Raw genomic sequence first — 72089 nt, forward strand, 5'->3', positions numbered from 1 at the left:
TAATGAGTGATTGATGTGGGAGGGCCCAGCCCATTGTGGGTGGTGCCATCCCTGGGCTGGTGGTCCTGGGTTCTATAAGGAAGCAGCTGAGCAAGCCATGGGGAGCAGCACCCCTCCATGGCCCCTGCATCAGCTCCTGCCTCCAGGTTCCTGCCCTGCTTGAGTTCCTGTCCTGACTTCCTGCAGTGGTGAACAGCCAGTGATATGGAAGCATAAGCCAAATTAACTCTTTCCTCCCCAAGTTGCTTTGGTCATGGTGTTTCATCACAGCAACAGTAACCCTAAGACAATACCCTACCATGCTTTACTAACAGGGATTCCTTTAGGTTACAGGCCTTAAAGAAAAAGAAGGAAAAGAAGAACAGATGAATTAGAAAGGAAGCGAGATAGAAGAACATGGAATAATTCTGACCGCAGGATCAGGTGGCTAGGGAACAAACACAAAAGTTAAGACAAATACATCATCCCTGGCATTTTTTAGAGAGATGCCTGACAGATGTATTTCCCGCCCCCTCCCCCCCAGTGAAGGAGAGAGTGGCAGAGCCGGACAGCACCGGCACCACATGGTGACCTAGGAGTCCACTCTGGTGGTCAGGAGGGACGGAGCTGTGAGCCTGGCTGTGGAGATAAGGGGAGAAACTGCCGTGAGGGCGGACGGCCAACTCAAATCTGGAAAGCCGTGACTGTGGAAAATTTTACATTTCCTTTCAGCGTGGGCCCCTAATTACATGGGTTCAGACACCGGAGGACAGCGAACACTTCTCAGGCAATCAACTCAATATTCCAAGGGTCACGTCTCCTCTAAGACTCTGCACAGCCCCTGGGAGAAGTCTGAGGGTTCTGCACCACTGCCCAAGCTAACGCCTCAAATGGCTGACACAGCGTGAGGGAAGCCAGAACAGCAGCTTCTGTGTGTTCGCTTCCGTGGGACTCAGTGGAAATCCTTGCTCCTGTCCCTCAGCACAGTGCTGGACAGTTTGAAACAGGGGCAGCTCTGCCCACTGAGGGAAGGAGGTGAGGAACACTAACGCTGGAGAAGACATCCAAAGACAAGTGTCGGCCATTTCCAGCCCTTCCCCCACAGAATTAAAAGAAAGATTTTCACTGGGCAGAGGTGGCGCACGCCTTTAATCCCAGCATTTGGGGGGCAGAAGCAGGAGGATCTCTGTGAGTTTGAGGCCAGCCTATTCTACAGAGCGAGTTCCAGGACAGGGAGAGTGGTTATACAGAAACCGTGTCTCAAAAAAACAAGACAAAATAAGACAGTGTCACCCCGTCAAAAAACAAACCAACCAACCCCTGAGGTGGTATGTCGGCTACTATGAAAGGCTGTCGTATGACTGAGGGCCTAAGAGTCAGTTATTACCTAAAAAGACAGAACAGCTAACAAAGCATTAGTGATCAAGTGTGCTGGTTCGAATAAGATGTCTGCCCTCCCCACCCCATCCTTAGGCATTTGAATACTTGGTCCCCAGTTGGTGGCCCAGTCTGGGCAGGCTTAGGAGGTGTGGCCTTGCTGGAGGAAGTATGTCGGAATGGGAGTTGAGAGCTTGGAAACTGGCACCATTTCAAATTTGCTGTCTCCTGTTTGCGTTTTGAGATGTGCGCTCTCTCTCGGCTGCTCCTGCCTGATGCTTGCTGCCACACCTCCCCAGCATGATGGTGATGGACTCTAACCTCGGGAACTGTTAGTTCAAAATAAACTCTTCCAGAGCTGGAGAGATGGCCCAGTGGTTAAGAGCATTGGCAACCCTTTCAGAGGGCCCAGAGTTCAATTCCCAGCAAGCATAGGGTGGCTCACAGCCATCTATAATGGGACGATGCCCTCTCCTGGCCTGCAGGTGTACATGCAGACAGAGCACCCTATACATAAAATAAATGAATCTTTTAAAAAGTAAATATAAACCCTTCCCTTTGTAAGTTGCCTTGGTCATGGTGTTTTATCACAGCAATGGGAAAGCAGCTGAGATACAGAGATGGCTGACTCCGTGGTTAGGAACACTTGATCTTGCAGAAGACCGGTTCGGTTCCCAGCGCCCACAAATGGAGGTTAACAATTGTCTGTGACTCCAGTTCCAGAGGACCCAGCACACTCTTCAGGGCCTCTCCAGCACCAAGCATGCACTAAGGTAAAATACCCACACACATAAAATAAACAAAGCTTACAGATTACAAAACTCTGCCTGGAATTTCACAGTCACTTGTAGAACAGGATTAAGCATGTCTGCGACAGAAAGGGAAAAGCTGCCGAGGCCTAGCATCACAAGGTTCTGTGTGCAGTCCTTAGCACCGGAAAAAGAGACACACAGAAGGGAAGGTGGAGAGAACTCTGCAGCGTAGTCTAGCCCACTTCCGGGAGCAGACTAGACTCAGTAATTTCACCCACTGGAGAGCCAGGACCCAGAACCTACTGTGAATGCACTGGGTAAAACAGGAGGAATCGTGGTTATGAACCCACGAGTAAGGTCATTGCCAGGGCTATCCTTGAAAATGTCGCTGAGATCCTGAGTTTTGTGTCACTGGGACCAAAATGCCCAATATAAACAACCGAGGCAGGGAAGCATGTCTTTTGGCTGAGATGCATCCAGTTGTCTTGATTCCGGGCCAGTTCCGAGGCAGAGCACCCCTGTGGTGGAACAATCCAGATCAGGGCTAGAAGGAGAATGTCGTGGAGGACAGGAAGCAGAGCAAAGCCGGGAAGAGGCCGAGGACAAGATGTCTCCGAGGAACCAGTCCCAGTGACTAACTTCCTCCAGCAAGATCAAACCTCAGGTCTGCAGAGCCTCCGGAAGAGGAGGATTGGGATCACTTCAACCCTGGTGGCCCTGTTTACGGAGGCCATCGAGCCTGTAGGAGGTGGGGCCTGGCTGAAAGTGTAACTCACTGCTGTGCGCGCGTGCGTGCGTGCGTGCGTGCGTGCGTGCGTGTGTGTGTGTGTGTGTGTGTGTGTGTGTGTGTGTAAGGGCGATACTTGAGGATTACAGCTCCACCATGCTCCTGTGGATCTGCTTCCTGCCCCGCTGAAATGTGAGCAAGCAGCTTCCTGTTTTCACCGGTGGCCACCGATGGGAGGTAGTTGTCCCTCCCAGAGGACTGTATTCTGTCAAATCATGGGCCAAACCAAATGCTTCCTTTAAGATGCTTCTTTCAGATGTTTTATCACAACCACTAAAGTGACTAACAGAGAAACCGGTGTCCAGAAGCTGCCATTGCTGTGGAGAAACCTCGACGTGTGTCTCACGGGCATTTGGAACTGGTTTGTGGAAGTGATGTGGAGTGGTTTGGGGCTCAAGGAGCCCTGGGGTGCTCCAAACAGCATAGTGTTTGTTTGTTTATTTAATTTGGGTGGGAGTTTAGGAGAGCTGGATGTTTTCTTTTAAAAAATGAAGACAAAGACTTAGAGACTTCAGAGGGGTCGCTGTCAGCAATTGGATTGGACCATAGAGATCACATGATAGCGCATGCCTTTGATCCCAGCACTCAGGAGGCAGAGGCAGGTGGGTCTGTGAATTTGAGGCCAGCCTGCTCTACAGAGCAAGTTCCAGGACAACCGGGGCTGTTATGTGGAGAAAACCTGTCTCGAAAAACAAACAACAAAACAAAACAAAAAACCCTTCTTTTCCCATCTCTTAGCATGGAGGATGGAGGGAGTCTGTACATTTTAGGGCAGATTTTGTTTGCATGCCTTGCTCTGTAGTTCTGGCTGGTCTTGAGCCCAGAGCTCCACCTGGCTCTGCTGAGATTATAGGCCTGCTCCATCACCGCCCAGCTGTACCACTGGATTTTATTTTGACTCCAGATTGTCCTTTGGCTGGACAAGTTTTTATGTTCATGACAGTGGGGAATTTGAAAAAGGTCTCCATTCTAATAAACTCTTGGAACATGTGAGAGAGGAAGGCGTGGGGGTCTCTAATACGGCAGGCTTCTGGGCAACCTGGGGACGTGGTCAGCGAGGCAGATATTCAAACTCCTCCGTAGCCGCGGTGAAGGGGCCAGGATACACCTCCAGCTGGCAGCATCTGAAGCCCGAGGGTCATGGCGTCACAGAGGTTTACATAAGGTTCCAGGAAGCCCTAGCCCAAGTGATTGTGGCAGGGCCTGACTGCCTGAAAGGAGGCCTTGTGACCATGAGGGAGCGTGAGGGTGAAGCCTCCGTTGTCAAGGAGACCCCAGTATGCTGCAGATACTGCCTTCTGAGGCAGGGGGATGCTGGTCCAAGACAAAGGTCACTTTTGCCACAGGCCCCCGAGAGCCACAGGGGTGGGGCCACTCGAGTCTGCTGAGTCCAGATCATGCCATCGTGGGCCCATGAAGCTGGACAAAGAACCACGGGATTTGATGCTTTCCTGCCGGAGTTTGGTCTAATGTTTGTTCCATCTCTCCTTGCTACGCCCCCTTCCTCTTTTGGAATGGGAACTGTTTGCTCTGTCATTATATGTTACACACACACACACACACACACACACACACACACACACACTTTTTTTTTAAAACAGGGTTGATTACGAAACTGCAGTGAGTCTCAGAAGAACTTTGGACACTTGAACAATGTTAGAACTATAAAACTATTCAGCTCTGAAGTCACACTGAATGCATTTTGCACTACGGCTCCATGAGGGTCAGAGGTGGAATGAGGTCTGAATGTGAAATGCCCCCACTGGCTCGTTGGCCCCCACTGGTTAGGTGGGGCTGTTTGGGACACACCGTGGGGTGTTTCGGAAGTAGGGCCCAGCAGGAGGCAGTGGCCACTTGGAGGGTGCAGCCCGCACCAATTCCAGTTGAGCTGTTTCCTGACCGCTTCCGGCAGACAGAGCAGGCCCGTCATGCTGGCCTTCCCCACCATGATGAACCTCACCCCCTAGACCCTGAGCCAAGACACCTCCTCCCTCACGGCTTCTCTCAGACGTCTTATCACATGATGAGAAAACTAACGCGGTTCCCAAAAGCCCTTCAGTGAGTTCAAGGGCGGCCTGTGCTACACAGCCAGGCCGGTTTGTTTGTTTAAAAAGGAAAAAAAAAAGCCGGGCAGTGGTAGCGCATGCCTTTAATCCCAGCACTCGGGAGGCAGAGCCAGGCGGATCTCTGTGAGTTCGAGGCCAGCCTGGGCTACCAAGTGAGTTCCAGGAAAGGCGCAAAGCTACACAGAGAAACCCTGTCTCGAAAAACCAAAAAAAAAAAAAAAAAAAGCTGAGTGTGGTGGCAATTTAAGCCCAAGCACCGTGGACAGAGCGAAGTGGATCTGAGAGCAGCCTGGTCTACATCCCGAGTTCCAGGCCAGTCAGGACTACACAGTGGAACCCTCTCAAGAACAAACACAGAAGGTGTTGAATAAGGAGTCCATCCCCAGGAAACAACTGCTGAATGAACGCTCCTAAGGCACGGAGACCTGGGCACGGTGTGTGTGCTAACCTCCCGCCCGGCAGCTTCCTCAGCAGGCAGAGTGCTGGGGACAGAGGACATGGACACTGTGACCACGGAAGGGACGACCTGGAACGTCAGGCCTGGAAGAGGAGGAAGGTTGGCAGGACTCTGCATTGAGGTTGGAATGATGTGTGGAGCAAATGCCAACAGCGGAACACACCAGCAGGAAGTGAAACCTCAATCCTTCACAGGGATGCGGGGATTCACGTAAATCACTACTGGGAATTCTGCGGGTCCCGGGGCAGCTCTTTAATCTGAGTTTCACAGAATACAATTCACCTTTTCAAAGTTGTGTCACTTGGGGCTGGAGACCTGGCTGCTCTTCCAGAGGAGCCTGGCTCAGTTTCCAGTACCTCGGTGACAGCTCACCACCACTGTAACCCAGCTCCCGGGGATCCGATACGCTACCCTGCCCTGAGGACACCACACTCACATAGACAGAACACTCATACCCATAAAATTAAAAACTAAAACTGTGTCATTTGGTTTTACTGTGTTCAGAGTTGTGCAGTCATTACCAACACCATCGTTTTTACCATTTTCTTACAAACCTCTCCCAACCGGTGTGTCACAAACCTCTTCCTCTTTGGTGCCTGCCGACCACTATGCTTTCTGAGTCTACGGATTTGCCTACATTCCACATAATGAAATCATGTGATTTGTGTGTGTGTGTGTGTGTGTGTGTGTGTGTCTGGCTTCTTAGCGTGTTTTTTAACGTTCATCCACATGTTTTGCATGCTTTGAACTTCCTAAGTTTTTGTGGGGTTTCAACTTTCTTAGGTGAGCTCAGCACTTAAGAGCACTGGCTGCTCTTCCGGAGGACCTGGGTTCAAATCCCAGCACCCATGCTTGTAACTCCAGTTCCAGAGAATCTGATACCCTCTTCTGTCTTCTGCAGGCACATCAACACACATGCAAACACACCCATATTTATAAAATTAAAAAAAAAAAAAAGGTTCCCATCAAGTTAAAAAACAAACATTAAAGATGATTCTGCACCAAGCGGCAGTGGCACACGCCTTTAATCCCAGCACTTGGGAGGCAGAGGCAGGTGGACCTCTGAATTTGAGGCCAGCCTGGGCTACAAAGTGAGATCCAGGACAGCCAGGATTGTTAAACACAGAAAAACCCTGTCTTGAAAAAACAAACAAAAAGATTCTGCTTCGAGAAAGCACAGAGAAGCCAAGTTGAAAAGAGAGAAGATCAGTTTGAACAAGAGGCCTCTGTGGGAAATGAGCTCCTCATGATTCACAACAGCCAGCAGCCATCTCCTGCCTCAGAGCTAGGAGGACTAACTGAAGGGAAGCGAGACGGGACAAAGTGGCCACTCACGGTGGAGAGGGCACACAGGCAGCAGAGACCCAGAGCAAAGGCAGGGGCAACCCAGGCTGCAGACGCATGGCCCTCAGCCCTGCAACCCCCAACCTGCTGCTGGGCAGGACGGTTCCCCTGTCACGGAAGTGCTAAGACCCTCACCTGCACACCACTGATCAACATGGCCCCTTTCCTAACAGAGGGCCTTTTCCTGAGGGCCTCTGGGCTTCCTGCAAGAGGCCTTAACGCCTCAGCATTCTGTGAACTGCAAATCCTATCGGTGCTGAGCATCTCCTTGATGTCTCCCGGAGCCGGTCCTGCCCTGCACAAACAAATGCTAAGTAGGCATTGACTGACAGGAAATTATGCTCCCATCAGAAGCACACAGCTGTGTTTTCAATTCTGCTGATTCAATATTTCCCATCAGAAACAGCTTTTGATCTGTCAGTACCACAACCGTTTATCCTCATGGACAGAGGCACAAAACATGCGCAGTGCCTTTCGTGATAAAGGGAACGCTGTCTGTAGCAATCCAAGGCACATCAGCAGTGACTCACAGAGCCCCCCTTCCCTCTCCTTGTTCCTCAGACTGCTGAGAAACCCAATCTGGCAACCAAGGCACAGAGAGGCTGCGGGCTCAGAACAGGTACAGCCACAGGAACATGGCCACGAGCCACGGGCAACTAACTGTATTAAAAGTCAAGTGTCCATTCCTGCCACGTTAGTGACATTTCAGGAGATCAACAGCTATGAGCATACACCTGGCAACACAAACCGACACCATCTAGAGTATCATCACAGACAAATATTTTGGACAATGTTATCTTCAGCTGGGCCTACTGTGTGGCTAGATTTGAAAAAGTATGGGTCTTCAGGCTGAACTTTCTGGATAGGCACATGACACCTAGCTATGTTTCTTCTTGTGATCAAACACCTGAGAACAGCAACTTAGGGGAAGGAGGCTCAGTCGGCTCACAGTTTAAAAAGGGGTTGTTCATTTCCTAAATAAAATACCAACAGCACAGACCCTGAGTACAACAATTAATAAATGGGACCTCTCGAAACTGAGAAGCTTTTGCAGGGCAAAAGACACAGTCAATAAGACAAAAAGACAGCCAACAGAATGGGAAAAGATCTTCACCAACCCCACATCTGACAGAGGATTGATCTCCACAATATATAAAGAACTCAAGAAACTAGACATCAAAGTACTGAACAGTCCAATTAAAAAATGGGCTAAAGAGCTAAACAGAGAATTCACAAAACAAGAACTACAAATGGCTGAAAGACATTTAAAGAAATGCTCAACATCCTTAATCATCAGAGAAATGCAAATCAAAACAACTCTGAGATACCACCTTACACCTGTCAGAATGGCTAAGATCAAAAACACCAATGACAGGCAATGTTGGAGAGGATGTGGAGCAAAGGGAACAGTCCTCCACTGTTGGTGGGAATGTAAACTTGTACAACCACTGTGGAAATCAGTATGGCGGTTTCTTAGAAAATTAGGAATCGAACTACCTCAAGACCCAGCCATCCCACTCTTGGGCATATACCCAAGGAATGCTGATTCATACCATAAAGATACATGCTCAGCTATGTTCATAGCAGCACTATTTGTAATAGCCAGAACCTGGAAACAACCTAGATGCCCATCAACGGAAGAATGGATGGAAAAAATGTGGTACATATATACAATGGAGTACTACTCAGCAGAGAAAAACAATGAAAGCATGAAATTTGCAGGCAAATGGATGGAACTAGAAAAAATCATCCCGAGTGAGGTAACCCAAACTCAGAAAAACAGTCATGGTATGTACTCACTCATAGGTGGATTCTAGATATAAAATAAAGAACAATCAGACCACAACCCATAGAACCATAGAGGCTATATATATAGCATGGAGGTCCCTAGGATGACTGTGGCTTATAATAAATTTTGGTTTTACTCAATTATTGAAAAAAAAATACCCAAATGAATGGAAACACATGAACTATGAACCAAAGGCTGAGGGACCCCCAGCTGGATCAGGCCCTCTGAATAGGTGAGACAGTTGATTGGCTTGATCAGTTTGGGAGGCAACTAGGCAGTGGGACCAAGTCCTGTGCTCATTGCATGAGTTGGCTGTTTGAAACCTGGAGCTTATGCAGGGACACTTGGCTCAGTCTGGGAGGAAGGTACTGGACCTGCCTGGACTGAGTCTACCAGGTTGATTGCAGTCCTCGGGGGAGGACTTGTCCTGGAGGAGGTGGGAATGGGGGGTAGGCTGGGGGTAAGGGGAGGGGGTGGGAGGGGGGAGAATAGGGGAACCCATGGCTGATATGTAGAACTGAATGGTATTGTAATATATATATATATATATATATATATATATATATATATATATATATATATGTTGTTCACCATGGTGGAAGGCATGGTGGCAGGAACATGAGGTGGCCAGGGGTACTGCCTGACGGTAGGAAGCATGAAGTACTGGCACACCCCCTGCTTTCTCTGGAAAGTTCAGTCTGGAACTCCAGACCACAGGAGCTCAGAGCAATGCAGGGCTCCCAGCTCAGTAACTACAGCCAATGGTTCGATATATGCTCGAGACACACACACACACAGGTTTGGGATTAACCCACAGAATGAATTGTTTAGTGTTTTTTGGAATTTTTCTATTAATATGGTTTAATAAAATACCCCCAGAGAGAATGCTGCTGAGTGCGGGCTTCCCTTAACCACACACACATTTCAGAACCAGCCAACCACCTGGGCAGAGAACAAGCAACGTGCTTACTTTTCAGCAGCACTGGAGCGCCCTCTGGTGGCAGCGCACAAGCCCTGCATGGTCATAATTTCGATAGGAAACAGAAAGGACTCTGCTTGGAATAAACAAACTCTGTAGGGACCTACACTGAGAGTCTATCCGAATTAACGGGCACCTGTGAAACGGGGCGACCTGCGTTAAGGGAAAAGGAACTATGTGAGCGGAGTAAGTGACCCTTTCAAGAAAGTTGCCACAGTTTATCTGCAGAGGTCAACCACATACCTAGTTACCAGCAAAAGACAACGAAACGTGCTCTTTGGATTCGATAGTCTGGACATTCTCTCCTCCAAGCTCGAGGTGGAGCTGTAATTATTCCTTCATCGACAGCGCTCCCTTCTTCCACTTTTCCCTCCTATGGTTTTCTCATACAAACCATCCATTCTTTCCACGTCTCACTTTCTTTACATTTCATAAACATACGGATCGATCATGGCAACAAAAGATAAAATGTGGTTTGATGCACTGTTTGACACACTTGTACATGACACCATCTGCATGCAGACAGCCTGAGGAGGCAGGGCTCTCAGAGGGCTTTGTGGGTCAGACAAGATGGAGATGGGACTCTTCCTCAGTGACAAGTCCGAGTAGTTGGTTTGACCACAGTCATCTACGATAGACAACAATCACTATTTGAGTAAGGCCTAAAGAGGCTTGAGTCCTCCCGGCTGACCACACGCCTAAGTAGCTCCTGGGTGTTCGATTACACTGTAGATTACTCCTTAGATCTATGCAGGATTGTAAACTACCTCTCCTAGGGGTACTCGAAGCGGCACTTTCATTATGTCTTCATTAAATGTCTTCAGTGCCCCCATGGACAGGTCATGTGATTTCAGTAGCGGACCTGGCAGGAAATCTCGTTTGTTGCTGCCTCCGGCTTCAAAATTCTTTATCCTGACCATTCCTGGTCTCTCCAATCCCGTCTCTCAGATAATGGACTTGGACTATGAAGGCGAGTCTTTTGGAAATGAAATGGTTCCAATGTGATATATTCTTTCTTATTAAGAAACCAGAGCTGGGTGGTGGTGGTGCATGCCTTTAATCCAAGCACTCAGGAGGAAGAGCCAGGTGGATCTCTGTGAGTTCGAGGCCAGCCTGGGTTACAAAGTGAGTCCCAGGAAAGGTGCAAAGCTACACAGAGAAACCCTGTCTCAAAAAACCAAACAAAAAAAAAAAATTTGTTCTAAGGTCTTTGTTGTTGTTTTGTCTTATTGAGACAGGGTCTGACCTATATGGAGCCCTGGCTGTCTTAGAAATCACTACGTAGACCAGGCTGTCCTGGCCACAGAGATCTACCTGCCTCCTGGGTGATAGGAGTAAAGGTGTGCACCATCACACCAGGCAGTAATTATTTTTTAATTGAGCGCTTGTCTCTAAACTGTTACGTTTTCCACAGAACACAATACTGTTACAGACTTTCCACAGCAAACTATCTCTCACTGATTTACTGCATTTGATTTTAATTAAGAAACTGAGAAGCGATTTCTTCTTTTACTGATGTTAGTAAAACAATAACTGCTGCAGGCCGCAGGAATATATCATAAGAACTCAGCTGGTTATGGCAAAGTCACTACCTGGAGGGATCAGGGAATTTCTCCAGAGGAAGCCAAATCCCAAGGAGTTTTTGGTGTTACTTGGCTTGTTATAAATCAGCTATCTTCTGTTATGAAAATCATGTGTGCCTTCATAGTTTTCCCAATTGACTTTTCCCTAAGAAGGGCTAACAGTGTGGACTGATCACTCTCTGGACATACACATTCCAGGTATTTGGAGAACAGCCTCAGGAAAGGCTTTCTCTGGAATCACATTGTCTCCCTTAGCCACTTTGAAGGACTACAGGAAACACCACCCAGGTGGGCGCCCAACTTCCGAGGACTAACAGTGAGAACAGCCCACATGCAAGTCTCCTGACTTACGGTAAATTCCACAAGGAGACACTGCCTAGGAGAAGTGGACGTTAAGTAATAGCTTTACACAATTTAGCTGGACCCTCCCTTTATATACCGGGACTTCCAGGGCACAGGGAGAGAAGAGAGAAGAGAATGGAAGAACTAGATGGGTAAGAACTTGAGAGGAACAAACTGAGATGGGGAAGAACTAGATTGAAGGACTAGAAGAGAGGACAAGAGGAACAAGATGGAAGATGAGGAAGAGCCAGATGAGGAAGAACAAGATGAGGAAGAGCCAGATGAGAGAGGAGATGGGAGAGGAGCTGATAGGGGAAAGAACTAGATAGATGAGAACCTAGAAAGGACAGAACTAGATGAAGGAATTAAGATAGAACCTAAAGGGGACAGTAGATAAATATAGAGAGAAATCAGGCAAGAAAGGAGCTAGACATGAGAGCAGAATAGAAGCTGTGTAGAGAGAGAACTATCACAGAATAAGTATGAACTAAGGAGTTTCATGTACATCGATTCATTTCTTTTCATCAAGGATTAATTATCAGCTGGTTGTAGATTCTTCCTGGACCCTGGGAGGGGACCAGACCCCCATAGTCCCCGGTAAATAACCCTATATTTTTCCAAAGGCAGCAAAGGTTTTCCCTGTAAGCAGTCTGTAATATTTCTACACATGGCTTTTCACCTTGTGCACATTTCTTAAACTCAAAAGGAAGATGGTAGCAAACTCTCCTGTCGACAAGGATTTCTATTTCATTTCCAATACCTGAGAACATAATTTAGAGAGCAGGTAGCCAGGCGGTGGTGGTGCACACCTTTAATCCCAGCACTCGGGAGGCAGAGGCAAGCGGATCTCTGTGAGTTCGAGGCCAGCCTGGTCTACAGGGTGAGTTCTAGGAAAGGCGCAAAGCTACACAGAGAAACCCTGTCTCGAAAAACCAAACAAGAAGAAGAAAAGAAAAGAGAGCAGGCAGAGATGCTCACACTGCTGAGTCAATGTCCACAAAGTCTGTCTCTGAAGACACTACTTGATTGTGCTCATTCCCAAATCCACTCAGGTCATGGTCCACAGAGGGCTCATTTAGGAGCAGCTTTAGCAGGCTTGCATAGGGAAACAACCTCCTGGGCTGATGCTGTAGGTTATTAAAGTCAGCACGCATCAGCTAAACACAGCACAACCCACCATCTAAGACCAGCTGTCGGCTCTACCAAACACCAACACAATCTAGAACGTGGGTGTCCATCTTCCAGACTCACTTAATCTCTACCGACAGGTACTGGTGGGGAATCCCAGTGATCAAAAATGTTAGGTTCAAATATGACTCCGACTCAAAGTCTGTCATTTGAGTCACTCCCAAGTTGTTAGGACCTGGGAATGTAGCTTAGTGGTGGAATGATTGCTAGCATGTGTCAGGCCGGGGTTCTATTCCCCAGCACCACACAATCAGTCAATCAATGAACACATGTGCACACACATACAGAAAGACATATTTTGGCTTTTAACTTCTTTGTGAAACAGAGCCGACCAGTCCTCCTATCACCACAGAGAAAGGCTGAGCAACAGGTCAGAATGGTCTCCAAGTGTTCCAGACGTCTCACAACTGCCTATTCTTCACACAGGAGGGACCCAGGAGCCGCCTTGGCAAGGGAAGCAAGCAGGAGCAGCCCTTCCCACAGTGGCGGCCACCATCAACACTATAAACACACCCCACAGGCTGAACTCCACGACAGGCACCGAAGCAGCGTTAAGACTGCAAGGATTTCTAACTGCAGACTCCCTCCATGTGCACCCTGAAGTTCCCCTATCAATCACAGGGAGGCAGCTCCCAGCCCTAAGTAAATGCATGTGTTCAGCTCTCTCTAGACAACACTCGGCACCCTCTTGCATGTGGGTCAGTCACTCATGGCAGCCCTGACCACCTCTGACGGGGCTGGCCTGGGTGGAGAGCTCCTGAGGAGCAGAGTTGGGGACTAGCTTCAGAATCCCATCTCGGCGCTCTGCTGCACAAGACCTAACGGACGGGCGGTCAAGTCCCAGAGCTTCAAACACAGAATGATTGACACCAGAGCACAGTTCCTACCCAGCCACAACCGTCAAGCCATCGTGTGGCTCACCAGTCACTAACTGAACACAGTTCCTTACAGTAGAGACTATCCACATCCCTGAGATACTAAGGTTCAAAGAACACTTACAAAATAAGAAAGAGAAAAACTCAGAGAAATTTCTAACATTGAAATGAAAGCTTTTCAGCTTCCTCTGTCTACAGGAAAACAAAGAATAAAACTGCATCCCTACCGGATGTCATGGCCATGCCTTTGATCCCAGCACAAGGCTGAAGCAGGCAAGCTCTCAGTTCAAGACCAGCCTGGCCAACACAGCAAACTCCAGGCCAACTGAAGCTACACAGTGAAACTGACTCCACGACAATCACACCCGCACTCCTAACCTATCTGGACTTCAGAACGCTGACACACATTTGGCACCATGTGTCAAAATTTGGAGAATCCCTTACAGGGTACTATTCAAAGTGCACACAGACATACGTACGTGCGTACACAAGGACGTGTCAAGAGTAAAGTGCAACACTTTGAATACCCTGAACACGCAGCACTGACTTCTGTGACCGACACTTGGTAGAACCGCATGATCAGGAAGAGTGAGGAGCTTAAGTCTCACAATGTGGACCTTGGATAAACCACTAATCCAGACAGCAACAGGACAGGAGTGGGCAGTATAATCCCTGCTTCATTCAAACTAGCTCGAAGTGAGGGGCAGGGAGGGAGGGAGGGAGGGAGGGAGGGAGGGAGGGAGGGAGGGAGGGGAGATAGATAGATGCTGGACACAGAAAAGGGCCAGACTTCCCCTGAGGGTGGAAAGAGGGAGACAGGGGTATCTCTCACATGGTCTACTTTGTAGACATTATATGTTTGGAGTCAGTAACTACTTAGAAACAAAAATACAAAATCCCAAGTAGCAAAGATCTCGAAGGCTAATCTTCTAAAAGGGATAGAACAGTGCAGACTAGTTCTCCCACTTACAAAGCTATGTGTCCAGTGAGTACGGGATCACCACAAAGTCCCCCTCTCAGAGTTCTTTCTAGATTTTAGCCAAGTCATTCATTTCAGCAATTTTAAAGGCCAGTAATGCCTATTTTCAGACAATGTAAGAATGACGAAATCAGAGTGAGGCCTTTATAATTATGGAAGTTAGGAAACAAAGACTTAGACAAAATAAATGACCAATGCTGCATAGTTTTGCTACACTTTATTCTGGCCCCACTTCTTATTTAAGAGAACTAAGTGTCCAGTGTCCAAGTATAAATATCACCATGTGTTGGAAAAATAACCTTCAGATTTGTGCTCTGACCTCCATTTGGCACAATTAAATCATACGCAAGTCAGACACAATGCTCACAGCTTGGCAGTGGTGGATCCTGAAGGCAGCCCACTGCGTCAGACGTACCTTCCCTGAGCCCACACTGCAGGGAAATCCTCAAGTCACACACACAGCACACGGTGCACAGGTTCTTTTATTCTGTCCTGTGGATGTCAACGGTGCTGACAGATAGTGTTGGGAAAATTGGAAAGCACACACCTGAATGTTGTCACATTGTTCTACATCACGACTTAGTAACTACTGAACAGTTATGTCTACTAAATACAGTGAACAAAATGGTATGTTTACACCATTCTCCTGTAAACAAGGCTGTGCACAATAGTAACACACAGAATTATGCATACCATGATATCAAGGAGGAAAATACCTCTTTAAATAAACTATTCTATTTATAAATAAACTCTGATTTTTTTCAGTACACATTTACAGACCTGATCAATAAAAAGAAACAATATATAATATATATTTTTTCCTTTAAAAAGCAAATGTTGAGATATGGACCACATGAGAAGATCCACCTAGGGAAAGGGTGAGGAGCAAGCAGAGGGCACGAGAGTTACGAGAATGAATCCTGGGAGCACACATCAACACAAGAATAGGACTGTCTAGCAGGAGCTCATTTTTACTTGAATTCCAGCAAGTTGCAATCAATCTTGTAATATACATAGGGGTAGTATTCTTGCTGACTCAGGTTCAGGCCAGGAATATCCATAGGAGCCTATGGAGAGACCACAAACACCAGTTAGGTACTTACAGGACCTCTTATGGACACCTCATCTGGGATGAAGCTATGCATTTAAACTAACTTAATCTGACCAGGCACTCACTTTGCTTGAAGTGTGGGTAGACCCTGAGGCTGCTGAGTCACACAGCAAGCAGGAAGGCCAGACTAAGCTATGCTCCAATACTGAAACTGTGCCTGAACCATGACCTTCCTGTGTTTTATTGTGTAAAACTGCAAAAGTTAACTTCTTAAATCTTGGTTTAGGGGATGAGGCTTACAAAATGTAGTATCCAAATAAACCGAGTGTGGTTTTGAAGATCTCAGATCTGTTTACACCTTGTAAGAATTTACTGAGAGCCAAGTTTGTACCAAAGACTTAGGGTTCTTATTTTCTCTAAGATTTTATGAAAAGATAGCAAGTCATTTCCTGCATTTTTCTCTTACTAAAAAAACCAATTTTTCATTATTCCGATATATACGTGAGATACTACCATCTTCAACTAAAGTGAAAAACAGCAAGCTATGTGAAATTTAAACTGTAAAATAAAAGCCCACTAATATGGTGTAACAACAAAACCACACACACTGTTTGTGTTCTGGTTAAAAGTTAATGACCGGGCATGAAGAGCACTGGCTCTTCCTCCAAAGGACCTGGGTTCAACTCCCACCACCACACGCTGCTCCCAACTGTGCAGAACTAGGGGATCTGCCTCCCTTTTCTGGCCTCCCTGGGTGTCAGGCACTCACTGATATACAGACAGACATATGTGCAGGCAAAACACACATAAACATAAAACTCTGAACTGTTCCTGTGCCAAAGAGACTCCAGGGAGTAAGGGTACTTGCTGCCAAGCCTCCTGATGACCTGAGTTTGAACCCTGGGACCCACCCACGTGGTGGAGGGAAAAGTTATACACACACACAAACACACAGCATGTGTGTATCCTCCCCAAATAAATAAAAACGTAAATTGCTAATCTATTGACTCCGTTATTTCTACCAGACAAAATTAAAAATAACTTCCTATTTTCTCTGCAGTCTATATTGTTTAAGAACAAGGGGGAGTACGGGGTATCTCTGAACATCTGCAGCTAAACATCTAATACACAGCAAGATAACGCTGGGCCGCTAGGATACGGAGAGCAGCCACACCTAGCACATGAACCAAGAACGTCCTTGCTGAGTTTACCCGGACGCCCGCTCTCCTCTCCTCCTCCGTCTCCCGAGCGAGCGGGTACTCACGTCGATAATAGCGGCTGCGCTGCTGTCTAGGTGCTTGTACAGTTCGTGCAGAACTTCTCGAAGTTTCTTCACCGTTTTCTTGTTAGGTTGAAGGAGCATCGCTTGGAAGTTCACCGGCAAGCCGTACCTTAAAGAGCAGCAGAAGCAGTGTGTAGCACAAGCGCGCGCACGCGCGCACACACACACATTTTCTCTTCAGAGCAAACGTCCTCCTGCTTCTCTAAAGGCTCCTCATGGACACAGCATGCCCGTTAAATAACCCCTTCACAAGCCGGCCACCAGCCACAGAAGCTCACATTAGCGCGTAAACAAACCTGCGTCCACCACAAGTCCGTCCTTAAAACTGAGTCACTGCGGGGTGGTGGCCCCCGCCTGTGACCTCGGCGCTGAGGAGGCTAAGGCAAGGGCGGTGTAAGTCTGAGGCCAGCCTAAGCTGTAGCAGACGGGAAAACAGGCAAGCCAATCACTAGTAATTAATATTCAATTTCACAGTAATCTATTAATATGCCCAGTACATAAAAATAAAATAGGGCTATAAGATATGCTTATAATGAAAAATTGAGACTTTCCATACTTATTTGAAACATTAAAAAAAAATGTAAAGGTGAGAAGCATGGTTACAGATAAGTTTTTAAATGATTTCTAATAGGAGCAGCATGTGCAGAGGCTCAAAGGGCATTGTTATCTTAAAATCTACACTGTACATCAAACTACATGCAAAATATCTGAAAAAAATCCTCATTTTAAACAGACATTGGCTTTTTTTTTTTTTTTTTTAAAGACAAGGTCTCACTGTGTAAACCAGGCTGGCCTTGAACGCAGAGATCTGCCTGCCTCTGTGTCCTGCCTGCTGGGATTAAAAGTGTGTGACGCCACATCCAATTTGTTTAGTATTTTATAATTAATTTTGCACTTAATTACAAATCACGTGCCACACACAGATATACTGAGTGAACTGAGGAATGATGGTGACCCCACGGAGCTAGAGCGATCGATGTCTCGGGTGAAAGCACTGGCTGCTCCTCCAGAGGACCCGCATGCAATTCCCAGCACCCACATGGCAGCTCACAATCGCCTGTAACTGCAGTTCCAGAGGACTTGAGGCCCTCTTCTGGACTTCACGGGCACTGTGATAGATAGACATGCATTCAGGCAAAATACTCAGACTCAATAAATAGTTTTTTAATGGTAGTGCTACCCTAATTATAATGGAGCTAGCTCCAAGTTTCTTTTTGCTTAGTGTTATCCATCACCGTGCAGTCCGCGGTTTCTGGCAGAGCTGGAGCAAGCTCACCTGCACCTCCAGCCTTATAAATGTCTGACCCACATACTCACCCACAGTTCATGACACATGATCATCATGGTAAATGACAGAGTTGCTGGTTCACTATTGACCACACTGCACTCGGGATTAGTGGAGTTCAGGCCTTTCTCATGACAAGCTGTACAGAGTCTACTAGAAAGGTTGTGCTGTATCACACATCTCCAGACTGCATCGAAAGGCCATATGGGACAGGTATGATGCTACACACCTGCCATGGTGGCACTCAGGAGGTTGAGGCAGGAAGATCAAAGTGTGAACCAGCCTATGCTGCAAAATGAGTTCCAAGTCAGCCAGGAGGAGACTGTATCAAGCAAAACAAGTGGCCGTGTTGAGCAACTGACACCACGGCAACTGGCCGACCACAGAGCACATTCGGTGTACCCCGCCATGAGCTCGCTGACTCACAGACCAACTCTCCTTACACAGCACAGGATGGACCTTAGAGGCAGAGTGAAGCAGTGTGGATCCCTCTCCTGAACCTGGTGCTAGAGGACAAGCTTGTGTGACCCTGACTGTGTCTGCCTCTTCATATGGCTGGACTGTCATGAGAAAGGGACACTGAGCTCTGCAGCTCCAACTTTCTCAACTGTCTTACCTTAAAACAGATTCGACAAAAACCCTCAATGCTTTTATATGAATCCACGCAATAAACGCCTCACTGAAATTCACTTTGAGCCACCGCACAAGTGGTCCCTTTAAAAAGAAAAACACAAAATTACCACAAATTTGGTTTGCAAACGGCAATTAGAAAGTCAAACATCTGACCACACTATGAAGTTTCAAACATTCTGCTGGACACCCTATTGCCTTCCTTCCTGCTCTTAAATCAAAGGGTGAGCCAGTCCTCTGGACCTCAAAGACTCTACAGTGAACCGGGCTCAACAACAGCAAAGACACGGCTTCATGGAAGCAGTCTAACTGGGTTTGGAAGCTGTAGCACCAACACTGGAGCACACAGCATGGCGCCCAGCGTATTTAGTGCACTGACAGAGAACTCTACCTGAAGCTTCTTGGACACAGCCATTCCCCAACCCCAGCTCCCAGTGTGATCTGTGAACAAGGGCTTGTTCTGAGGCCCTGAAACCTGCTCCTGTTTTACATTTTCTGTTTCTATGACAATGCAAGTTCTTGTTGAATTAAATGTTGAGCACAATTAAAAACTTCTTGAAGCCAGGCGGTGGTGGCGCACGCCTTTAATCCCAGCACTCGGGAGGCAGAGCCAGGCGAATCTCTGTGAGTTCGAGGCCAGCCTGGGCTACCAAGTGAGCTCCAGGAAAGGTGCAAAGCTACACAGAGAAACCCTGTCTCGAAAAAACAAAACAAACAAACAAAAAAAACAAACTTCTTGAAAGATGTCAAACAATAATACCTCCTCCTGTCTACCTGTAAAGACAGCATTACTGGCTCAGTTAACACTTAGGTTAGGTAATGCACAGGACCATGTGGACGTACCAAGCAACTGATTCAGGCAAAGAGGATACAATTCAGTGACAATTTCTGATCAAAATGTTTGCTCTTTGAGCTGCTGTGGCCACGAGCATTGACAACATGTGCTTGCTAGAAAGCAGAGCAGGTGGGGGGCAGTGAGCAGCGAGCATGCTGTCTGTGTCAGGCTGCTCCCTGGTGATGGAAGAACAACCCTGAGCTGCTGGGAATCTACCCATAAATATACATTCCAATTTGTTTGTGAGAACTTCCCGATACTCCTGCCTCTTCCTCCAGTGCTGGGATGACAGGCTGTGCCACCACAGCCAGCTTTGGTCAGGGTGGCACTGTGGCTTTTTTGTGCTGGTGAAGCACTCTACTGAGCTACATCGTCAGCCCCAATACTTACATTTTTCTAGCACCTAATTATAAACTGTTTTTTCATAATGTTTCTCTCTGAGACTTCCAGGCTTTCAGCATCTCCGGAATTTATTTTTCCATTTTCCTAAGACTCAAAAGCAAAGCAAGCCCTAAAAAAAATCCAACGAGGATCACAAAAGGAGGGCTCGGCTCCGGGTAAGGACGTTTGCTGTGCACGCACTAGGACCTGAGCCAGACATAGACACACGTTTGTAATCCCCGTGGAGAGATCTGGTAACTGATGGCTGCCTATAATCCCAACACTCTGAAGCCGAGGCAGGAGAATCCCCAAGAGCTCAAGACAGCTCTGGGCCACACGGTGAGGTAGGTCTGCCTGGACTGTGGGGTGAATCCTGTCTCAAAAAAGAAGTGGAAGAGTACACCAACTAAAATCAGCTCTCTTAAAGGAAAAACCAGAGAAGTTTTTGCCAAGTCAAAGACAGGCAATACTACTTCACTTCCCCGGACACCGACAGTGCTAAGGAACGCCACATACAAACTGCTTCTTCTTGTCAGTAGACAGCCTGTTCATTTCTTCTTTATCTGCCTTCATCTCCTCCTCGTTATACTGGAAGTCACGAACTATGAACCTAAATTTGGAGGAAAAAAACAAATTTGTCCACACCATATATAACAAATGCAACAGATTAAAATTATATGCACACCTTTATGAGAGGGACAGACAACTTACTTGTTTTCTCTGGCTTTGTGTCTGAAATCATCGACTGCTTTTCTAAACAAGGTGACGTTACAAAGGTAACTGTCTTGGTCCTCTGAAAGAACACTAGAGGGGAAAGTCACTGTGAGTTCTAGACGTCCTGTGGGTTTCACAAACGGGGAAGGGAGGGACTGGTAGCATGCTCGCTCTTCACCTGCACGCCTCCGTCGTCAAAGACGCTCTGTCTGGGATGCTCTCTGGTTAGGATGCCCGCACACCCTCTCCTCACTCTCCAGCTGACAAAACCATCTGTTCACTAAGGGAAGCCACAGCTGTTCAACTTCTACATCAGGCTGGTTGGTCAAACTGTCTGTTCTTGTCTCACGGACTATCCCTCTTTCCAGTCCAATCCAGCCAGCCCACCAGGGCCTGGCTGCACACGGCCATCACCTCATACCCCAGGTATTCATTCCTGTTCCCCATAACATCCCCAATCGGAATTTCACAAGCAACAGTCTCAACAGCTCTGAATGAATACACTTCTGTGTGTCAGGCTCCTTTTCAGTGTCAGTGAGCTCATAACTTCCAGCCACAGCTCCACGGACATCACTACAAAAACCTTTCCAGACACAAGTGCTGGGAAACTGCCACAGAGATGTGTAAGGCCCTGAGGAGCAGGCCTGCTGGAAAGGGTGGACTGTGGCTCAGACAGGAGGAATCAGCTTTCAAAAGGGCCCTGACTCTACAGGAAGAGAACCCATGCACAGGGGCCACAAAGCTACACTCAGCCTTCTCAACAGCAAGGCCCAGGGTGGGTGATGTCACTGGGGGCGGGGCCTCTTCTACCTTTCATGCCATGAGGATTTTCTAATGTTTAATTTACGGTTTTGTGAAAGAAAAACAGCTTCTAAAGTATAGGTGATACACACGCAAATTCTCCACCTTCAGTGTGTGCAAGCCAGATGCATACCCACAAACATCTCCACACTTAAGGTAACAAATATCCATCCTTCTGAAGTTGCCTTGTGAAAGGTTTTTCTTTTTATGTTTATGTTTTGGTTTTTTAAGAATACTTTTATGAAACTTGTACAACCACTGTGGAAATCAGTATGGCGGTTTCTCAGAAAATTAGGAATTGAACTAACTACCTCAAGACCCAGCCATCCCACTCTTGGGCATATACCCAAGGAATGCTGATTCATACCATAAAGATACATGCTCAGCTATGTTCATAGCAGCACTATTTGTAATAGCCAGAACCTGGAAACAACCTAGATGCCCATCAACGGAAGAATGGATGGAAAAAATGTGGTACATATACACAATGGAGTACTACTCAGCAGAGAAAAACAATGAAAGCATGAAATTTGCAGGCAAATGGATGGAACTAGAAAAAATCATCCTGAGTGAGGTAACCCAAACCCAGAAAGACAGTCATGGTATGTACTCACTCATAAGTGGATTCTAGATATAAAATAAAGAACAATCAGACCACAACCCATAGAACCATAGAGGCTATATATATATAGCATGGAGGTCCCTAGGATGACTGTGGCTTATAATAAATTTCGGTTTTACTCAATTATTGAAAAAAAATAACCAAATGAATGGAAACACATGAACTATGAACCAAAGGCTGAGGGACCCCCAGCTGGATCAGGCCCTCTGAATAGGTGAGACAGTTGATTGGCTTGATCAGTTTGGGAGGCAACTAGGCAGTGGGACCAAGTCCTGTGCTCATTGCATGAGTTGGCTGTTTGAAACCTGGAGCTTATGCAGGGACACTTGGCTCAGTCTGGGAGGAAGGGACTGGACCTGCCTGGACTGAGTCTACCAGGCTGATCGCAGTCCTCGGGGGAGGATTTGCCCTGGAGGAGGTGGGAATGGGGGGTAGGCTGGGGGTAAGGGGAGGGTGTGGGAGGGGGGAGAATAGGGGAACCCGTGGCTGATATGTAGAACTAAATGGCATTATAAAATAAGAAGAAAGAAAGAAGAAAGAAAGAAAGAAAGAAAGAAAGAAAGAAAGAAAGAAAGAAAGAAAGAAAGAAAGAAAGAAAGAAAGAAAGAAAGAAAGAATACTTTTATTGGGGGGGGATGCTGCACATCCACATGCACCTCACTTGCATATGCCTGAGGCGAGTGCTGGATGCCGTGGAGCTGAAGTGACGGCAGCTGTGAGCCACACAAGTCTCAAGCAAAAAGGAAAAATTAAATTTGTGTGTGTGTGTGTGTGTGTGTGTGTGTGTGTGTGTGTGTGTGTGTGTGTGTGTAGGCATGTATATGTATACAAGGTACTTTCCTGGAGGTCAAAGGACAACTCTTTCTGCCATGTAGGTCCTGGGACTCAGGTCATCAGGCCCAGTGACAAGCCCCTTTACCCACAGAGCCACCCTGATAGTTTAAGTAGCATTTCTTCATGATTAAATGTGGACTTGAACTCTCTCCAGATACAGTGTTAGCCAGAGCTATGGCTGCCTGCCGGGAGGCTTACTTTAACCCGATGAGCGTAACAATTTCTACAGGTAAACAGATGAACTGACTGTTAGGTCTGCCTCGGGCCATTTCTGTGACCCCTGCCGGAAGTATAGCTTTCTAGAGCCCCGGCTCTTCCTGCTCTTCCTGATCCCTTGGTTCTCTAAAGCTTGAGCCAGCCATCTGGTTCTCCCCCCTGCTTTAGACAGCGCACCTGGCAACCCTAATCCAGAACACAGGAGAATTCTGCACAATGCCTAGGACAATTTGTATGTACATTCTAGCACTCAAGCCTACTAAAGCAATCCTCGGAAACTCTAGGGAGTGACTTCTAGGAGGAAGGTACGGGTTAACCAGTGAGCTGACCCAGACTGACATGTCTAAGTTTCTGGTGCAGGTAACTGAACCCAGGGCCTCCCACATGCTGGGTAAGAGCTCCACCATTGAGCTACCCCTCCTCCCCAACCTCCAATGACAGTTAAGAAGCAGAGACATTGCCAGCCTGGTCTTCACAGTTCCAGACCAGCCAGGGTGACATAGTGAAACCTCATCTCAAACAAACACCCACCAAGAGACAGAAAGAAAAGTGGTGAAAACACAGGGGGAAAGTGCGAGTCTCCTGAGCCCGCGTCAGTGGAGAGGTTCAAGACAGCAGCAGCCTCTTCCTGGCTACAGCTTCACACACATCTGCACACATCCTAGCAGGCGGCAGGATTTCCAGTCATCGGACATTTGAAAACTTTAACACAGAGTTTTACAATGTACAGCTAGGAGAAAATAAGACCCGACAAGTTCAAAGACTTGCCCAGGTCACACAGCAAGTTGAGAAGAACCTCAATAGGGCCCATGATTTTCCATCACACTGAGCGAACTCCCACTGAACTAGAACAGAAGTACCCCACGGCCTAACCTTACCAACCTCACGTCCTCACTGTCTTCCACACCGTCCTTTACAAGAACATCTGTGAGACAATGGCAAACACTGGCTGATAACCTGGCTCATGAGCTACAATGTCACTGCCTTGGCACTGGGAACTGAAAGCCACATGCGTTAGAGAGCGTCAACACGGCTTCCTTGTCTATGAGGAAATGAGCTGCCCAAACTGCCTCACGGAACTGCTTAAAGTGACAGACAGACAATACACACTGAACTGGCAACCCAACCGCTGACTAAAAAGGCAAGCCTTCTGCTGCTTTTTCAGGATAGGCAGATCTGGCCTCAACTCTCTTCTCAAGTGACAATGGATTTGATCAACACAGCCTCCAGGAGCTGCCTGGTGACTCCTTTGTGAGGTCAATGACGTTAGTTCCTAGTGGGCCAAGTGCTCGGTGGACAAGGCTTCAGAAGGCAGCGAAAGTCCTCACTGCTTCTGGCCCTAGTCCTGCCCAGCGAGAAGTATGACTGGCAGACAACTTTACCTCACTCTCCTCAAACTTCTCACATATAGAAATGGGGAGGGGGGGTCACACTGGCTGCACCCAGTCCCTTCTAGACATAAAATTTACTAGAGATGACAATTTACCAAGTAAACTGGTGGCTCTAAAGTTACAGGCTTACTGCAAAGGAAACCAAAGGTACTCCTAATCCCACAAGCTGCAGGAAGACTCGGGGAACAAAGTGCTATTGGCGGACGGCTACTCACTTGCTCGACCTGGGGACCACCATCTCTGCGAGCGTTTCATACTGCTTAACCCAGTCATTGTGGTTCAGCCTGCAGAAAAGGCACAGGAAGCGTGGGGGATGAGTCTTACTTCTGCCATGCCCAGGAAGAGAAAACACGGACAGATAGGAAACGTGGCTCCAATAAAATACATCACAGATATGTAGCGAACCCCCAGCCTCCTACTGAGAACATGCCTCACCTACAGAGTGAAGCAGGAAGTACTGATCACCTGCCTCCCTCAGAGCTAGTAACTGTCGCAACAGAGGCTCAGCCAAGAGCCTGGTTTGGTAAGGGGGCAGAGTCTCTGTTCTTAAACTGCATGGTTGAAAACCACACCTCATTTTAAAAACAGAAGAGGCCGTGGGCAATCACTACCCTTGGCGGTCAGTACAAAGGGCTGACTCAAACTCTATGTACAGAAAGAGGCAGCATCTCCCCGGGAGGCAGGAGGAACCAAGTGGCAGTAACTGATGCTGCCCCAGAACACTGTGCACCAGCTTTCGGGAAAGGCCACTGGCTTTGGGGACGTGGAGAGACAACTATGTGTGATTTACAATAAAGTGTTTGTAGGCATGGCTAATTCATTATGTAAAGTGACCTACAGGGCTCCTGTCTCCAAAAGCTGAAATTTTCTAAACATAAATTTTAAAGAAAGCTAAATTAAAAAAATGTGGGCAAAGATTATTTTCCTGAAAGCTATAAAATCAAAGATAAATAGAAATTTTGAATAATGTGTTCCAATGTGTCAGTAAACAAAATCTTCTTTGTTTGTGTATCACTGTGGCCGCTTCAGCCCTAACAACCAATGGACATGGCAGAGCTGAGCAGTTATGACAGCTGGTAGAGCCGTCAAGACTATGCAGCCCTTGAAAACACAGTCTTCATCTTTTCTCCTTTTGGTTTTTTGAGACAGGGTTTCTCTGTGTAGCTCTGGTTGTCCTGGATCTCACTCTATAGGCTCGGATTAGCCTAGAACTTGCAGAGATCTGCCTGCCTCTACCTTCAAGGGCTGGGATTAAGGGTTTGCCCCATCACCGCCCAGCTCACATTCTTTATTCTTATAGGGCTCAAGTTCAAATATTTTTCAGAATAACAAATTCAATGGCCTGATTTTGAAAAATCTCAAGTATGTATTTTTAAAAGTTTAGTAACAAAATTATTTGTCAGCCAAGCCTACCAATTTATAACTGATGTCTCCACTACAACATTATGAACCAAATTGTGCTGTATATGCCACATGAACAAATGTTTTGTGCTTGATTTTCAGGGACTCTCTGGTAACAGACATACTTGGGGACTACCACCAGTAGTGTGACCAGGTACTCTGAGTCAAGAACAAAGTCATCTTTCTTCACGATCTCTGCCAGGCTCCGAGTCAGCAAACTTCCCCTGGAGGATGAGAGGAGAGTCACTGGTGGAAAGTGCACACTTCCACGGCAAAGGGAAAGAAAGGGGCTAAACACACGTCATAAAGGCTCAGGGCTTAAGAGTTCTTGTTCTTGCAGAGGACCCAGGTTCAACACCCATGCGGAGGCTCAGCTACAAGGGATCTGACACCCTCCTCTGACCTCCAAGGACACCAGGCACACATTTGATGCACAGACATAAACACAGGCAAAACCATCATACACCGAAAATAAAGTTTTTAAAATTTTATTTAAAAAGTCAACAGTTAGCCAGATGTATCCTACCCCTGCAACTTAAGAAGTATCAATGTTTGCCAGAATTTCCTCTAATGTCTAACTTTGTGCTCATTTTAATTACTGTAACTCAGCCCTTCTCATAATTACATACCTTGACTGAGAAAGTACTAGTCGTCAGATACCAGTCTACTTCACTGCAATCATGAAATTTTGTCATCTAAGCACAACCTGTTTCTTCTCCCTTCTCTCCCTAGATATCATGTGATACCAGACAATTTTGGTTAATTAACACAATACAATAATCAACCTTCAAATCAGTTTTCATTTGGTCTTCCAGTCATGAAAATGCTTGTCTATGCATGGACTATGACACAACTCTGAACAGCTCTGCACCTGACGCTACACGCGGCGGCTGACAGATGCTCAGCAGTTGTGAGCACTTGCCGAACCAACCGTGTGGACGGAGTTCAGACACCAGCGTCCGTCCGTGTAAGGGGCTGTGCACAATCACGCACATGCCTAAAATCAAGAACTGAGGGGCGTGGGGACAGGGTGACCCGAGGCCCGAAGAGGGTGCCAGAAGAGGGGACCTGATGAGTTCCTCTGCCCTCCATGCAAAGGTGTGTGCACCATTCACTCACACACCACACTCACACACATGTAAAATAAAAACTGAAATGAAAAACTTCACTTGTGTCTGTCCGTCCCCCACCCCACCCCCCTTGCAGTGACACTACAAGGAGGTCAACCAACCACGGCCGCAATGCTTGTGAAACCTAGACTGGAGAGGAGAGAGCAGACATCACCGCTACAGCACAGACAGGTGTTACATAAACATCTTTTAAGTGGCAGGTGATCGACAAGCAATAACTGACTTGATTTAAAATAATTTTACACCTTCTTCAGTGAGATATCAAGTGGATAAGGAAATAAGCCAGCGTCCAGGTGGCAAGTAAATTTATGAGAAAGTTTAGTGAATCAGCTTCACATCTGTTTGAATTGCTCAAATTCTGTAAAATTAGTGAACTTTCTCCATGAAAATTTTTAAAAAAATCACTAAAAAGTATCTTTGTGTATGCCATGTGTGTAGGAGCCTGCAGTTAGGAGAGGGCATCCGATGCCCAGAAATGAAGTTACAGACAAGCACGGGAACCACGTCAGGTCCTCTGCAAGAGCGGCCAGCACGCTCTCCAGCTCCCTCCAACCACTGGTTACAGACACAGCACAGACTAGAACCTTCTAAACCCCAACGGGGCCCACAAAGGCTTGAGAGCTTACGCATTCTTTCGCTCCAAATTCTGAAGGTTTCCTTTCAGGTTGTTGTATGCAGACGCTCGAGATTTCAGGTCATTATCAATCTGAGTTACTCCCTTCAAAAGAGAAGAGAAAGAGACACGCTCTCCCTAGGTTTGCCCCGACCAACACAATTTAAATAGTTTCTGATTCAGAGTAGTGGTTACATTAAACGTACAACTTTAAAAGGGCATTTAAAAAACCAAACTTTGTTTTTAACAAATTTCCACATGAATCTTTCATGCTCTGTTAGTCTCTGTAGTTAACTGCTATTGTCATATTACTTCTTAAACCAAGAAAAAGGACCCCAGCTCACCAGATTTGAAGATTACTAATCAAAAAGCCTCAAGGCCAGATGTAGTGGCACACACCTTTAATTCCAGCACTCAAGAGGCAGAGGCAGGAGGATCTCTGTGAGTCTGAGGCCAGGCTGGTCTGTGAGTTCTAGGACAGCCAGGACTACAGAGATACCCTGTCTCAAAAACAAAAACAGAGGGAAAAAAAACCTAAAAAGTATTTCATAGCTATCACACACACACACACACACACACACACACACACACACACACACTCCATACATACAGATATATAATTTAAACAATTCTTCTATAAATCAGTGTGTCCCACCTGCCTAAATTTTCGTCTTACCTTGGCAATTATTTCGGAAATATTTTTCAGAGATTGCTTGATTGGGTATTTGGCCATGTCCCACTGGAACCTTGTTATGTAAGTAACCAAGTCAACTGAAACAAGGTAATGGATTAATTACTAAAGAAAAGTTATAGTATTTTTTTGTCCTGGAACTCACTCTATAGACCAGGCTAGCCTCAAACTTAGAGGTCCATCTGCCTCTAACTCCTGAGTGCTGGGACTCAAGGTGTGTGCCACTATACCCGACTGTTCTTGTTCTTGTTGATTTTAAAAGATTTATTTATTTATTATGTATACAGTGTTCTGCTTGCATATATGTCTGCATGCCAGAAGAGGGCACCAGATCTCGCTGTGAGCTATCATGTGATTGCTGGGAATTGAACTCAGGACCTCTGGAAGAGTAACCAGCGCTCTTAACCTCTGAGCCATCTCTCCAGCCCCAAGGCTGTTTGTTTTTTAACATAGGCAAAGATATAATTTCTGAAGGGTCCCAATTAAATAAATGTGAATGAGATCAGAAGAACACTGAAATTAAGATTTATTTTTTAATCATGGATATAAGGTGGGGGGCAGGTATGTCCAGATGAGGGCAGAGCAGATTCCCTGAAGTTACAGGAGTTGTGAGCCATCCAATGTGTGCCAGGAAATGAACTTATGTCCTCTGCAAGAGCAGTATGTGCTCTTAACCACTGAGCCATCTGTCTAGCTCCAGAACAGCAGATTTATTTATTTTTAAGTAGTATTGTTGGGTGTAGTGGTACACACCTTTAATCCCAGGCAGAGGCAGGCAAGCCCAGCCCAGTCTATTTAGCAAGTTCTAGGCCAGCCAGAGCTACATAGTGAGAGACTGCCTCAAAAATAAACAAAATGATAATAATTAACTAATTCAACAATAATGAGATCGAAGTATTCTGTACAAAGCCATCAATATCGAGAACAGGCTCAATATAAATTATTAACTTACAGCTGCAGACATGTACATTAGTGGTCTATTTTATGAGCACTCAGAAAAGCAATATTCTAACTTGAGGGGAACGAGGCATTACTCTGTAATAAAATCAACCATTCCTGGTTCTATTAAGTAGAAAACAGGAGCATCTAACTGCAATAATGCTGAGATGCTCAGCTTTACGTCAAGAGTCGTTCCAGACAGGAGACCACACGCTGCACCTTACACTACATTCTGTATCACCTAAGAGTGACATGAATTATGTTCCAGGGGACAGATGTAACATCACCAGTAGTAACCTCACAGCTTTCTAGTAAAGTAGCATCCTCATCTACGGGTTTCTACATCCTTTTGGCTTATGTTTCTGAGCCGCTCACATTACACATTAATCATTACAAATCACAAAGGATCAGCTCACCTCCACTGGCCAACAAGTTCTCCTGAACTTTATCTTTACTGTCCTCCAGCACATCAGCCATATACTGAGCCACTTTCTTGACCACGCTGGGAAGTAAAAAACACACACAAAAATCATCATTTGTAGGAAAAAACCTTCCATTCATATATAATGAATCCTATCTTATATAAAACATTTAAAGAATAAAGTGGACCAAGGTCTGGTTCTATGAAAAATCAACTGTGTAACTGTAGGGTTTTATAGGGACTGAATGCAATGTGTTTATCAATCTAGAAAGAAAGTCATGCAAACTGGTCATGACAGCACACCCTTGTGAGGTGGAGGCAGGAGGATCAGAACTTCAAGACCACCCCCTGCTGAACATGGAATTACAATCCTAAAAGGAACGTACTACTTTCTTCCTCCTTGCTTTTCCACTCTAAAAGGGCAAGCTCTTGACTTCATTTTAGGCTTTCCCCCAAGTTGGTTTTCTGACCCAGGGTCTCATTATACAGATCAGGCTGGACTGAAGAGGCATCTTCACGCCTCAGCCTCTCAAGAACTGGGCAACAGGTATGTGGCGCTGTCTCCAGTAATGCATCTCCTCACTGAGCTACACAACTGTTCTCCTACAATAGGCTTCCTGCCTTTAGTATGACAGAGCACCAATACCACACGGTGACTATGGTGGTGTACAACCCCAGCCCCAGCCTCTGAAGCTGAGGCAGGAGGCTCATGCTGAACTGGAGGCCAGGCTGGGCTCAATAGTGAAATCCTGTCTCAAAACAAAAGCAAGGGGCTGCAGAGACAGAGACTTAGCAGGTATGAAAACACACTCCAGAGAACCCTAGTTCAGTTTCCAGAACCCCAGTCAGGTGGCTCACAACCTAACTCCAGCTCCCAGGACCTAAAGCCGTCTCTGGCCTCCTCAGGCGCCTGCACTCACATCACACATGCACACACTGACAACACACATATACATAAATAAACAAATAGAATACTCCACACATCATCAGTTAGAGTAACGAGAATGAGAATCAGGATGTGGCCAGTCATGGCGAGCCGTTGGTCTCAACACTTGGGAGGCAAGGGCAGGAGGATCTCTATTAAGTTTGAGGCCAGACTGGTCTACAAGTTCTAAGCTACCCAGGGCTACAAAGTGAGACTAAAAACAAACAAACAAAAAACAACAACAAAAAAAAAGAAATCCCAGAATGAGATACTGCTTTGTACCCACCAGGAGGGTTAACAAAGTATCCATTAACAGTTGGTCCTGGCACAAACGCAGCAAAATTAAATGGCTTCAGCGCTGACCACACCTGTATGCCCAGTACCAGGGAGACTGAAGCAGGGCTGTTCTAAGCTCTGAACCAGCCTGGGCTACAGAGCATGTTCCAAGGCAGCCTGAGCTACAGTGTGAAACCCTGTCTCAAAAACCAAAAACACAAACCCTGACAATGCAAATATGAATTGGTACAGCCACTTTTAAAACAACTCCCCAGAAAAGAACCAAGGAACCGAGTCCATTCCCAGGGAGACATACACTCAAGAGAAATAGTAATAGAGCACACAAAAAATACATAAGCCAAAAAGAGAATAAACTAAATGTGCACCAGCTGATGGGTTAATAAAACATATAATGGAGTATTTGATAATAATGAACATAAGGGAATAGTATTTGTTAATAAGAGGGAATAAGCTGGGCAAGGTGGCACATGCTTGCAATCCCAGTGAGGGGAAGCAGACAGGAGGATCCTAGGCTTGCTGGCCAGTGGCTTCCCCAAATCTGCTGTCCCACAGGTTCCAATGAGAGGCCCTGTATCCTGGCCACTGTGTACACCTGCACACACATGCACCTACATGAACACACAGATACACATGTGCACACACACAAATATACACAAAACACTGATACACAAAGAAAAACAGTCATTTCCTACAGTCATTCAGCTAGCAGAGAGGACCCAGGGTCTGGAGAGACACTCTCCAGACAACCTGACACTGACCACAGACTCACTTTCTTCAATTCCACACATGCAGATACATTACCCTTCTACAAATGCATCCAGTTTAGCCAGTTCATCCGACAGGCCAACCAAGACATCCAACGTGCCAACCTAGAAGGGAAATTCAGCTGTCATCACTTTCATGTTTTATTGAAGGGCTCTGACACAGGTCTTACTACATGACCGAGGTGAACCCTGGACTGCCAATCCCCAGTGCTGGGATTACAGGCTCACAGCACCACATCTGGCTCCCTGGCTCCCACCTGCTCGTAAGAGGGGAGGAGCTGTGGGGGACCAGTCCTCACCTTTTCTAGAGTTCCTATGAGGAGGAGAGAGGAATAAGGAATGACAGATAGAATGATAGGCCTAGCAGACAAGAGGAAAGACAGAAACACAGGACAGCTTCAGGAGGGCCTGGATCAATATCCACTGGCCCAGAACTTTATTCAAAAGAGCTTTTTATAACAATGCCAAGGGGAGGGGCAAAAGACCTCCTCCTTGCTAGATACAGCAGAGTGTAGACCCTTCCAAACACCTGGTACCCAGGCCCATGGTCCAATTATCCTCTTATGCAGTTCTGTTGGGTAAAGCAAACTCAGACCTCACTAGGAAACCTATGTGGGCTTCCACAAGGAACTGTTTTTGTTTTGTTTTGAGACAGGGTCCCATCTAGTCTACAACGGTCTCAAACTTGGTATGTGGCCAAGGCAGGCCTTGAACTCCTGCTGACTGAGTGCTGGGTGGGATTACAGGCTTGTACCATCCTTCCTAGCTCGACACCCTTTTACCTTAAAAAAAAAAACTAGATGATGGCCTGGCGGTAATGGCACATGCCTTTGATCCCAGCACTCGGGAGCCAGAGGCAGGGGGATCTCTGTGAGTTCAAGGCCAGCCTGGTCTACAGAGAGAGATCCAGGACAGGTACCAAAACTATAGAGAAACCCTGTCTCGAAAAACAAAACAAAACAAAAACAAACAAACAAAAAACCACCACCAACAAAAACCCATAAAAAACTAGATGTTGTATCTTTATTGTAGGATCCACAAATCTTACATTCTCCACTTTTATTTCATAAAATATAGCAAAAACCAAAAAAAGTTTGCTGGACATTTAAGTGCAATTGTATGTATGAGTTAATTCTCTAAGTGGAAAGCAACACTCAGGCAATGGAAACTTGGCACTTAATGAGTAGGCCTGTGCTTGCTTTAAACAGGCCAGGGACAATGCAATGGTAACGTGAAGTCCTGCTCTACAACAGGGCCCTAGGTGGGTCTGTGGATGTCCACCAGGGCCTGGTGTTGAGTCTGTGTGTATAACTGTGTCTCAAAGATCATGCTTTGCAAGTAAAACACTGTTAGCCGGCTGGTGGCGCACGCCTTTAGTCCCAGCACTCAGGAGGCAGAGGCAGGTGGATCTCAGTGAGTTTTAGGTCAGCCAGAGCTACAAAGTGAGTTTCAAGATAGCCAGGGCTACACAGCGAGACCCTGTCTCAAAAGACAAAAAAAAAAAAAGAAGATAAAAGTAAAATGCTGTCTTCACAAAAGTTCAGTTAATATCCTAGCAGCCTGCTTCATATTACAACTGCTAGATTACAGGTCTTCAATAAATGTTAAATACATTTAATGGATGAAATAATGTCTAAGTAGGTACTGTGGTAACAGAATATAAACAATAACAAATATTACTGTGACATGTAAAAATACATAGTAAGGTCTTTCTCTTCTGAAAACCCCACTTGTGATCCAGCACATGGCTTCCTTGTAAGTTAGAAAACAGAAGAACAAGCTGTGACTTCTATGGTTTCCTTGTGACATCCAAAGACCAAGATCCACTCTAACATCAACAGCTAGAGAGGAATGACTTTCCTTCTCAAGGAACCTAGAAGTTCACTTCTGCCAAAACAAAGAGAGCCCTCCCCAGGTTACCCTGAACTCACTGCCTCCCCAGCTCCCCCACCCTGAACTCACAGCCTCCCCAGCTCCCCCACCCTGAACTCACAGCCTCCCAGCTCCCCCACCCTGAGCTCACAGCCTCCCCCGGCTCCCCCCCACCCTGAGCTCACAGCCCCCCCCCCCCCCCCCCCCCCCCCCCCCCCCGCTCCCCCAGGGCAGTTTTCTGCACAGTGCAGTCGCACCTTTAAGTCAGGAATGTTGAACTTGGAGGAGACCGCAAGGTTATTGTTCTTGGTAGTTGCTGCATGGAGTTTCTCCCATGTTTGCTGACAGGTTTTCTCCCCAGGAGCAGATATGAGCCAGAACTCAGTCATGTTTGTTATCTCTTTGGAAATCAGCGGAGAAGCTATAATGTTAAAACAGAGCAGTAACATTTAATTTCCTAAAGTACAACCTTACAACAGTTAGGATCTAAAATGGCCCCAGAGGCCCTGGGTAAAGGCTTGATCCCCAGTCAGAGGGACCGTGGGGTGGGGTGGGGGAGTCAGGGCACTAGGGAGATGCCTTGAAGGGGATACTGGGACCTTCGCTCTCTCCCGCCTCTGTTTTAATCTAGGGTCTCACCGTTTTGCCCAAGCTGGCCTCAAACTTTTGGGCTCAAGCAATCTTCCCACTGTGGCTTCCCAAATGGCTGCAAATACAGGAGCATGCCACCAAGCCTGGCTTCTCTTTTTTCCTTTCATGGCCTTTAATCCCAGAATCGGGAAGCAGAGGCAGGGGATCTGAGTTCGAGGCCAGCCTGGTCTACAGAGTGAGTTCCACGACAGCCAGGGCTACACAGAGAGACCTCGACTCAAAAAAGAAAAAAAAGAAAAGAAAAAGAAACCAGGACTTTCTGGCTACACAAGCAGGCCTGCCGCACCGACACACCAGCAGCCAGATAGCGTCAGCCTCCATGCTGCTGCTGTCTTGGCTGCTGGCCTTGGCTATTTCCCATACCTGCTTTCCTCCACTTGTACTCCTACAGTCACTAAAGCCAACTATTTTACCCAGAAACCTATCAGGAGACTATCCTGACTGTGCTACCATCAGTTTATCAGAACCTACGCCATCTTTACGCCTCTGGTTTAGCAGCATGGAGATTAAACCCAGGGCCTCAGGCACCCTAGGTAAATACAGTCCTTCCCCAGCCCTCCAGAGACAGGGCCTCACTAAATTGCCTTGGTTCTCTAATATAGCCCAGGCAGGCCTTGACTTTGAATCCTCCTACCTAGGCATCCGAGTAGATAGGATTACAGGCCTGTATGTTAGCCTAATCTGAACCACCTTTAAAAACACCAATTTCCTAGGTGGTCACAGTTTGGGGCAATTTGATGTTTTACTGTATGTTTACACCAGCAAATCTGCTGGAGTGTATTTGTGGGTGTATTTCTCTACTCGCTCTCCCCCCAAATGGAGGTAAGGAAAGCAACTGTTCTAACCCTCCTGACAAGAGCATCGTCCGTCACCTGAGCTCTGCCTCTTTTGTACAACGAGACCCAGCAGATGCCCACCTCACATTCTAAAATACTGCTCTCAGCCTGCAGATGTCTGGAAGACTCCAGAAACACGACAGAAGACCCGATTTTCTCATCTATAAATGACACCTGCCTCTCTCCTCCACTGAGCTTTTATCAGAGAACTGATTTGGGCTGTTGCTTTATTGGGTGAGCAGGGTCTCTGGTTCCACCTCACCACAGGAGCTGTGATCACAGGCCTGCAGTGCTGTGCCAGGCTTGGGGACAATGGAAATCGTGTAGTTAGCACTCTCGACCACTTCCCATCTTCCTGGCCCTGGACTTCTTGAATGTTGTTTAATGAATCACCTTGAGGATACATTTGCTAACAGATAAACCGAATTATAGTTGTTTATATATAGTTGTTTGTTTCACTTTCCTGGTCTTGAAACATAATCTACACACGATGAAATGCACTCATCTTAAGGCTGTAATCAGTTCCTGAGCCACACATGGCCTGTTAAACCACTGCCAAAACCAAAATTAAGAACATCTGAGTGGCTCATGCCTTTAACCCCCCCAAACAAAGAACGCAGAGGCAGGGAGAGCTCTCTGTGAGTTCCTGGCCAGCCAGGACTACAATAAGAACCCATCTCAAAAAGAAAAAGAAAAAGAAAAAGAAAAAGAAAAAGAAAAAGGAAAAGAAAAAGGAAAAGGAAAAGGAAAAGGAAAAGGAAAAGGAAAAGGAAAAGGAAAAGGAAAAGGAAAAAGGAAAGGAAAAGGAAAGGAAAGGAAAGGAGAAGAGAAGAGAAGAGAAGAGAAGAGAAGAGAAGAGAAGAGAAGAGAAGAGAAGAGAAGAGAAAAGAAAAGAACAAAAGAAAAAGTATTTTTAATTCTGGAAGGGTGACTCACTTGAGATGCTGAAACAGGATTACCAGTTCAAGGCTGAGTGAGTTACACAGCAAGACCCTGCCTCAAAACTCAGAAACAAAGTCAGGCACAGTGGCACATGCTTATAATCTCAGCATCCAGAACTACCTGAGACTCCATCAATCCTACTCCACTGTCAGCCCTGGCACGTGCCACTCTGCTGTCCCTATCGATTAGCTTTGCCTGGTTTAGAATTTCACTATTAACGTGTTGGTGGAAGCCTATGTAATGTGCTCTTTGGGACCTGGCTTCTCGGGCCAGCTCCGAATGCTCCTGGTATTGCTTGGTAGGCCGCTGCAGGACTCCACTAAGCTCTCTCTCTGTTTACCTACAGATGGACATCTGAATTTACTGGTTTAGGGCTATTAAGAACAAGGTATTTGCCGGGAGGTGGTGGCGCACATCTTTAATCCCAACACTCAGGAGGCAGAAGCAGGCACATCTCTGTGAGTTCAAGGCCAGCCTTGTCTACAGAGGAGATCCAGGACAGGCTCCAAAACTACACAGAGAAACCCTGTTTGGGGGTGGGGGGGACCAAAACAAGGACAAGGCATTTTATGAACCAAGAGTTTTGTGAAAACATGTTTCTACTTCTCTTGGGATAACCGGGGTCGGGGATGGGAGTGAGAGGGTTGTTTCAAGACAGGGTTTCGCTGTGTAGCCCTGACTGTCCTGAAACCTGCTCTGCAGACCAAATTGGTCTTGAACTCATCGAGTTCCGCCTGCTTCTGCCTCCTGGGTGCTGATTAAAGTCATGTGCCACCACTGCCCATCCAGAAATGCACTTTCTAAGCAGATAACTGCAATATTTGATCTTACGGCAGCTGTCGATTTTTTTCCAGCGAGAAAACATCTTCTGTTCTCAGTTACTGAAGGACTCACGCTCCAGCTGTCCCACTTGCTCACTAACATTCATGTTCTCGGCCTTATCTTCAGCCTCTCAGTGGATGCAGGGGCATCCTGCCTTCCCACAATGCATTTCTGTGAGGGCTAATGAAAGTCAGTATCTTTCCACGTCACCAGCCTTGTGTGTACCTTCTCTTTATAATGTCCTTTTAAATATTTGCTCACCTATCTGTGCATGTGTGTAGGTGTATAGGGGCCAGAGGGTAACCCTAGGTGTTGTACCTCAAGAAAAATCCACCACCCCTTTTCGAGACAGGGTCTCTCACTGACCTCCAGCTTACCAAGCAGGCTGGCTGGCTGGCAGTGCGCCCCACGGATGGCCTGTTCCGGCTTCACTCGCACTGGGATGACAAGCGCCAACAACACCTGGCCTTTTTTTTTTAATGAGCCCTCATGCTTGCACAGCACACGTTTTACTGACAGAGCTACTCCCCAGTTCCTGTGCACCCATCACCCCCCCCCCACACAAACACACACACACACACACCAACACACACACACACACACACACACACACACACCCCGACACTGAGTCATGACTGGATTCTAGAGTGTTGCACACTGGTAGAATGTGAAACACAATCAGCTTTGCACGGTTAGCTCTGTGCCTCTATAATCTGAGATAACTGATTTATAAAGACAAATGTTTATTTGGTGAGGGAGGCCGGCTCCCTCCTACTCCCCCAGGGTTCTCTTGAGCAGGGAAAATGAGGAATGTGTAGATAGAAGTATAGAGAGAGGGACAGATAGAAAAATAGGATCGCCTCGGGAGGGCCTGGGTCAAAACCCACCAGTCCTTCTGTTTCTAATAAAGGCTTTTTAAAGGAACGCCAACGGGTGGAGCAAAAGACCTCCCCCCAGCACAGAGAGTGCAGACCATCCCAGACACCTGGTGACCATGCACATGCTGTGCCAAGCCAACCCCTAATGCAGGCCTGCTGTGTCAAGCAAGTTCAGATCTCACTAGGAAGCTTTTGTGGGCTCCCACAATTTGGCTCACTATTATAGAGGTTCTAGTCTAGGATCAGTTGATGGCATTCCATTCAGGCAGGTGGTAAGACATCACATGATTGTAGAAGAGAAAGAAGAGAGACAAGAGTCCACAGGTCTCAGAGGCAGACCACTGGCGACCTAAAGACTTCCCAATTAACCCTTCTGAAAGTACCCACTATCTTCCAGTAGTGCCAACACCTTTTCCAGATGGACACACATACACCTCTTGAGATCCAAACTACTGGACTGGGACTGTAGCTCAATGGTAGTACCTAGCAGTGGGTCATGAGGCCCTAGGTCTCATCCCTAGTACCACAAAAATATATAATAGCAATAGCACATAAGTTTATACCCATGTGGTTTGACTTTTTGTTTGTTTGGGGTTTTTTTTGTTTTGCTGTTTTGAGACAGAGTTTCTATGTAGCTCTGGTTGTTCTGAACTCTCTATGTAGACCAAACTGGCCTTGAACTCAAGAAATCTGCCTGTTTCCGCCTCCTAAGTACTGGGATTAAAAGTGTGTGCCCCTACACCTGGCTGTCTTCTTTATTAATAATGGGCTTTTGACTTTTTCATATATATTGTTGTACCTTATTCATATTCCACTCCTCCACCCCCACTACCCTCTATCCCCCCATCACTGGTCCCCTTCACTGGTCCCCATCACTGGCTCAGTTTTATCTTTTATTTTAGTTTTTGTACTGCTGTAGACCACACCTAGGGCCTCACATACACCAGGCATGCACTCTAGCACCAAGCTACAGTCCCAGCCTACCAGGTGTCTTTACTTTTTAAACATCAAAACCATGCCCTTATCCCAACAGTTGAAAAGTTGGAAAAGTTCAGAGACTAATAAACACCATCACAACAAAGAACAGTGGAGAGTCTGGCAATGGCCCAGGGCAAAGGCACTTGCCATCAAGCCTGACTACGTCATTTTGATTCCCAGAACCCATGTGAAGGGGGAAGGAGAGAAAATAGCCTCCACAAATGCCCTGCTGGCAAACATGCACCCCACAGATAAAGACAGGAAGATGGAGACAGAGAGAGTGGGGAGATGATAGAACAGAGAAGGCAAGAGGACATTAAGCTGTTGTTAAAATGACCATATGTGAAGCACCAGACCAAAGCTGGCCACAGCAACTTCATCTCACTGTGGAGTATGTCTGAGAAAACCTTAAGGCCAGCTCCAGGAAGTTCTGCTTATCACTGTATATGAAAGGAGAGGAGGAGGCCAGTGAGATAACAGTACCTGAGCGAGAGAGAACTCGCTCTGGCAGTTGTCCTCTGTCTTCACATGTACACCACGGCACACATGCATCCAAATGTGCATGCACTTCACAAACACAGGAACAATAAACTAAACTAAATAATTTAAAACTTACTTTAAAAATGTCTACAGGCAAATTAGATTACCAGCAGGTTTCGGAACCACTGTATTCCCAGGCAAGTTTGGTGGCACACGCCTTTAATTCCAGGACTTAGGAAGCAGAGACAGGTGGATCTGTGAGCTCAAGGCCAGCCTGCTCTACATAGTGAGTTCTAGGACAGCCAGGATTAAATAATGAAACCATTTTTGGAAAAAAAAAAAAAAAAAAGTATTCCCATGATGAGACAGTGAATTTAATGTTATAAGAGGTGGCAATACTACACAATAAAAGATAGCTGGGCACAGTGGTGCATGCCTTTAATCCCAGCACTTGGGAGGCCGAGGTAGGCAGATCACTGAGTTCAAAGCCAGCCTGGTCTACAGAGAGAGAATTCCAGGACAGCCAGGGCTACACAGAGAAACCTTGTCTTGAAAAACAAACAGGGTGGGAGGAGAGGGGAAAAAAAAGAACAAACAAACAAATGAAAAGTGGCTAAATGCAGAGTTCTCAAGAACCACAGCATCACTCGAGTTATACACTAAAATGGTTTTAACTCGACTGAGTTTAGAATGATGCATGTGTGTACATGTCTGAACACATATATACATACACATCAACCCACTTTTTGCGTGAATTTCATGGTAACTAGCACGTTTATTAAGCAAATAGAAACAAGTAAGAGTATAGAACAAAATAAAATCCAGGTGAACTTTCATTTTGCTCAAGAATGAACAACTTGCTAGGTATGGTGGCAAATACTTTTAATCCCAGTGAGATCTTGTCTTAAAGAGGGGTGGGAGAGTGGGGGTGCTTGAGAGATGGCTCAGAGGTTAAGAGCACACACAGTCTGCTCTTCCAGAGGTCCTGAGTTCAATTCCCAGCAACCACATGGTGGTTCACAACCATCCATAATGAAATCTGTTGCCCCCTTCTGGCCTGTAAGCATACATGCAGACAGAACACTGTATACTAAATAAATAAATATATATATATGGGGGGGGGGGGAGAGAGAGAGAGAGAGAGAGAGAGAGAGAGAGAGAGAGAGAGAGAGAGAACACACAATTTAGCCAGGTGTGATGGTACATGCCTATTTCCCAACACTAGGGAAGCTGAGGCAGGAGGATCTAGAATTCAGGCTAGCCTGGGCAACACAGTGAGCTCCTGTCTTGAGTGAGTGTGTGAACTTCCCAAGAACAGAATACAAACTATTTTGAATGTCATATGTACAAACAACAGATGGCTTTGTGCCCACGCTGTTTCCTCTCCAGGTAACAGAAGGCTGAATAACTCATTACCCACGAGCTTCAGGTTCTGGTTCCCCCTTGGAATGAAATTGGAATCTGCCCACCATCCTTGGATGAGGTTTTCCTGCTATCTTCAAAACCTTCCTGGGTCCTCCTTTTCCCCCCTGACCCCAAGCTGCCCTTAGTCCTCTTTCCCATCTGCCTCTCTGCTCTGTGTCCACTTTGCACAAACTCCTCTCTGCCTACAAAAACAATCCAAGATCAGGGATTAAGAGCACTGACTGCTCTTTCAGAGGACCCGGGTTCAATTCCCAGCACCCACATGGTGGCTCACAACTCTAACTACAGTTCCAGGGGACCAACAGCCTTACAAAGGCAAAACAGCAATGCACACAAAATAAAAATAAATAATTTCTAAAAATCCAAGCCCTTTTCTCAACTAAGTCCATCTATCCACCAAATCAATCTATTTATACCCCACTCCATCACTCTAAATCTAGGTCCATTAAACCCAAGTAAACATTATAAATGTATCAAGGCAGATACGTATTTTATGTCTAGTCTCTTATTTTAGTCATTTTCAACTTAGGATCTTATTAATCTCAAGTCCCCAGAACTGTGGTTGCCTCTAGGAAGCAAACCAAATGAAATGTAGTCCCAGTCATCAGTAACTTCCAATGATGGCACAGACCTCTAGGAGGTAGGCAAATGGACAAAGGTCTCTTTAGAGGGATGAGGTAGAGGCCAGATCTGAAGTTCAAGGTCACCACTGACTATACAGTTCTATGTGAGGCTAGCCTAGTTTACATGAGACTCTTTCAAAAAGAACAAAAGTAAGTTATTATACAAAATACAATGTTGGAAAGTACCTAGTAATTTCTGGTAAAGCTACTATACTTGAATTGGCACACTGGCCAACATCTGCAGTATGTCTATTACTGAAAGTCATTAAGTAGAGCTCTTCCAGTTCGGGAAAGGGGCTTGCCTTTGGAATCTCAGCACCTCAGAGACAGGAAGGAGGAGTCTGAGGCTAGCTTGCTTGGACTTTACAGGGAGCGCCAGGCCAGCCTGGGCTACAGTGTGAAACCCTAGTTCACAAAACAAAAGGACAGAGCCAAGGCGATGGCTCAGTGGTAAGAGCCCTAGCTGTACAGCCTGGTGACCCAAGTTCTGTCTCCAGAACCGGAGTAAAGGAGGCCTGAGTGGCACCTGTGACCTCAGCACTCCTCTGTGGAGATGGGAGGCAGAGGCAGTCAGTTCTGGTACACACAGGAGATCCTGTGTCAACCAGGTGGGTGGAAAGGATGACCCCCCAACTGTCTTCTGACCACCACACAAAGCATACCACACGCACCCCTGAACCCATCTATACTCCCACCTCCCAAAGTGTTACTTCACTTTTCTCTTGGGCTGATCATTTATAATCCTGACTAGCCACTATGTACTCTGCTCTAAGGTGATCTCTCCAAGTCTGAAACTCAAGATAAAAGCTTAAAAATCAGGGCTAGGGCTAATCTGCTGAGTGCACACCTGCCTAACTATGCATAAGACTCTGGTTCAATTCCTTGAACCCCACTCCCCCCCTCCTTTTTAAGATTTATTTTATTTATTAGGTATACAGTAGTCTATCTGCATGTTTGCCCTCACGCCAGCAGAGAGCATCAGATCTCACTACAGATGGTTGTGAGACACAATATGGTTGCTGGGAACTGAATCAGATCTCACTATAGATGGTTGTGAGACACAATGTGGTTGCTGGGAACTGAACTCAGGACCTCTCAAAGAGCAGTCAATGGTCTTAACCTCTGCCCCGCCACTTCCCCTGTTTAGTGAGCTGATTTCCCCAGCTCATCTGAGCCTTTGAACTGCTTCAAGGACAACACATACTGAAGCATGAGTAATGAAAAGCACTTTGATACATTAAGCAATCTGGTGCTAAATTCCTTTGGAGCAGATGCTATTATCACTGATCCTTGCAGAGCAGTTAGTTAATGAAGGTATCTGTCCAAAGTCAGAGCTGGTAACTACACTGAGACTGCCAGAGACCCATTGAAGGTTTCATACAATCAGAAACATGAAAATTTCTGTAGTTAATACTAACAGCCATTAAAACAAAACTGAATCTACAGAAACATTACTCCTATGTTCTGTATCTTCATCATATATTTGTCCAAGTAAGTGATGACACCTCATGCTTATCTGTGTCTGCGAGACATGCAGAGGACTATATCGAGTTGTCTGATGTGAGGATCACTAATCAGAACTTGGTGGGTGAGTCTCAACGCAGGACAGTCTAAAATGTCTAAAATGCCATGAGCATTACAGCTCAGAAGCACTGACTAGCACACGCTAAGTGGTGAGGAGGACAGAGCTCAGCAGTCAGGAGCACTGGCTGCTCTAGCAGAGACCCAGGTTCGGTTCCCAGCACTTAACACGGTGGCTCACAGACTCCACGACTCCAGTTCCAGGGAATCCAATGCCCTCTTCTGTCTTCCACAGGCACCAGGAACTTGAGGTACACATAACATACAAGCAGACAAAACACACACACAAACCAAAAAATAATTTCTTTTAAAAAGTTAATATACCAGTTAATTGGGCTAACTTATAGAAAAAAACTTCCTATTCATTCAGTCTGCTTTAAATGCTTAGGAAATGCCGCTCCCCTTGCCCTCCCTCACTCCCTCCCCACCCTAAGTAGCCCTGGCTGACATTGAATTCATAGAGATTCACATGCCTCTGCCTCCCAAGTGTTGAGATTAAAGGTGCGGATCACAATCGGCATCAGCCTCTTTCTACAAAATGCCAATGTTGCATCCACCCGACATTCCATTTTCAAATGCACAATCCTGTTCCTCACTTCAGATCCATAGCTAACAAGCCATCTTTTATCCTGCTATAACATAAGCACCTCCCTCCACTGACTACCCGACTCCGTCCTCTGAACTAAGAAAGGCACAGCACATTTGCACAGCAGTGTATTGTTACAAGTACACATCCCATCGGACATGCGCGTCATTACCCAGATTATAGGGGAAAGATGGGTGCAGTGATGCATGTCTGTGACACTGATACTTGGGAAGCAGAGGCAGGAGGATCAGGAGTTCAAGGCCGCCCTGGGCTACACATGACCCTACCTCAAAACAAAAACAAAAAGAAATTTCAGATCACCTTGGTTTAATGCCCAAGCTCTTTCCAAGAACACCATGCTAATGCTGTCTTAAAAGCATTGATGAGCCAGGTGGTGGTGGTGGTGGTGGTGGTGGTGGTGGTGGTGGTGGTGGTGGTGGTGCTGCAGCACACCTTTAAGCCCAGCACTCAGGAGGCAGAGGCAGGCGGATCTCTGTGAGTTCGAGACCATCCTGGGTTACAAAGTGAGTTCCAGGAGAGGTGCCAAAGATACAAAAAGAAACCCTGTCTCAAACAAACAGACAAACAAACAAAAAAGCATTGATGAAACGGAAATCAAATAAATGCAAATTAATTTGTAGCTAAAATGAAATATAGCTCTACATTCAGACAGTGAAAACAATGCACCCTCAGACATATTACAATCTGTACAAGGACAATATAGAAGGTACTTAGTCAAAACTGTTGCTATTCCTAAGCAGAATCAAGTACAAAGGACGGGGAGAGGGAGTGCACACCGTGCCCTAGCATCTGGGAGATGGAACAGAAGGATGGGTGGTTCTAGGCCAGCCTGGGATTTGTGGTTCAAAGAAGACTAACTACCAACCCAGGAGCTGGAGGACAGCAGAGGCCCATTATAAAGGTTTAGTGTGCCATGCTGGTCTTATTCCTGTCCACTGGACATCATTTTACAAGTTATAGCAATAAACACAGAATCTAATTTCTGAAACCCTGAAGTTTAAAAATGACAATGACAACTAATGTAAATGAAACTGCTAAGATTTTTATAAACACAAACACACAGGCATATCAGCACTCAGGAAGCAGAAGCAGGTATATTTCTGAGTTTGAGGACAGCCTGGTCTACACAGAGAAATTCTGTCTCAAATAAATAAATAAATAGATAAATAAATAAATAAATAAATAATAAATAGGTAGACAGACAGACAAAAATAAGCATGTATGCATGTGCGTGCACAAAAAAAGATAATTCTTTAATCCCAGCACTCAGGAGGCAGAGGCAGATCTCTGTGAGTTCCAGGTCAGCCTCATCTACATGATGAGTTCCAGAGGAGCTAAAGAGATAGCTCAGAGGTTAAGAGCACTGGCTTTGAGAAGTCCTGAGTTCAATTCCCAGCAATCACATGGTGGCTCACAACCATCTATAATGAAATATGGTGCTCTCTTCTGGCCTACAGGCATACATGCAGGCAGAATACTGTATAATAAAAAAAGAGTTCCAGGACAGCCAGGGTTACATAGTGAGACACTGTCTCAAAAAAAACCAAAACAAACAAACAAAATGTTTATTTCCTGCCTTGTTTTAAATTCAGAATTAGAGTAGCCACTTAGCTCTCAACATTCAGGATGCAGAGTACTATTTCTTGAGATCTGATCTAGTATCTCAAAGGAACCAAAAGGGAAAAGGATCCTGTAGTTCTGTGACAAAAACCTGAGGCTCCGACTTCAGCACAATGGAGACTCACTTGTTGCCAAAGAACCGTGATTGACAGCTGGAGCACCTCAGCTCACCCTGTCACTCCTGGAGCACCGTGGCTCACCCTGTCGCTCCTCATCTCTTCCAGCTACAGTACACAGGAGTCCTTTACCCACACTCACAGAAAATCAGTTCTGAGTTCTTCCAGACAGGGTCTTGCTATGCAGCCCTGGCTGGCCTGCAACTCACTACATATGCCAGGCTGGCTCAAACTTGTAGGGGCCCTCCAGCCCCACCTCCCAGTGCTGGAATTACAGGTCTGTACTGTGTCCAGCTTACAGAAGCAGTTTCTTTCTTTCTTTCTCTCTTTTTTTTTTTTTTTTGGTTTTTCAAGACTGGGTTTCTCTGTGTAGCTTTGCGCCTTTCCTGGAACTCGCTCTGTAGACCAGGCTGGCCCTGAACTCACAAAGATCCGCTAGCCTCTGCCTCCCGAGTGCTGGGATAAAGGTGTGCACCACCACCACCCGGCCAGAAGCAGTTTCTAAAGCACAGACTGCAACAGCAGAACCCCTTGAAGCTGTCCTAACCAGGTACAGTTTCACCAAAAGCTCTGAATCTAAGGCATCATGCACCTCCAAACACTTGCCCTTCTCTGTACATGTGACTGTGGTTGCTACCTAGGTAGTCAGCATGAATTCCGTCTGAGGCCCCAAACCATGCTAGACTTAGACCAGTTACTTGGCTCCTTTGCTTCTAGTCCCAGTGAATCAGAAAAGGGCAAGAGATGACATTACAAAGGGATAAATGGAAAAGCCCACAAAATTTGGCAAGAGTCTCGTCCAACCAACTTCAGAATGATCCAGCCTCCTCTGCACACTTCAGGTCTACACAGAGCGCCGTGATAACTACCTCCTGGAAGGGGCAGGTGGGATGCCATCTTCCTTTCCCTTCCCCAATTCCTTAATCCTCCTGGTGAGGGATACGGTTAAGCACCCCCTGAACTGCTCAGTGTGGAGAGGGGGTACCCCCAAGCCCTGCAGTGGACTGCACCGCCCGCCTGAGCTCCTCTCACTGACTTACACATCCTTCTGTACCTTCACAGAACCACGTCTTCGGAAGCCACGGTCTGATGCTCTACACCGCCTGCATCTTCCCTGGGTCCTCTTTGCCTCTAACACGAAAGCCCTGGGGAGCCTGACCCAGCTCTCGACACACGCCTGCACGTCTGCCAGTCTGTCCACCCCACCCCCACCACACCTCCCCTCTCCCAGGCCCCCGTAACTTCTAGGAAGGTGTATTCATCCTCTCACTCCAGGGCCTTGACAGATGGTGCTCCCCCAGCCTGGAATGTTCTGTTCAATCCTCCTGCCTGCTCATCCCCTTTGCACACCAACCTCTTCTCCTCAGCGAAGCCTTCTTCAATCTTCCACGAAGATTCCTGGGGAACACCTCTGCCCCACTCCAGTACTCCTCAGAGCACGTTTTACCCTTGCATAATATTTTTATGTCTTGAGACAGGGTCTCACTATTTAGCTCTGGCTGGCTCTGCCTCCCAAGTGCTAGGATTAAAGGTTTGGGCTACCACACCCAACTCGTATGACTATTATTAAAACCTACCTCCTCCATATTTGTCTGTAAACTCTGCGAGAACGGAGACCAGTCTGCTTTCTAAGCTCTGGCGTCCTCACTGTATCTGGTACAGTCAGGGCATGCACTCATGAGCTCAGCAGGTGTCACTCGGCCTCAAAACTATTCCCCAATTCTCCACAATGCAGCCTGCTTCAAACCTGGCCTTTGGCACCCCAGAAACACGTCTTCCCTCTCGTCTGGGGCTTTCCTGAACAGAAAGTTCTCCTCGGTTCTCTCCAGTCCAAGACCCAGATTCAAGTTTTCTTTCCTCTCTCTGTTTTTACTAGTGTACAACTTCATCCTTTCTCCTGTGACTTATCTTCTCACCATCAGTGAGGACTCCTAGGGCTGGGTTATTCACACCCCACCACTCCACTCCCAGGGCAGCACTAACTACTGAACAGCCATCTCCCGCACCCCCCCCACACACACAGACACACATTACATTTTTCCTCTGAAAAGAATACTCGCTTCCCTCATATGCCTCATAGGTGATTCAATTTGCCTTATGAGAGACTGCCCGCAAGTTCCTTCTCAGGGCATTCTGCCTACCCTCCCCACATCCTAGGGAAATGGTTTTAGCTGCCCGTCCACTGCCTACAGTGACCCTGTGTCCTCTGTGACCGCCCCCTGCCTGCGGTAGGCACCTCTTTCAGCCCTGGAGACTGTCACTCCCTCCACTCGGGCACAGGCGAGACCACCCGGCGGAGACTGCACGCACACCAGCCCAGACCCTCGTCTGAGCCATTCCGGTACTTCCCACCCCCTCCAAGTGAGCAGGGCTCGCCGGGACTCCAAGCCAGGAGGGACCCGAACGGGCCGGACCTCTCCCTTCGGCCACGGAGTTCCCCGTCAAGGCCCCTTCCTCCAGAGGCACCAACCCTAGGCCCAGAGGAGCGCAGAGCCGGCGCCCAGGCCGGGCTGCAGCTCCGACGCCACAGGCTAGGCCCCCGCGCCCGCCCCCGTCCTTCCCCGGCGGCCACTGCAGGGCCAGCTCCCGGCAGGGCTGCCACTCACGGACCCGGGAAGGTGTCTCGGGAGGCGGCGGCGGCGGCGGCGGCGGGGGCGGGGGTGGGAAGCCTGGCAGACGTTAACCGCTCAGCGCTCCATCCCTCCCGGACCTCAGCTCCGGCCTCTCGGCTTCCTCGACCCCTGCGCCCAGAGCAAGTCACGTGCCCGCCGGAGCAGTCAGCTGACCACGGCGCACGCCGCCGCCCCGCCCACGCGCGCGCCAAGCACTGCGCGCAATCGTGGTGACGGGCCCGGCCCCCGGAGTGGGCGGGGCGGGGCGGGGCAGAACGCCGAGCGCGCTTCCGGGTGGGAGGGGCTTGCCGCTCCTCCCCAGGCACCTGCACGGGCTCGCCAGCCACCTGCGAGTGTCCCCGCCCACCGTAAAACCCGCAAACCGCAGGTGTCCGCGGTTCCCACTCCCCAACCTCCTGCACCGACTACAAGTTCTATTTGACAGTCCAGTTTTCGGCGAAATCTCCCCTAAAAGTTCACGCCAGTGTATTCACGTTTTTCCATCCGATCTGGTATCACTTCGTTCCATAAAGTGTTCAGCTCCATAAAACTGTGCACCAAGCATTGTCAGTCTGGTTTTTTAGGATTGGCTAGTAGAGTGACCCTTTGCCAGGAACTCCACGTCTGGTTTAGGGGAACCAAAATGAATGCAGGTAGTCAAGGAAGGTTTCAGGACAGAGAAAACCATCAGCCTTGGGTTCCAGAACAGTAAATATCGAGTTGCTCTCTCAAAGCATCCATATCTCACTGGCTGGGAAGATAGGTGGTACCCATCTCAGAATTTTAGAGACTCGGGGACTGGGGGATTTTCTTTTTTAATCGTTTTTAGGTTTACAGCTTAGCAAACTGAGGGTCCAGAGGTCACGGAGCGGCTTGCACAAAGAAATGGGCGGGCACTCCTGACATTAAGTTCTGGCGGTCCTTACTAGAGTGTATAATAGATTTTCATTGTCAACTTGGAGACAACTCTGGGTGTGTCTTTGAGGGACTTTCCAGCAGCTTTAACTTAGACCCCTGAATGGGTGGCACCATCTCATGGGCTGGGAGCCAAGACAGGATTGCTTTTGCAAGGGATGGAGAGATGGCTCCGGGGTTAAGAGCGCATACAGCTCTTGCAGAGGATCTCAATTCTGTCACCAGCTCCCACGTGGAGTGCCTGTGACTCCAGCTACCTCCAGGGGATCCGATAGCTTCATCTGGCCTCCTCCAGAACCTTTACTCATGTGCACACCCAGAGAGACAAACACACTCATACATATAAATACAAATAAAATAAACCTTAAAAAAATAATAAATAGGTTGGGGATTTAGCTCAGCGGTAGAGCGCTTGCCTAGCAAGTGCAAGGCCCTGGGTTCAGTCCTCAGCTCCAGAAAAATAATAATAATAATAATAATAAATAATAATGGCTAGAGAGAGAAGGCTCAGCAAGTACAGGCACTTGCCACCAAGCCTGATGACCTGAGTTGTATCCCCAGGACCCACATAGTGGGCAGTGAGAACCAACTACTGTGTGATATTCTCCAAGCTCCACAGGTGCATGGTAGCACCCACATGTGTACACACATAAATAAATGTAGTGAGTTTGAGGCCAGCCTGGTCTACAGAGCTAGATCCAGGAAAGGTGCAAAGCTACACAGAGAAACCCTGTCTTGTCTCAAAAAAAAAAAAAATGTAGTAAAAAGTGTTAAATAAATATTCTTTTTTTAATGGAGAAAATTAAGTACCAGCATTCATCTCTCTGCTTCCTGATTGTAAAAACAGTGTGACCAGCTCTCTCAGACTCCTGCCTTTGGGACTAGCTTACACTCCCCCCTCACCCCCCCGCTACAAAGAGAGACAACTTAAATATAAGGCAACTTATATTTATTTGGGCTTATGTTCAAGAAGTTTGGGCGTCGATCACCATCACAGCAGGGAAGTGTGGCAACCCACAGGCATAGCAACAGGAACAGCCGAGAGCTCACAAACCACAAGCAGGAAGCAGCCAGCACACTAGAAATGGACGTACTTCCTCCAGCAATGCCCCACCTCCTCAACTGCCCCAAAGAGCCCCACCAATCAGAACAATTATTCAAATATCAGGGCTGCACAAGCCGCCTCATTCAAACTACCACAGCTTCCTTCCTTACCTTGTTTTGGTCGAGTATTTTGTGGCAATGACAAAAAAGGCAAATAATACACAAAATTGTTAGCAGAAATGAGACCAGTCTAACAAACCTGACACTGGCTTATTGGAACAATGTGGGGGAGTCTGGAACTGTGGGCTAGGACAGCTCTACAATGCTGTAAGCAGAGCTTAATGAGACACACTGAGGGGGTTCAGAAGACCAGAATGTCCACAGAAATGTAAGTGAAGTCCTGGCCCACAAGGATTCAGCAGGGAACAAGGACTCCATTGGCGCCCCGGTTAGAAGTCCTTTAAATCCATTCTGGAAAGGAGCTTGGCTGCATTCTGGCTGTGTCCTGAAATTTAAGACTAAGCTCAAAGGTAATGGACTAAGTTATTTGGCAAGGGATTTTATGGCAGGAAAACATCCAGCCTGCAGAATGGCTACTGCTCAGTGCTCTCAACTCTTAATCAGAAAGATGAAAAATGAAGTTTGATGGAAGGATCTTGAACATACTTAAAATGGCAGACAAGGTAGGTGTAGAGAAAGCAGGTGTTCCCTTGATAGCTCCAACTTGTGAAAATACAAATTCACTGGATAAAGACCCTGAGGAAAATGCTGCTGAATGGATCCTTCTTCAAAAACAGCTGCTTACAGGGCTGGAAAGATGGCTCCGTGTTTAAGAGAATGTGTTGTTCATCCAGAGGACTAGAGTTCAGTTTCCACACCCACATCGGGCAGCTCACAACCACCTCCAGCTCCAGGGGTTCCAGTGTCCTCTCCTGGCCTTCTTGGGCATGTTTATGGGGTGTTTTCTTGATTAATGATTGATGTGGGAGGGCTTAGCCATCATGGTCAATGCTACCCCTAGGCAGGTAGTTCTGGATCATATAAGTGAACTGAGCAGCCAGGCGGTCGTAGCACACGCCTGTAATCCCAGCACTTGGGAGGCAGAGGCAGGTGGATCTCTGTGAGTTCGAGGCCAGCCTGGGCTACAGAGCTAGTCCAGGACAGGCTCCAAAGCTACAGAGAAACCCTGTCTTGAAAAACAAAAAACAAACAAACAAAAATAATAAGTGAACTGAGCAAGCCATAGAGAGCAAGTCAGCACACAGGGTTCTTCCATAGTCTCTGCTTCAGTTCCTGCCTCCAGGTTCTTGTTTGAATTCTTGGCTTTACTTTCTTCAATGATTGTAGATGAGTTGCTAAACGGTCTTATTACAAAAAAAAAAAAAAAAAAAAAAAAAAAAAAAAAAAAAAAAAAAAAAAAAAGCCAGATATGGGGTTAAAACCTGAGAGATCACAGGAATAGGAAAAGCCACAAGCCAATCTAACCTCACCGACACCTCAGCTTCCAAAAGCGACCTACTTCCTGTATACCCATGCCTATATGCCTTTCTGTTCTGTTATCTCATTTTCTCTCTCTGTCCAGCTACATTACTTCTTCTTCCTGCCCAGCTCTGTCACTTCCTGTCTGTCTGTCTAGACCTCCAAACCTTTATGGTTAACTCGTGTTGGAATTTAAGGCATGTGCCACCACACCTGGCTCTGTTTCCAGTGTGGCCTTGAACTCACAGAGATCCAGACAGATCCCTGCCTCCCAAGTGATAGGATTAAAGGCATGTGCTACCATTTCTATGTTTAATATAGTGGCTGTCTTTTCCTCTGATCCTCAGATACTTTATTGGGTTGCCCAAATAAAATATCACCACAAATGATTGACTGTAATCTGTAAAATGAAATAAACCATTTCCTCCTCAAGTTGCTTTTGAGTCAAGTAGGACAAATAAACATTGTATTTAATATAAATTACAGAAGCAAATGCCTGTCAAAATATTCTTGGCATAACTGGTTCTTGGAAAGGAAAGGGCAGGAGGGTCTTCTGATCATTAAGAGCTGAACACAGGCAGTGAACGTGGGCCCAGTGAAGGGCAGAAGAGCTGTTTTTGCTTTCTTACAGAGGCTGTGAGGGGGACAAACTAACACAATGAGTCGGGTGAGCCCGGCTCTGCAACTTGTGTCTCGGTTCTCCTGTATGTAAACCCCCAATAGGCTAATTCAGAGGATTAAGATAACGTGAATAAAAAAGCAGCTGACATCATCTGTCCCTCACGAAACACTGCTCGTAACGTCACGACAGCGTTTATGGAAAGAAATGGAATACAAAGAAAGGATTGAATCTCAAAAAGGCAGTAGCCAACTCACCAGAACAGAGGCACCCGATCAGATAGGCAGATGGATAATGATTCTGACCCTCACTGCGGCGAGCTGGCTACAACAGAGACTCAGTTCCCTGCTCAAGTATTTGAGCCTCAGAGACTTTGGGGTTCTGCTGTTGCTATTGTTTTGCTTTGCTTACATTTTTTGCTTTGTTGGTGAGACAAAGTTTTGGTGTAGCCAGGCTGACCTGGAATTCACTCTTTAGCTCATAGTAGCCTAGCACTTGGGATCTCTGTGAGTTTTCAGTCAGCCTGGTCTATATTGTGAGTTCCCCTACCAGGTGAAGTTACACAGCGAACACTGTCTCAAAGTGGGGGCGGGGGTGGGGGGTGGGGGGGGGAGGTGTGATGGGCAGAATGGAGAACAGGGTAGAAGGACCAAGTCTGATGACCTGAGTTCGATTCCCCAGATCCACTCGAGGAAGGAAAAAATTGACTTCTTCAAGTTTTCCTTTGATCTCCACAGCACATGTGCACGCATGAGTGTGCACATGCACACACTAAATAAATAATAAATATACATTTAAAACAATTTCCCTAAACTTTAGCTCTTAGTTATATCAGCTGGACATGATGCCTCACACCTGTAATCCCAGCACTGGGAAACTGAGGCAGGAGGATTGTTGTGAGTTTGAGGCTAGCCTGAACTGCATAGTTAGGCCCTGCCTCAAAAAAACCCAAATAATAAATAAATAATTAGCTAGACAGACAGATAAATAAATAGTGAAATGTCACACCCAGGTATTCTGACACCTGCCTTTTGAAGCACTTGGGAGTCTGAGTCAGAAGGATTACACATTTTAGGACAGCCTTGGCTATGCAAGACCCTGTCTCAAAAAAAAAAAAAAAAAGAAAAAAGAAAAGAAAAGAAAAGAAAAGAAAAGAAAAAAGAAAAAGAAAAAATCTGGGCTTAGTGGTAGGGATAGTGTGGAGGCTAAGGCAGGAAGATTGGATTTTTCTTCCAAGACTGGCCAAGGCTACAGAGAGAGTTCAAGGCCAACCTGGGCAATGTAGTGAAACACTGATTAAATATTAAAAGCGTGAAGCAAACCACTGTGGCTAGAGCTCTGTGGCCGAGCATCTTCACAGGTCCTGGACGAGCCAAACTCCAGCACAAAAGAGGGAAAGGCAAGTCTTCCAGAAGATAAAGGCTAGGTTTTTCATTATTGAATCACAAGATGGTTTGGAAAGTAAAAGTTCTAGACCTAGGGTTTTTCTCTTTTGTTGTTGTTGTTACTTGTTTCTTTGAGGCAGAAAGTCATACTGTAGCATAGGTTTACCCAGAATGCACTATGTAGCTCAGCCGGCCTTGAGGTTTATTCTGTCTTTGTCTTCCAAGTCCTGGAGTCACAGCTGTGTGCCACCCCACCTGGCTGCTCTCACCTCTTTCCAGTCCTTGTCATGAAACCGTGGACTCTTTCTTCTCCCCCACACCCTTATTTTAGTATTCTGAGTCAGGATTTCTGTGTGTAGCTCTGGCTGTCCTGGAACTCGCTCTGTAGACCAGGCTAGCCTTGACCTCACAAATATCTGCCTGTCTCTGTCTTAGTTCTGGGACTAAAGGCATGTGCCACCACATCCACTAAGAACTGTCAGCTCTTAGGATACTGAAGGAAGTGTCACTTAGCAAGCACCTGGCATTACAATGATGCCAATCCTTCTAGCTGGCACTACCATGATGCCAATCCTTCTAGCTGGCTTCTTAGATCTAGCCTGGCTGCTACTTGCCCACCTGAGGATGGCCTTCTGGCCTGTGATCATCCTGTAAAGTCACCTTGCTACTTGTCTGGCGTGTTTCTTACCTCCACAACACCTTAAACTGCATGATTTTCTTCTCTTCTCCATCCTTTTCCTCCAGCAGTTGCTGAAGTTCACAGGCTGCCTGCTGTGGTGGTTTTAACAGGCTCATATATTTGAAGGCTTAGACACTACAGAGTGGAACCGTTCGAAAGAATTAGAAGGACCAGAAGGTGTAGCCTTGTTGGAGGAAGGGTGGCCTTGTTGGAGGAGGGGTTTCATTGAGTGTAATGAGTGTAGGTTTTGAGGTTTCAAAAGCCCACACCTGTCTATTTTTTTTTTTTTTTTTTTTTTTTTTTTTTTTTTTTTTTGTTTTTCGAGACAGGGTTTCTCTGTGTAGCTTTGCGCCTTTCCTGGAACTCACTCTGTAGACCAGGCTGGCCTCGAACTCACAGAAATCCGCCTGGCTCTGCTGCTGGGATTAAACGCGTGCACCACCAGCACCTAGCTAGAGTAAATTCTTAAGGTCTTTTATTGATGAGATGAAAAACCCCAAAAGGAGACCCTAATTTCCCCCTGTATCATCTGTCACCAGTGAAGAAACACCAAGATTCCAGGAGCAAGGGAGTACTTATAAGGAAGAAGATGGGAAGAGGACACTGCTGTTCTCTGTTTGTTTGTTTGTTTGATTGATTGATTGATTGATTTGGATTTTTTGGAGGGAGGGGGTTGGATTCTAGTTGGAAATTGCTTGGGTTAGCTAGAAACATTAGGTGAGGGGTGGATTGAAGAATATCAGGTAATCCATGAACATCCCTGGTGACCAGCCATTACTGGGAGCCATTACTAGGGAGCTGATAGGGCAGGGAAGGGGAAAAAATCCAGAAAAACAAGTAATTTTAGTTCTGGGAATTAAGTTACCGTGGTTTCAGGAATTGTAATTATTTAACCAAAACAGAGGAGCTTATAAAAAATATCATGACCATAGCTTGTTTATTCTCACAGATAAACAAGATTATTTGGGGAGATAGTCAGGTAGGTACCTACACATACATTCAGTAACCCTACGGTTGGGATGTCTCCCCCAAATGTTAAAATGTCATCGCCGTTGCAGAACATTGAGAAATGAGACCTCTGGGATGGCTAGTCTCCCCTGGTGTGCTGGTTACTTTCCTGTTAACCTGACACAAGCTGGGGTCATTTGGGAAGCAGAGCCCTCAATTAAGAAAAGGGCTGTCGAGCATTTTCTTGATTGATGCCGATACAGGAGGGCCCAGTCCAGTGTGGGTGGTGCAAACCCTGGGCTGGTGGTCCTGGGTTCTATAAGGAAGCAGGCTGAGCAAGCCATGAGGAGCCAGCCAGTAAGCAGCACTCCTGTGTGGCCTCTGATCCGCTCCTCCTCCAGGCCCCTCCCTTGAGTTCCTGCACTTTCTATCATGATGAACTGTGATGTGGAAGTGTAAGCCTCCCCAACTTGATTTTGATCATGGTGTTTTTTAACAGCAACAGAAACCCTCAACTGAAACACGAAGTCATGACTCCAAGTCAAAAGACAGACACTCCAGAGAAGCCAGTGATCTCCCAGTCACCCACACAATCCTTAAGAGTTTAGTTACCTTCCTTCTGCCTTGGGTTTATTAGCTCTTCGCCTTCTTCCTACCTCCAAAGACTGAAACTGAACTTATTTTTCCAAGGCTCAGGTCAGAATCTAAAATTATCATGTAAGTTGGGTCAATGAAAATAAAGAGCTGACGTGGTGCTGACTGTGTGTGAGCCACTGTATAATCCCTTAACTGTGGATGGTAAATCCCACCTCATGGAGTTACTGTGCCCAGTCCATCAGCTGATATACACAAAGGGCGTACTCTGGAGTATGTGGGAAATACCTAATAAAAACCAACTGAGATGCCATGAATCATGCCATTGAAATGACACAATGGCATTTTGTTAATGGTCAAGATTGCCATGTTTGACCACCTGAGAGAGAATAAGAGTGAGGAAGTGATTTGGAGAAAGAGAGACCCAACCAGTTCCTCCCTGAATCTCTTGGCATGACTTTCTGAGCCTTAGGCACATAAAAATGCTTTTGTTCCAAATGACTCTTACGGCCTGGTGACAGACTTACATTTCCATGATGGGTGTCTCTTCCCCATCCCTTCACTTCCCGTTCTGGGCACCAAATGTGGAACTAAGACAGCGCTGGGAAAATACAAGCTCTTTCCAAGGTGATCCATGGTGCGGAACTATGTGGGGGACTTAAAGAAACTATCTTAGTGGCCAGGGGCTCTTCACCAAGTCTCAGTTCCTGGGAAAGAGACAACGGGTGTCGTGTCTTCACTCTGTCATCCATAGACTCCAGCAGTCTGCAGCCATGAGCCCAAATAAACTAGTTCTTCTTTTCCTTCATGTTCTTTTTTGAGACAGGGTTTCTCTGTGTAACAGGCTTACGTCCTGGAACTTTCTTTGTAGACCAGGCTAGCCTTGAACTCATTGAGATCCGCCTGCCTCTGCCTCCCAAGTGCTGGGATTAAAGGTGTGCACCACCACTGCCCGGCTAGTTCTTTATTTTTAAAATAGAAAGAAAGGAAGGAAAGAAGGAGGGAGGGAGGGAGGGAGGGAGGGAGGGAGGGAGGAAGGAAGGAAGGAAGGAAGGAAGGAAGGAAGGAAGGAAGGAAGGAAGGAAGGAAGGAAGGAAGGAAGGAGCAAAACTGTAATTCTTGAAGCCAAAGCAAGGCCAGTGTCAACTATGTTTTGAGACCTGCCTCAAAAACAACAGTAAAGAGACAAAGGGGTACTTCCACACACACCCCACACATACCCCCTCACAGAGTTCTTGTTTCTGGAAACCAAATGCAATTTGAGAGAGGGTTATTACATAGGAATGTCAAATATGTGCCTTCCACACTAAACCTGTGACAATCCTTTCAGACATCCCAGTGCTGGGAAATTAGCAATTGAAATTTCTCTTTGATCCCTGCAGTGGACTTACTCCTTAGAGCATCTGAGACACAGACACAGGCACAGACATACACACACACACACACACACACACACACACACACACACACACACACACTCCCCTGCATCAATCACACCAGGTTAGAACTTACATAGAAAGTATTGTGTAATAAGTGTAACTTAGAGCAAGAGCTCTTTAGAACCTGCTTTAAAAGATTCGTCAGACCCAAGGAAGCCCCAGATACAGAGCTTTGAAACCCATAGGGCCACACATTACCTGAAAGACAGTAATTGAAATTCTAGAAATGGGGGCGGAGGGGTGTGTGTGTGTGTGTGTGTGTGTGTGTGTGTGTGTGTGTGTGTGCATCTGCCCTGGCCTAGGTGACACCTTGAAAGGACCTGGGGCTCTGGTCTAGGGAAACCAGGAACACTGTTACCATGCATGTTCCTCTATCCCTACCCTCCCTAGACAAGAGCCCTACTTAAGCTACAAGCATGGATTCCCTCACTCAGTCACAGGATGTGGAGATGGGGCACACGTGTGATCTCAACACTTTGGAGCCTGAAACAGGAAAGCTGACAGGGCTGAGGGCCCCTTGGGTAACAGTAAGAGACCACCACAAACAAACCAAGCAGGCCCCTGGCAGGCCTGAGAGGGACTGTTGTTTGCTCCTTCTGTGTTTTGATTGTGGCCCTCTGCCTTTTTTTTTTTTTTTCTCTTTCCTTTTTCTCACTCTCTCTCTTTCCTTTTGAGGAAGAGTTTTATGCACACCACATCGAATTTGTTACAAAGCAGAAGGGTTACATCTCAGGCTGCCCAAATATGCAAATATGAGGGCAAGCTGGACTATAGGGATTCTGGCAGTTAGATGAAAGCCAGCATTCCTCAGGAACTTGTGAAACTGGTTCCCACCTGCCAAAAGGAAGCACTTCCCTTACCTCTGGCAGAAGGGACATATGGCAGCCTGTGGTGGCATATCAAAGCCCAGGCTGGTTTCCAGTCCCCCTCAATGTAACAGGGCCACTGCTGGGTCCCACTCAACCTGTTGAACGGTCCTGAATAGGGGAGTGAGGACTGAGAAAAAACAGCTAGAAAAAACAGAGACATGAAAGAAAAGACAGAGACACAGGATAGGTTCGGGAGGGCTCTGAGTCAATACCACAGCAGCCCCAAGTTTATTTCTCAGGGCCTTTTTATACAGAAGCAAGGAGGCAAAGAGACCTCCCCCTGTCAAGGACACCATGGTTCAAGGAACAAACAAGCATAAACACCTCCTTAATTCTCAAGACATCTGTTAACCATGCCTTTGGCCAAACATCCTATTATCCAGCCTTAAGAGCAAAGTCAAGCCTGAACTCTCTGACCTTGAGTCAAGATGGAATCAAGCCACAAACTGGAGTTACTATAGGCTTCCACAGGCCACACACCTTAGTAGGCCCTCAGACCTTAGCACAACTGACTCCATGATGGAAGTATCATTCAAGCCATAACACTCAGCAGATAGACAGCACCACCTGCCAAAACTAAAACAAAGTCCTAATCCATCAAAGTCCATAGTTCTGGGAAAGTCTCTAAATGTACTAACTTGCTTTTTGGCTTCTGTAGTTCCCCTTCTGGCTAACTGTTCTTGTTAACTGAAGTATGTCAACCCAGAAACCGGGGTTTTTTGGTTTTGTTTCGTTTTGTTTGTGTGTGCTTAAAAGCTCGCCCTGAGGAAGACTAGATGCTACACTGGGATCCTGAACATCCAGTGCCAGCTAATAAAGATTTTTTTATTGGCTTAAACCCATGCCCAAGCAGTCTGCTCTGGTGGATACCCCACAGCATCAGTATCATAATCACCTGTTATACATCGCAAATTGTCCATGCTAGCATGCTGACTTCTCACCTCCCCAGGCTTCCCTCATCCCAGATACCGTTCATTCTCTTTATAACAGCGAGCCTTCTGTTCTCACCACACTCTTCCTGTTCTCTATCTCTGATTACTCCCCCTCTTCTCACCAACAGCCCTGGCCACGTGCAGTCGGCTGGCCATGCTCAGTCTACTTCTCTCTCTCTGCTCCAGACTCTCCCAAATGCCTCTGGCTATTCTCTCTCATATCTGCAGTAACAACCTTAACCATATCATGGGGGGGGGGGGGTCATGATGGCAGTTTCTGTACTGTGCTCCTCTCGTGTGAAAACATATAATTTCTCATCCTTCTGCCTCCGTCTCCTGAGAGTGTAAGCATGTGCTATTTCACCCACTGAAAGGAAAGGATTTTTCAGCTAAAGGTGACCTTGGTGATCAGAGGCCAAGGAATACTGAAAAATTCACACCACAAGACAGACATCATGCAAGGGACTTATTGGGAAGAGGGGAACACAAAATAGCTGCCTCTGAGTGGGGATGGAGACAGTGATGAGCCAGGCTGGGATGGCGGGCTTTCCGGAGGGTGGGGGTGGGGGGGGCGGTAATGGGGCATGGACGTAGGGAAAATATGGCAATGGTGGAAATGTGTCCCATTGTCCATTAGTGATGGTGAGGCTGTTGGCACTGAATCATTGAAGGCAGGGAGGAATCTGGTTTTGGAATGTGGGCAAAGGACTTTTGGCGATTCTCAGTATGCCCAACACTGGCAGTTTTCTTGGTTTCCCAATATGGTGGTAAGAAATGCCCTGAGGCCAGGCGGTGGTGGCACACACCTTTAATCCCAGCACTCGGGAGGCAGAGGCAGGCAGATCTCTGTGAGTTTGAGGCCAGCCTGGTCTACAGCGTGAGATACAGGACAGGCACCAAAACTACACAGAGAAACCCTGTCTCAAAAAAAAAGAGAGAGAAACCCTGCCTCAGAAAACCAAGAAAAAAAGGGGGGGGGAGTTAATCTGAGTCAGGCAGTGGTGGTGCCCTCCCTTTTTTTCTTTTTCTTTTTTAAAGATTTATCTATTTATTATGTATATTATTATTCTGTCTGCATGTATCCCTGCCTACCAGAAGAGGTCACCAGATCTCATTATAGAAGGTTGTGAGCCACTGTGTGGTCTTGAACTCAGGACCTCTGAAAGAACAGGCAGTATTCTTAACCTCTGAGCCATCTCTCCAGCCCAGTGGCGCATGTTTTTAACCCCAGCACTCGGGAGGCAGAGGCAGGTGGATCTCTGTGAGTTCCGGGCCAGCCTGGTCTGTAGAATGAGTTCCTGGACAGCCAAGGATACACAGAATAACCTCGTCTCAAAAAACAAAAAGAAAACACAACAATGACGAAAGAGTTAATCTGGTTGGCTCAGCCAATCGCACCACCGAGGGACTAAACTAAAGAGACAGGAGAATAGTTAGCCCTTTGGTGAGGTAATGCAGATCCCCCCCCTCCCCGCACAGTCCCTGTGAACTGTAGGGAGATTCTGCTGAGTCGCAGGACTCAGGAAGGGACAACTTCCTTTTTCCTCCCTTCTGTTTTCTTTCAGATGCTGGCCAGCCCAAGTGTGCTGGTTTCTATGTGGCTTAGCTCCACCTGCATGGCTTTTCCTGTTTCTCTGTTCTTCCTCTCTTTTTCTCTCCTGTCTCCTGAGGCTTTGAAGATCTACCTGCCCTGGGGCTTTCCTGTTAAACTCAAATCGTCCTCGAGCTTCTGTTCAAGTCCCTTCTTCTTGTTTGTTTCTTGTTTTCGAGACAGGGTCTCACTGTGTAGTCCTGGCTGGCCTCGAACTCACAGAGACCTGCCTGCCTCTGTCTCCTGAGTGCAGGGATTAAAGGTGTGAGCTGTCAGTCCCTGTTTGAGTCCATTCTTAAATTATTTTATTAGGGTGTGTGTGCGTGTGCGTGTGCGTGTGCGTGTGCGTGTGCGTGTGCGTGTGCGTGTGCGTGTGCGTGTGCGTGTGTGCGTGTGCGTGTGCGTGTGCGTGTGCGTGTGCGTGTGCGTGTGTGTGTGCGTGTGTGTGTGTGTGTGTGTGTGTGTTGCGAACTACCTGCTATGAGTGTTGGGTTAGGTCCTCTAATAAAGCTGCAAGAGCTTTTAACCACTGAGACTTGTCTCTAGCCAAAGCCCTCCAAATTCTTTTATTAATGAGATTAAGAACTCTAGAGGGGACCCTGATCTCCCTGGTGTCATCATAACAGAGGCCTGTAATCCCAGCACTTAGGACACAGATGCAGAAGGATCACAAGTTCAAGGCCAGCATAGGCTATGTATTAACATTCTGTCTTGAATGAATGAATGAATGAATGAATGAATGAATGGACTCATTTAAATAAAGTGATATAATTATCCCCTCCATCCATGTTCTCAGACCTTCTGACTTAAAGGTCTCTGGACTCCAGAATTCTTGCCCTAAAAAAATTTTTTTTAATCGGTGTAAGCTTTGTATAAAAGTGTAAACAATATGCTGTGGTTGCAGGCAGCTGCAGGCCCCTCCAGTGCAAAGATACTGTTTTCAGTTTCCTAGCTAAAGGGGCTCATGCATCCCAGGCTGGCCTCAAACTCCTTGAGGATAATCTTGAACTCTTAATTCTTCTTCTCTGCCTCCCAAGTTGTTACAGATGGTGCCACCATACAGTTGACGGAAACCCAGGGCTTTGTGCATGCCATGCAAGTATTCTACCAACTGAGCATCCCCACTGCTGTGGACATGGCTCTGCATGCTGTGAATGAGTTGCTCTGATTGGTTAATAAATAAAGTGCCGATTGGCCAGTAGCCAGGCAGGAAGTATAGGCGGGAAAAAGAGAGAGGAGAATTCTGGGAACAGGAAGGCTGAGTCAGGAGTCTCCAGCAAGACACAGAGGAAGCAAGATGTAAAAGTACCAGTAAGTCACAAGCCACGTGGCAACTTATAGATTAATAGAAATGTTAATTTAAGATATAAGAACTAGATAGCAAGAAGCCTGCCACAGCCATACAGTTTCTAAGTAATATAAGTCTCTGTGTGTTTACTTGGGCCTGAGCAGCTGCAGGAGCTGGGTGGACAGAGGAAAACTCCAGCTACACCCTACCCACTCACAAACAGGCCTACGTCTCTGTCTCTGGCAGCTACCTCCCACTTTGCCTGACAGGAAGGGATTAAAGTGCTTACAAACTTCTTTTCTTTGTGGTTTTTGTTTTGTTTTATGTTGATTCATTTGTTTAGTGGGGAGAGGGGAGGTACAAGTAGAAGTCAGAGGAAGTCAACAGTACAGGAAAGGGACCTGTGGGCAGAAGTTTTTTTGTCCTGCCAGAAGCTCCCAAATAAACACACAGAGGCATAATATTAATTATAAATGATCAGCCAATAGCTCAGGCTTATTACTAACTAGATCTTACAACTTAAACGAACCCATTTCTATTAATCTGCATTTTGCCATGTGGCTTTTACCGCTATCCCATTTTGTGTGTCTCAATCATTCTGTGTCTGGCTGGCGACTCCTCTGACTCTGCCCTTCCTCCCAGCATTCCCAGTTTGGCTGTCACACATGTATTTCCTGCCTAGCTACTGGCCAGTCAGTTCTTTATTAACCAATGAGAGTAATATATATTCACAGTGTACAGAAGGATTATTCCACAGTAGGGACCAAATACGGTGAGAAATGATACTGAAGAGTTGACTTGGGGACACAGTAGGTCTTACTTCAGAGCTTTCCCCTGGGAGGATAAGAAATGGGATTCCTTACATCTCTGTGTCTGTGACAGAATCTCATGTAGGCCGAGCTGGTTCCAAACTCACTGTGTAGTTCAGGGTCACCTGGAGCTCCTGACCCTCCATTTCCCACTTCCCAATGCTGGCATTACGGGTGTGTGCCATGGCTGGCTCTGTCAGTCGTTATAAGGATGTTGAGAGTGGGAGGACCAGGGGACTCCCCAGACACTGGGGCTCCCCTATGCACACAGGTAAGGTGGCTTAGTCAGTGTTCTGTTGCTGTGAAGACACCATGACCTTGGCAACTCTTATAAATGAGGCCTAAACTTTCATAACTGGGGTTCGCTTACAGTTTCAGAGGTTTAGTCCATCGTCATCATGGTCAGGAACTTGGTGGTACACAGACAGACATGGTGTTGGAGAGGTAGCCAGGAGTTCTACATTCAGATCCAAAGGCAGCAGGAAGAGAGAGAGCCACTGGGCCTGGCTTGGGGTTCTGAAACTGCAAAACCCATCCCCAGTGACACACTTCCCACAACAAGGCCACACCTCCTTGTCCTTTCAAGCAGTGCCGCTCCCTAGGAGCCTGGGGGGAGGGGACAGTTTCATTCAAACCCCCACAGACAGAGTAGAGGCTGGACCGGAAGAAGGAAAGCACACACAGGCCCTGAGCTCACCCAGCATCTGCTGTGGTGACCTGCTATTGGAGTGGCACCAAGCGTGGAAACAAAGCCACTGCTTTGCTTTGTGCTCCTAAGAACACTGAATAAACATCACCGAGTGCTGAGAACAACCAGACGGAGGGAGAAGCGCTAGGCTGGGAGTCAGGAGGTCTGGCCGTAATACTAGCCTTGCCAGATTGAGCAATGGTGACTGGAGTGGGGGTGGCCGTTAGGGTGGTGATCCAATCCCTACGGCCTTCGGCACCCGTGGAAACACGGAAGCAGCATGTCAGACCCTAAGCGCACAGCTGGTGGCTGAAACCATGCTATTATTTCTGCACCTTAGGAATTTGGGTCAGCTGACCTCAAACTCCCTTCCTGCAAGGTTTGTGCCATGAGGCTTCCTCTCGCCTGTTACTGTGAGGCAGACTTCCTTCTGAGGGAGTTTGCCTTTGTATATGTGACTCAGCTCTTCAGAGGGAACCCATGACAGTCATGTGAGATGAGCTTAACTGTGTACAAGTTAGCTATGTGTTAGTAACCCGATGGGCTAGGTGACCCTGCATTTCCATTGAAGAATGGGAAGCAGAAATTATTCAAGGTTTTCTATTAGGAGATTTTTTTAAAAGGAAAATAAAATACAAATCACTATTCTCTGTGAGTGTCCATGTTGTAACAAGCAAGAAGCAAAAGGGGGTATCTTTGTTCTAAATATGTATGAGTAAATGACACCCCTTTAAAAAAATCTCAAAATCAGATGTATGCTGTTAAGTTATACTGTAGTTCATGTTTTCTACAACTGCTCTGCATCTGAATGTCTAGTTGAAGCAGATCTGGGACTGAGGAATGTGATCCTAAAGATCTGATAGAACTGGGGTGCCATCCAATCTGCCCTCAAGGAAAGGCTGGCCCATGGTAGAGAGTTTGTGGAGCAAAAATCCTTCACTTGCGAGCTCCGTCAAGGTCCTGGGTGGCTTCCTGAGTCACATCCTTTCCAGGTCAATCAAAGACTATGAGAAGCACAGGCATGCTAACTCCCGATCTTCCCAAGAGATTGCCAATGGCTTCGTTGTGCTGACATCATAACTAGCTTCTTCCTCACGAACATCTTGCTTCCTCTCACATCCCATTGCACGTGCTGAGAGTTAATAACTATCCTGCATCTCAAATTTCCAGAGACTCTGATCTCCTACCGTGGGTGCTGGCAGATCAAAGAAAGCAGGCATTAGGGTGAGGTTTGGAAATTGGACCACACACCATCAGGCTACTCATGAGACCCCATGGCTTATAGACAGCAGAACATGGCTTATGGACTACTAGCACAGGTGGCAGGTCAATGGTTGAATTTCTATTGTTGGCTGTTTCTGCTCTTTTTAGTCTTTGCTCTTTGGGGGGCACCACCCAGCTCCCTAATAAATCACACAGAGAGGCTTATTCTTACTTATGAATGCCCGGCCTTAGCTTGGCTTGTTTCTTTCCAGCTTTTCTTAACTTTAAATTATCCGTCTACCTTTTGCTCTGGGATTTTCCTTGTTCTTTTGCTCTTTCTTCTTCTCCCAGATTTCTCCTTCTGTTTATTCTCTCTGCCTGCCAGCCCTGCTTATCCTTTCTCTTGCTTCACTATTGGCTGTTCAGCTCTTTATTAGACTATCAGGTGTTTTAGACAGGCACAGCAACACAGCTTCACAGAGTTAAACAAATGCAGCATAAAAGAATGCAACACATCTTTGCATCATTAAAATAAATGTTCCACAGTATAAACAAAAGTAACACATCTTAAAATGATATTCCACAACACCTTTCACTAGGTGGGCTGGAAAGGTGTGCCAATGGGAGTGGAGAGCTAACAGATAGGGCATATTGGACGATTGAGACTTGGAAGAGAGGGATATTGGGGTAATAAGATCAGGTGTCTGTGGCTGTTCATTTTCTACAGAAAGGAAAGGGGCAGCTATGAGGCCCAGAAATCCCAATGGCTGTATTCAAAGCTCTTTCAACCCTGCAATGGTAGCACAGAATAAGTTTAAGACTGACAGAGCAAGTCGTTGAACTTTGGAAAAGGCTGGTCTGTGCTAAAGTCAGGGCCAAGATTAGAGAGAAATCTTTTTACCCAAAGAGATAAAATGCAGATGAAATACCTTGTGAATGTTTCCCAAGATTTAACATTCCAGACTCTGGTCTGCCCATGCTGTCAGCTGTGCTGAGGGCATCATGGTTACTGAAACAAAGCCAACAGCACATAAAGGCAGTCTTCATCTTGCATAGCAGGGTCGGCTGGGAAAATCCATCCTTGTCTTTTTCTTCCTCGTCTGGGAAGGGTGAATAAACAAATGGTATTCTAAAACAAAAACTGACCAAATTAATGAAATCCATTGGATTTCCCTGGCCAGAAGTTTTACTAATGGCTTTATCAGTAATTGGATCTACTTCTGCTAGAAATCACAAGATTGTGTTTACCCTTCATGACAGAATCTCATTGTTTTCTATACGTGTGCGTGTACGTGTAGTATGTGTGTGCATGTGCATGCGTGTGTGTGTGTGTGTGTGTGTGTGTGTGTGTGTGTGTGTGTGTGTGTGTTTATGTGGTTTTGAGACAGGGTTTCTCTGTCTTGAAACAGTCCTGGCTGTCCTGGCATTTGCCTTGTAGACCAGGCTGGCCTTGAACTCACAGAGATCCACCTGTCTCTGCCTCCTGAGTGCTGGGATTAAAGGTGTGCACCACCACTGCCTGGCCTATTTTCTACCTCTAATCTCTGATATGACTCAGAAATGCCAGGCCTTTCTATATTATGCCAAAGCGTATTTCTAGCCTTTTTTCTGTGTTACAGAGATTGGTGAGCAGATCTTTCATGACTTGAACCAGAAGATCAGGTGTTTTAGAAATGATACCAAAGAAAGACCAACTTGAGCCTGACTGAAGAACTGTGTCAAGTTCTTCTCACCCCTCACCCCTCAGCAAAGTTTCAGGCCCTTGAGTCTCAGACCCATGTCTCTAACTCTAGAGCCCCTGCTAACTCCATTGGTACCCGTTGGGGATCCCACAGTAAAGTGGCGGGTCTCTCCCCAGAAGCAGATGCTGTTGTGAATGGAGGCAATTTCCAGAGATCCCAAATCTAGAGCCCTTTCTCCCTATCACAGCCCCTACTCCTTTCTCTCTCCTGCTTCTTGCTTTTCCTTTCCATTGAGCTATGGTAGACCATTCCATAATCAGAATCTTGGAATTAAGAGCTTCTCCATGAAGGAAGTTAAGCTGAGTTCTGGATTTCCAGTGTTCACTAAAGTCCTTGCATGAGTAGACATCTTTTGTTCTGCCTTGTGACTGAATTTATCAGACAGACTTTCAGATGTAACTACCTGTTTGGATTGTTATAGAGTTAAACTTCTAGAGACTTGTTTATTCATATTCTTTATTTAATCTAACTCAACTACAGATGCCCAGCTCTCCTGACTGACAAGGAAACTATGCAGCAGAACCAAGAGCAATTTGCAAGAATGTCAGTCTACCTGTATATTTGGTAGTCTTATAACACGTGATAACTTGGCCTCAGTCTCCCAGTTAGACACTACTGATGCTTATGTCTAGCTAACGGCTCAGAAGTGAAGTCACTCAATAGACTTTTGTGTGCACCCCCATAGTACATCTTTATCTGCAGAAGAGTTAATTAAACCATGTTCTTGGGCCATCCTATTTCTTGATGAAAAGCCAGTGGAGACCAAGAGTTGTGGCAGTTGCACTGTTACCTCATATAACCTGGACAAAAGTTAAATATTGACCCAGCCCGCTAGTCTGTGTGACGGTTAATTTTCATCTTCAGCTTCACTGGATTTGGAGTCACATAGGACATACACCTCTGAACATGTCTGTTGGGCATTTCCACATGGGTTTCCTTGAGGAAGGAATACCCACCCTGACTGAAGTAGCATCATCCAATGAGCTGAGATCCCAAACTGAATAAAAAGTAAAAAAAGGGAGAGAGCAAGCTAAGCCCCAGTGTTCATGGCTCTCTGCTTCCTGCCTGTTGACGTAATGTGACCAGCTGCTTCTGGCTGCAGCCACAGCTAAAGCTGTTCCTGCAACCATGCCTTCCCCACGTGATGGACTGCATCCTCAGACTGTGAGCCAAAATAGACCTTTCCTTTCTTAGATTGCTTTCTCCAGATATTTTGTCACAGCAAAGAGAAAAAGGGCTGGAGAGTGGTTTGGTGGTTAAGAGCACTGACTGCTCTTCCAGAGGTCCTGAGTTCAGTTCTCAGCACCCACATGGTGCTGATGCTCATAACCATCTATAATGAGATCTGGCTCCCTCTTCTGGCTTTCAGGCATATATGCAGGCAGAACCCTGTGTCTGTGTGTGTGTGTGTGTGTGTGTGTGTGTGTGTGTGTGTGTGTGTGCGCGTGTGCATATATACTTTAAAAAAAAACGTATTATAGCAGGAGATGATGTCAATTCTGCTAAGTAGGCATTGCTTATTAACTCTCCTCTCCCAGAGTTTGGGGTGAGTACAAACCACACATGCTATTTGAGCCTGCCTCAAACAAACAGACAAACCAGTTTGAATTCCTGTGGTGCTTTCCATGAAAATGACCCCTATAGGCTCATAGGGAGGGGCACTATCGGGAAATGTGGCCTTGTTGGAGGAAGTGTGTCTCTGGGGTGGCTTTGAGGTTTCAAATGCTCAAGCCAGGCCCAGGGTCATTATCTCTTTCTGCTGCCTGCCTATCCATATATAGAACCCTCAGCTACTCCTCCAGCACCATGTCTGCCTGCTTGCTGCTTCTATGACCGTAATAGACTAAATCTCTGAACTATAAGCCAAGCCCCAATTAAATGTTTTCCTTTACAGAGTTGCCATGGTCATGGTGTCTCTTCACAGCAATAGAAACCCTAATTAAGGCAATTCCATTTTGGTTCATTTGCTTTTCATTATTATGACTACTATTACTACTAGTAGTAGTTTTTAATTTTTTTGAGACTTTATTTTATGCATATGAGTGTTTTGTCTGGATGTATGTCTGGGTACCATATGCATGCAGTGCCTGAAGAGACCAGAAGAGGGCATCAGACCCTCTGGGACTGGAGTTGCAGACAGCTGGGAATTGCCATACCAGTGCTGGGAATTGAACCCAGGTCCTCTGGAGGAACAGCCAACGCTCTTAACCACTGAGCCATCTCCTCAGCTCCAGTAATAGCAGTTTTATTGGGACAGGACCTCACTGTGTGGATCCCTTATGTAACCCAGGGGCCATGAGTAACTGTCAACAAGCAACTGTCATCATGGTGCCGGCATTCAGCTGTGCCCCCTTGGAAAAATATGATCCCAGCTGAGCTTGATGACAGTTTGTACCCTCCCTAGAGGCAGAGGAGAACATGGGATTGCCCCCTGACTATCTTGCACACAGTCTGGGGAGGGGATAGAGGAATAGGGAGGGACTCCATCTAAGGAAGTGGTTCTCAACCTTCCTAATGCTGAGACCCTTTAATATAGTGCTTCATGTTGTGATGACCCCCAGCCATAAAATTATTTTCATTGCTACTTCATAACTATAATTTTGCAACTGTTATGAAATGTAATGCAAATATCTGATATGCTGTCCCCAAATGGGGTCATGACCCACAGGTTGAGAAACCTGCTCTAAGGCCTCATTCGTCCTGGGAAAGGCTTTTCAGCAGATATAGCTTGTTGCGGGATGGGGGGGTGAGGACTGAAAAGGGGTGTTCATACCTCACCTATGCTCTGTAATGAAACCTCGTAATCCATCGGCTCCCCAGAGTGGATTTTGGCAGAATTGTGTTTTGGTTTGTTATATTTGGGGACCCTGAGAGGAGGGGTCGACATTGCTTATGTCTAATCCCTAGAAAGAATTTTTTAGTGACATCAGGTTGGCCCTGAACTTGTAGAACTCAGAATCTTCCTGCTTCAGCCTTCTGAGTGCTGGGGTTACAGGACTGCCTCTTGTTCGAATCTTGGATAGTCTTTTAACAAAAACTCTGGAGCCAGATATTGGGGTAAAAGCTGAAAGATCAGAGAAGCAGAGCAAGCCACAGCCAACCTCAGTCGATCCTGTTTCCTCAGACTGAAACCCTCTGAGTCCTCACCAGAAAGGGTCTCAGCTGAACTGCCCTAGTTCCTGTTTCCTCACGCCTTATATACCTTTCTCTGCCCAACCATCACTTCCTGGGATTAAAGGCATGTGTGCTTTCCAGTACTAAGATTAAAGGTATGTGGCTCTATTTCCACTGCCTGGCTCTATTTCCCCTATGGTCTTGAACTCACAGAGATTCAGATGGATCTCTGCCTCCCGAATGCCAGGATTAAGGGTGTGTGCTACCACTGTCTGGCCTCTAAGTCTAATCTAGTGGCTGGCTCTTTCCTCTGATCCACAGGCAAGCTTTATTGGGATATACAATATATCACCACAGATGCCTGATGATTTGTTTGATTTTTAGCTGGTTCAGTTGTTGAGGACTGTCTCAGTTAGGGTTTTACTGCTGTGAAGAGACACCATGACCATGGCAAGTCTTATAAAGGAAAACATTTAACTGGGACTAGTTTACAGTTCAGAGGTTTTTAGTTCACTATCATCATAGTGAGACATAGTAGCATTCGGGCAGACATGGTGCTGGAGAAGGAGCTGAGAGTTCCACATCTGGATCCACAGGCAGCAGGAAGAGAGCCTGAGCCACTAGGCTTGGCTTGAGCTTCTGAGACCTCAGAGCCCACCCCCCAAGGGACACACCTACTCCAACAAAACCACACCTACTCCAACAAAACCACACCTACTCCAACAAGGCCACACCTACTCCAAGACCACACCTACTCCAACAAGACCACACCCACTCCAACAAGACCACACCCACTCCAACAAGGCCACACCCACTCCAACAAGACCACACCTCCTAAAGCACCACTCCCTACGCGTCTATGAGCACCATTTTTAAAATACTTTTTTTTTTTTTTTTTTTTTTTAAAGATTTATTTATTATGTATACAACATTCTGCCTCCAAGTATGCCTGCAAGCCAGAAGAGGGTGCCAGATCTCATTACAGATGGTTGGGAGCCACCATGTGGGTGCTGGGAATTGAACTCAGGACCTCTGGAAGAGCAGTCAGTGCCCTTAACCTCTGAGCCATCTCTCCAGCCCCTGAGCCATCTCTCCAGTATTTTTAAAATACTTTTTATTGCTTCTTTGTGAATTTCACATCATGTACCCCAGTTCCATTCATCTCCCCTTCCCTCCATATCCACCTTCTGCCCTTGCAATCTTCCCCCCAAAGGAATAAAAACAAACAACAAAAACAAAGCAAAACATCTTGCTGTGGAAGCTGTGACGTATCATGGTGTGTCACATAGTACACCCTCTTGCTCAAACAGCCTGCAAATGTTCATTGCAATGAGTCATTGGTCTGGTTCGAGGCCCCTGGCTTCTGCCCCACCATTAATACTGGATCCACACTGGGATTCCTCTCAGATATTCTGCTGTTGCCCAGAGGCATGGAGATCCTGCAGCTTTGGTTCTGCAGGGCCAGCCCCTTCACATGCTCCAGCAGTTCTTAGATGGGTAGATGTTGGGGTAGGCCAACTCAAAGCCCTAGATCTGGGTCTGGGTGGTAGTTGAATTGATTCTCCTGCCTGCTCTCCTGCGCCCATGCCACCAAGATCAACTCTCCAGCATTGCCCTGGCGAAAGACTGGGCCAGCTCATCCAAGTGCCAAAGCCAGCAAGGGGTGGGGCCAACTGGCCTGCTCTTACACCCTTGGGGCTGGCTCCCCATAAAATAGGAACAAAGAGAACAATACAAAGAATCAATGAAGCAAGGAGTAGATTCTTTGAGAAAATCAGAAAGATAGACAAACCCTTATCCAAACTAACTAAAAGACACAGAGAGAATATCCAAATTAGCAAAATCAGAAACCCTAAAGGGGGACATAACAACAGACACTGAGGACTTTAATAACCTGTTCTCAGGCCAGATGGTGGTGGCACATGCTGGTCTATAAAGCTAGTTCCAGGACAGCCAGGGCTACACAGAGAAACCCCATCTTGAAAACCAACCAACCAAACCAAACAAAACAAAACAAAAAACCTGTACTCTACAAAATTGGAAAATATAAAAGAAATTGACCATTTACTCAATAGATACCACTTACAAAGTTAAATCAAAATCAAATAAACAATTTAAATTCTATTTCCCCTAAGAAATAGAAGCATTCATTAAAAGTCTCCCAACCAAAAGAGCCCAGAGCCGGGCAGTGGTGGCGCACGCCTTTAATCCCAGCACTCGGGAGGCAGAGGCAGGCGGATCTTTGTGAGTTCGAGGCCAGCCTGGTTTCCAAAGCGAGTTCCAGGAAAGGCGCAAAGCTACACAGAGAAACCCTGTCTCAAAGAACCACAAAAAAAAAAAAAAAAAAAAAAAACTTCTAGAGGTATCACAGTCCCTGATTTCAAGCTGTACTACAGAGCTGTAGCAATAAAAACTGTATGGTTTTGGCATTAAAACAGGCAGGCTGATCAATGGAATCGAATTAAAGACGTAGACAAACCACACACCTATGGACACCTGATCTTTGATTAAAAAGCCAGAAATATACTATGGAAAATAGAAAGCATCTTCAACAAATGGTGCTGGTCTAACTGGATATCTGCATGTACAAGACTACAAATACATCTATATTTATCATCATGCATAAAACTCAAGGCCAAGTAGATCAAAGACCTCAACATAAAACCATATACACTGAACCTGATGGAAGAGAACATGGGAAATAATTTTGAACACATCAGCACAGCAGACAACTTCCTGAACAGAACACTGATGACTCAGGCACTAAGATCAACAATTAATAAATGGGACCTCATGAAACTGAAAAGCTTCTGTAAGGCAAAGGACAACATCAATAAGACAAAATGGCAGCCTACATAATGGGAAAAGATTTTCATCAACTCCACATCTGACAGAAGGCTAATAGCCAAAATATAAAAAGAACTCAATAACCTAGACATGAACAAACCAAATAATCTAATTAAGAAATGGGGGCCGGGCAGTGGTGGC

The 72089-nt window shown here is 46.5% G+C and overlaps 1 protein-coding gene across 2 annotated transcripts; it reads right to left on the reverse strand.

Annotated features, from left to right (window-relative positions):
- Nucleotides 1–14699: 14699 nt before the first annotated feature.
- Nucleotides 14700–47967, reverse strand: Atp6v1c1 (ATPase H+ transporting V1 subunit C1). Of its 2 annotated transcripts, none has more exons than XM_006982820.4 (13): nucleotides 47762–47967; nucleotides 33850–34013; nucleotides 31758–31825; nucleotides 29730–29815; nucleotides 28360–28454; nucleotides 27697–27788; nucleotides 26066–26164; nucleotides 24755–24823; nucleotides 20673–20765; nucleotides 20478–20571; nucleotides 18732–18829; nucleotides 16813–16939; nucleotides 14700–15564 (listed from the first exon to the last, which is right to left on the reverse strand). In XM_006982820.4, exons 2-13 carry the CDS (start codon nucleotides 33979–33981, stop codon nucleotides 15469–15471), a joined length of 1149 nt encoding a protein of 382 aa, XP_006982882.1. In that variant the 5' UTR covers nucleotides 33982–34013; nucleotides 47762–47967; the 3' UTR covers nucleotides 14700–15468. The 2 variants fall into 2 exon arrangements, with proteins under 2 accessions (XP_006982882.1, XP_076411979.1); XM_076555864.1 differs by having other exon boundaries at nucleotides 46729–47763.
- Nucleotides 47968–72089: the final 24122 nt, after the last annotated feature.

Source organism: Peromyscus maniculatus, chromosome 20 (genome assembly GCF_049852395.1).
Source record: "Peromyscus maniculatus bairdii isolate BWxNUB_F1_BW_parent chromosome 20, HU_Pman_BW_mat_3.1, whole genome shotgun sequence".
Classification (NCBI taxonomy): domain Eukaryota; kingdom Metazoa; phylum Chordata; class Mammalia; order Rodentia; family Cricetidae; genus Peromyscus; species Peromyscus maniculatus.

What these genes read in the sequence shown, in the direction of transcription:
- Atp6v1c1 (XM_006982820.4), bottom strand. Translation starts at nt 33,981, where the DNA reads ATGACTGAGTTCTGGCTCATATCTGCTCCTGGGGAGAAAACCTGTCAG. An exon ending in CTGGATGCATTTGTAGAAGG is followed by an intron (nt 29,816 to 31,757) that starts GTAATGTATCTG and finishes TTTACTTCCCAG; the next exon opens with CGTGGTCAAGAAAGTGGCTC. An exon ending in TTTGTCGAATCTGTTTTAAG is followed by an intron (nt 16,940 to 18,731) that starts GTAAGACAGTTG and finishes CTGCTCTTTAAG; the next exon opens with GTACGGCTTGCCGGTGAACT.